Source organism: Perca fluviatilis, chromosome 12 (assembly GCF_010015445.1).
Source record: "Perca fluviatilis chromosome 12, GENO_Pfluv_1.0, whole genome shotgun sequence".
Classification (NCBI taxonomy): Eukaryota; Metazoa; Chordata; class Actinopteri; order Perciformes; family Percidae; genus Perca; species Perca fluviatilis.
In genome coordinates, this window is record NC_053123.1 from 3,015,865 (window position 1) to 3,087,270 (window position 71,406).

General features: G+C 41.4%; 4 protein-coding genes across 7 annotated transcripts; 2 read left to right on the forward strand and 2 right to left on the reverse strand.

The window, feature by feature from the left end:
* Positions 1-273: 273 nt before the first annotated feature.
* Positions 274-6,379, reverse strand: fgf9 (fibroblast growth factor 9). Its single transcript, XM_039817384.1, has 4 exons — positions 5,236-6,379; positions 2,130-2,258; positions 1,539-1,642; positions 274-1,363 (listed from the first exon to the last, which is right to left on the reverse strand). Exons 1-4 carry the CDS (start codon positions 5,411-5,413, stop codon positions 1,181-1,183), a joined length of 594 nt encoding a protein of 197 aa, XP_039673318.1. The 5' UTR covers positions 5,414-6,379; the 3' UTR covers positions 274-1,180.
* A 2,259-nt stretch (positions 6,380-8,638) lies between these two features.
* ccdc93 (coiled-coil domain containing 93) lies at positions 8,639-27,003 on the reverse strand. Of its 3 annotated transcripts, none has more exons than XM_039818021.1 (25): positions 26,988-27,003; positions 26,205-26,308; positions 25,112-25,225; positions 24,224-24,318; positions 23,695-23,806; positions 23,160-23,258; positions 22,662-22,718; positions 22,355-22,455; positions 21,927-21,944; positions 21,574-21,610; positions 20,146-20,244; positions 19,455-19,505; positions 19,021-19,107; positions 18,410-18,526; positions 17,083-17,145; positions 16,540-16,613; positions 12,902-12,983; positions 12,638-12,712; positions 12,383-12,454; positions 11,442-11,550; positions 11,253-11,335; positions 11,008-11,045; positions 10,800-10,884; positions 10,374-10,487; positions 8,639-9,571 (listed from the first exon to the last, which is right to left on the reverse strand). In XM_039818021.1, exons 2-25 carry the CDS (start codon positions 26,289-26,291, stop codon positions 9,515-9,517), a joined length of 1,926 nt encoding a protein of 641 aa, XP_039673955.1. In that variant the 5' UTR covers positions 26,292-26,308; positions 26,988-27,003; the 3' UTR covers positions 8,639-9,514. The 3 variants fall into 3 exon arrangements, with proteins under 3 accessions (XP_039673955.1, XP_039673953.1, XP_039673954.1); XM_039818019.1 differs by lacking the exon at positions 26,988-27,003 and adding an exon at positions 26,400-26,460; XM_039818020.1 differs by lacking the exons at positions 21,927-21,944; positions 26,988-27,003 and adding an exon at positions 26,400-26,418.
* A 457-nt stretch (positions 27,004-27,460) lies between these two features.
* si:dkey-251i10.3 (uncharacterized protein LOC553498 homolog) lies at positions 27,461-30,184 on the forward strand. Its single transcript, XM_039818018.1, has one exon. The coding sequence runs from the start codon at positions 27,536-27,538 to the stop codon at positions 29,900-29,902; it is 2,367 nt and encodes a 788-aa protein (XP_039673952.1). The 5' UTR covers positions 27,461-27,535; the 3' UTR covers positions 29,903-30,184.
* A 10,820-nt stretch (positions 30,185-41,004) lies between these two features.
* insig2 (insulin induced gene 2) lies at positions 41,005-58,911 on the forward strand. 2 transcript variants are annotated; one of them, XM_039818615.1, is made up of 7 exons: positions 41,005-41,159; positions 42,359-42,488; positions 46,737-46,909; positions 54,090-54,214; positions 54,535-54,701; positions 57,504-57,603; positions 57,731-58,911. In XM_039818615.1, exons 2-7 carry the CDS (start codon positions 42,367-42,369, stop codon positions 57,770-57,772), a joined length of 729 nt encoding a protein of 242 aa, XP_039674549.1. In that variant the 5' UTR covers positions 41,005-41,159; positions 42,359-42,366; the 3' UTR covers positions 57,773-58,911. The 2 variants fall into 2 exon arrangements, with proteins under 2 accessions (XP_039674549.1, XP_039674548.1); XM_039818614.1 differs by having other exon boundaries at positions 41,006-41,159; positions 42,276-42,488.
* Positions 58,912-71,406: the final 12,495 nt, after the last annotated feature.

Consider the following 71,406-nt stretch of genomic DNA (forward strand, 5'->3'; position numbering starts at 1 on the left):
GAGTGATGGCGATTAGCTTCGGAGCGAGTAGCGACTCTAGAGTCCTAGTGAGAGAAACTAAGTGTCTCCTCTGTTCTTTCTGACCACGGTGGGAAATCTGGAGCAGGAGAAGTTAACCCTCTCCTTGATTTCATGTTGTTGATGGAGAAGGAGAACCAGGAAATGAGTTGGGGGGAATGCAACGCTACCTAGCCACGGCCGAGCGACCTTAAATTTTTCGAGAGGTGCACGTCAGGCTACGGCGTAGGGTCCGGCGTAGACGCAGAGGGGTCTGCGGGGGTACGCCATCGATTCGACGCAGAAGCATAAAACGGCCTTAAGTCCAACATTCACTCTCTTTTGGCTCTGTTGCTGTTTTGGTCTCCACCAACTCCTAAGGGAAACATCTGTCTTATTAGCTGCTACATGCTTCGCTATACTCACCAGGTAGTCATGCTTCTGTTGATCCAGACTAAACTGTGTCTGTCTGCAGTTTGCTGCTGAGAAGGTAGAGTACAGAGGAAACACCGCTTATGAGAGCAGAGTTTTCTGATTGGAAACCCCAAAAAATTGCTTTAAAAAGGCTAAAAAGCTCTGTATAGAGGAGGGGAACTACAGGGTTGGTGGTCATTATCTGTGGGTTCGTCACTACAACTGTAGTCATTTTATGCATTGCGGTTAAAAATATTGAGCAGTGCAGCTTAAAGGACTGACACAATAATGCTAGTTTGAATGCCTTTAGTTATTAACCATGCATGTGCAATTTTGAAAATATCAGAAGAACAAGCCTGTATGTTTCAACAACATTTTGTCCCATCAGCCAACTCCCGTTCACTGGTAATTAATAATTACATATGCTAATGCATATGTAATTATTTATTATTGTATCTTTTCCAAGCAGCCATTGTTTGTTGATTGGTCCTCAGACTGTGTCAGGTTTTGAGCCAGTTAAGTAGTTGCAGGTTGAGTGGCTGAGCGTGACAAAGCATTTGAGCGTATAGTTCACTGTCCTTACTTACAGTAAGTAACGCTCCAAAGAATCCCACCAATTGTGTCTCTTGGATGTGGTTCCAGTTGTAGTTTTTTTTCATGTTGCAGTCTAGTCTGTTGCTTTTCTCATAAGCTGGAGATGCAATGCAAGCAATCACATATTCCTAATTTGGCCCCAATTCTGGAGTAGCTGGTTGATAGTGGCCCCCGATCATGGTGTCCTCCGAGGTAGAAAGTGGGTGCAGGACTGGTGGCGGCCCACACTGCTGCCCTTTCTGAGCTCTCCCTTCTGGGAAAGAGCCAGATAGATGCCTGGGTGAGACAGAGAGGAGTAGGTGGTGTAGTGATTCTCCTCCAGGTTCTCCTTTAACAGGCAATCGTCAGAAAAATGCTCCTGGAAAAGACAGTCAAGAAGACATTTCATATTATCTGATTGTGTTTTTGTTCTATTATACAGCCCTGTACATACAGTAGTAAGGAAAGTCTATCACAAATGCATTCTTATTTAACACCGCTTGACCTAGGTCTGAATGTATGTAGCCGTGTGAGCTGTGCAGTGGGCTACATACCGCTCCATATGCCAGTCCTTCTCCACTCATACAGACGTACAAGCCACTCTTGACTCCTCTGATTCCCACCACTCCATGTTTCATAGCAAACACCTTCAGCCAACCTCGAGGAGATGGAGAAATGCAGGGTAAAGCAATGCTTAAAGGGATACGCCACCGTTTGTTGAAATAGGGCTTATCACAGTCTCCCCTAGCTGTAGATAGGTGGGTGCATTTTGTGCATGCATTGTTTTAGTCCGTCAACACTGGCAGCCGCCGCTAGTAGCTAGCCTAGTGAATGGAATCCTATGTGCCGGTTAGCATGTGCAGTAAAAAGCCAACAAAAAAAAACAACCTAATTACTTGCACTGAGCAAAAATGGGTTGGCCCACTATTACAGCCAGTCCGTATAACACCTTCAACAAAGTTTCCTTAAGACTTAGATTTTGGGGTGTATCAAGGTTTTACATTAAAACTGGGTCTAAAATATTGTCCATATCTCAAGTGAAAAAAGATTGCAAACCAATAAATATACAGAATGACAACAATTCAGGTTTAAAAAGCATTAAAAAAGTGGTTGTGGCGGGGAGGGGGGGGTCATACTGAACTCACAATGCTCAGTGGGTTTGTGGACGCCTCCTATAGAGCCACTGGGCAGAATCTGGAGATGGTAGCCAATCCCAACACGGCAGTAGAGCAGCAGCTGTTTGACCCCTTCTCTGATTGGATGAGGACTCGAACCTGCATTAGAAATAGGTTGTTTGGAAAAGATGACACTTTGATAATTATTATCTTACTGGATAGTTTAATCCAGAAGAAAAAAAACAAAAGAAAGATTGATTCTCTTTTAACAAAGAGTGTGTATTTGTTATGTAATAAATACAGAAAATACGTTGGAAGCATCTTTCAGTGTGTGCAAAAACTTATTCTGAGGGAATTCTCATCAACTGCGCAAAAGTGCTGCTTCAAATCCATCTTTGTACAACACTCAGATGTCATATTATTGTAACCACTCCTCTTGTTCATACTGGTGGTGGAGAATCTGAAGTCCAGCTGAAGCGTACTGTATATTGGGGTTTAAGTTCTCTAACTTTGGAACATACTGTACTTGATTTGTTTCACTCAGTCATTTTGTAATGAAATTGCCTTTGTTTTCACAGGCAGTGTTTCATTGCTGAGTGACGATAGACAGTGGTGTGCCCAACGATTTTTGTATGGGTTGGCCCAAGTGGCGCAGAATGTGTATGAAGTATGTACCACAATGAATGTTATTTACACCTGTGATTTTGGCAACTTGAAACAAAAGTAAACATGAATTCACTATATCTTTTTTTAGGGGGGGACAGGGGCTCTTCAAGCAGAGACAGCAGGTCAACAGTTGTCACATAAAATGTACTTATAAACTTTTATATATATATACTTTTATATATATATATATATATATATATACTGTACATCATCTAAAATCTGGGAATCTGAAGATTAATTTGAGATGCAGCTCAGCACGGGTTTTTCTAGTCAGAAATCTGATATTAACATTGTGTTTTGGTTAGGTGCTTTGTGTAGAAGGGCTTAGAACATTATGATGGAAGTTTATGATGGCCATATTATGTCTCATAAGTTTATATAATTTGTTACACAGACTTGGTGCATAATTTAACCATTTGGATAACAACTGCATGGTTTTAGAATAAAAAAGGGGCAAGCATATAAAGGGGAGTACTCGTGGGTACCAATAGAACCCATTTCCATTCACATATCTTGAGGTGAGAGGTCAACGGACTCCTATTACAATGGCCATGCCAGTTTTTCCCTCGACAAATTTGCCTAACTTTGGAGTGTTATTTAGCCCCCTTCCTGACAAGCTAGCATGCATGTCCTGGTCGGTGCCAGATCGTCTAGTTTCTAGCTATTGATGACTGATGGTGGTTCTGCAGGTCTCTTAATGTTAACATTACAGGATTCTACAGCTTCTTTCCTTTCGGTGTTTGAATTTGTAATTTAAAATAAACAGACCTACCAAACATAACACAACAGTGGCACCATGCAAACGTAATATAACGCTTCCATACTTTATTCTTTAGGTCCTTAATTACAACATTCAAATAAATAATTTTATATTCAAAAAAATAATGGTCCTGCCTCTGACTGGGCAGATAGCCAATCATAGTTTAGAATAATGAAGCCCCTGGGTGGACCAATCAGATCTCAGGGGCCCATGCCAACCCAGGCCACTCCCTGGACCCGCCCGTGGCGATAGAGGGCTATTCCCTGGCAGTCACGTGCAGGTTTGTTGCTCTGAGACAACACCAGAAATAGACCTACACACAAATACCCTACGATATATCCAAAGAAATTATGGCGACCGCCAGCCAGTCACATGAAGTTAAGTTTAGCGGCCTTTACAGTAAAATTTTGCCGAGAAAAGGTGACTGTCAGCAGGGTAGTGGTCACCGTGAAGTGCTGGTCATTAGAGGTCGTTGCAGTTCAATTTAGCTGACAAAACGCGACTGTCCCGTGACGACGACAGTTAAGTTTAGGCACCGAAATGACTAAAATTAGAAATAAGATTGTGGTTTGTATGAAAACATCGGGCCCCTTAAGTAGTACTAGTCTTCAGGTTTCCCTGGGAAACAAACTCTGCTCCCCCACTTCCAAGCCCAGTGTTTCATGACCAACCCATCCTCCCCGACCTCCCCTTTAAGCAGACCACAGCAGTCATATACAGCAGCAGACAATGTGTTGGATACAGAAATAAATGTGGAATACATACGAATTACAGTGCTTTACTTGTCGTAGCTAAATGTACGAATGGTTCAGAACAGCCCGAGATGTGATGTGACAAAATGACATGTATCATCTTGAGCCCTGAGGGCAGCAAACATGAGTGCTTTGAGCACTCTTGACTCAACGATGTTGTCCAACACGGTAATACCGATCAGCATCCCATTCAGCGTGTGCATGCATCATTTCCACTGAATGCTTGTGCTTTGGTACACAACAGACCGTTTTTTAAAGCAGACACTTTGACTTGTTATTAGCCGGAAAAGCAAAGATATAAGGCAATGAGAAAAAGCCTTAAGTGAAAAGGCCCACAGCAGAGCTGGAGTGCACATACCTAGATGGAATGCAGCCACAATGAATGTTATTATTTACACCTGTGATTTTCCTGACACGACATTTGGCAAGTTGATTCAAAGAGAAGAAACACCTGGGGTAAATGCCTTAAAGGTCCAGTGTGTAACGTGTTTAGTTGTTCATTATCAAAATCTGTGTTGCCCCGTTCACCAACTTGTCCTTTTTCATGAATATTTACCACCACCATCAATTCCAAGTATTCCTTTTGGCTTGAAATTTTACATTTGCGCTTGCATGAACTAGGGTAGACGCTCCATATTCATGCTCCATCTTGAAATACGTTAGCCGGTAAGGGACATACAGGACATACCGCTCCAGCTTTCATGTTTTCGCTGTCACATGATAAACTCACAGCTGCCGCTAATGCTGCTAATGGGTATCGTAAGTATACGTACTCTGAACTGTGTGGCGCGAGAGAGTTAATTGCGATATATATATATATATCTATCTCAACGCTAGATGGGAGAAATTCCTACACATTGGACCTTTAAGGTAAATTTAAGACAACTTAATGTTAAATGATGGTTTCCATTCTGAAAGCAAAGTAAAAGTACAAGAGTTTCCCCAGATGTTCACTTACCTTTTCCTTTCAGCAGGGTGTCCCTCACATGCAGCTTCCAGAGGTCTAGGAGGCGAGTGCCCTGGTCCTCGGGGGGAACCACCGGTTCTTGTCTCTTTGCTCCCACGCTGAACATCAGGAGCAGCTGGAAGCCAGGCAGCAGCAGCAGCAGCAAGGAAACATTCATAGTGAAACCCATCAAACACCTGCCAGCGGACTATGCGATGGTGTCTCACAAACAGTCATGTCCAATAACGAAGGGCGCCACGGTCCTGGGTCCAGTGACTTTGTCTGTCCAGCAGGCCCAGGTTAGGCCTCCTCTTGCTCTTCTTCTTCTGTTGAACTCTGAAAACACTTGAGCTCCACTGCAGTCTCTGCTCATCCCCTCTACACATACTTTCTGCTTTTATCTCTTCAACGCCTCTTTCTACACTGAAGCACTGACTGACAGTGACACCATGAGATACTCAACCATACACCATCATTATCAGTGACATATCAGCAATCATACCAACAACAGCCTGAACGTGATGTTCTTTGAAGCCGCTGCAGAAAGCAGCTCGTTGTACACTGACAAACAAAAACTTCTTCAGTGTCAGCCTGTAGTAACTGATCCAGTTTATAGTTTCACTTTAACCACTTAAAGAAGGGGTAAAGTACAGTGATGTAAACTTTGGCACTTTACTGTTTGGGTGTGGCCTGCACACATGAATATGTTTTCATGTCGCCCAATCAGGCCTCTGACGGCTGAGAGACATGCAAACTGTCTGTTCAGTATCATTGGAGATGTGATTGGAGAGTGAGCTGAGCTGATAGCGGGCGCAGGAGAACACACTCATGATACACATACAAATACAAGTTCAGAGATCTTCCAGTTCATCCTAAAGATATTGGATGGGGTTGAGGTCAGGACTCTGTGCAGGCCAGTCTTCCACACCAAACTGGGAACACCATTTATAGATTATAGAGCTGGCTTTGTGCACAGGAGTATTGTCATGTTGAAACAGGAGAGGGCCACATACCTCTATATAATATATGTTTATGGTGTAAATTCATAATATGCATCGGAGTAAACCTGATGTACTGTAGGTTACAAGCAAAGGTATGTTTAGTCAACATGGCATCATGACTTTGCGTAAATATACATGCCAACTTTCTTAAGCCAAGTGGCGTGTATGCCCGCTCTATACAGCGTAGACATACAAGCGGATAGCCGAAAAAGCGTATCAATAGCGCGTTATCGCCACTTGGCGTGTTATCGCGAGAAGAACGTGTTATCACGAGAAGAAAGCGACGGTTAAGTTTAGGAAAAGTCACACGCGGGACAAGGAAACGTCACACGCGGTCACAATCCCTGGTCTCCTGGGTGAAAGTCCTGTGTCTTAACCAGCCACCCCACCAACATCCCTAAGCAGATTTTCGCCCTTTCATACTACTCGTTACGTCGTAAATTACACACAATCGCAAGGTAATGTAAGTCAATGGAGGCCAAACGGCGTTGATAAACACGCTAAAAAGCGAGTATGCGTCTTGATAACACGCCAATAATGGCATATGAATCTGCATGTCATACATACGCCACTTCATGACATCAGTCTGGTTTAGTTATCTCTTCTGCAGCTTTTGACTGACATTTCAATCTCAACTTTTAAGCCGACACAGGCGGACGAAAACAATTCTAACGTAATACATACACTGAATTGGTATTTTGTTTCACATCATTCAACTCTATTTAAAGGGTTACAGTAGACGCCACCACACACACACACACACACACACACACACACACACACAGCAATAATAATGTGACTGCAATACTGTAAATACATTTGACTATTTATTCTCTTTACTTATATTTATTGTTTATCTTTAGAGTGTCTTGTAGTTTTCCTTATCCCTCGCTGCTGCATCAGCGTGAATTTCCCCATTGATGATTTTGAATCTTGAATACTTTAGCTTTGGTAAACAAGAGACCATTTCCATCAACAGAGGATGTTATGCACGACATTAGTTTGACAGTGTTTTGACTGACTCAGATATTCAGCCAAAGAGGCAGAGCCTCCAGAACCTGAGCTGCCAAGAGCAAACGCCGACTGCTGGTGCTTTGGCTCTTCGATGCCGACAGAAATGGAATCCTTCTGCTCCAGTGAATGTCTGTATGTATGTGCACTTTTTACTGGCTGCTGTCGCTGACCACAGCCCTGTGAGAGCCCGTACGTAACACTATTTATTTATTTATGTGTATTACTGCAACGGAGTTTAACTCCTCACTTTGACAGTCTGCTGGAGACCTTCTTCAGGGTCCCGAAAAGCTAAACTGGAAGACAACCAAGACCAGCAGGGCGATTTTGGATATAGTGGACTTTGGGAAGAAGCAAAGAAGGGACAGAGGGTGCACAGCTTCCCTTCAAACACTAAGGGATTTCTACTCCTGCAGCATCCAGAGCGTCCTGACAGGGAACATCACTGCCGGTCTGCCTGGTGTGGAAACAGCACTAAACAGGACCGCAAGGCCCTGCCTAAAGGATATGTACACCAGGCACTGCAAGAGAAAAAGATCCAAACCACCCGGGTAACAGGCTTTTCTTCCTGGTACTGGATACACCAGGCCAGCACCAAGAGGTTTAGTAGGAGCTTCTTCCTTCAGCTCACTAGGATCCTAAATGACTAAAAGACTTTGAAAGACACTGTTTGAAGGAACTGACAGGATTACATTTAACTGAAATTGTGTTTTATATAATGTAGACAAATAAATGAACTAAAAGGTGTTTGGGGAGCACTCTTGCATATATAAGATCAGTTGTATAAAGCATTGTGTGTCTCCAGAAGGAGCTGTGTAAAGTCTGCTGAGTCAGTTGGGGCTGAGGAGAGAGAGCTCACCGTTCCTCCTCTGTGCTGCAGGCCAGAGGTTTCCAGGCTACATTAGCCACTATTAGCATAACACCCCCACATCTCCAATGGAGGTGTTGACGGTTGAGTTGCCTCGTGGCAATTTAGGCACTACGTTTTTACAAGGAAGAATAAATGTATAAAAAAAATACTGTATCTCTGGGTTTACATTGATTTTGATCTGTCCATCTCGAGACTGACGCTGTTATCAGAGTACAATGCTAAATCTGTGGATTACTCTTTTGTCTTTTAAGAAAGATTCTATGACACAAATGAAAGCTCCAAAAGCAGTTACTAGAGAGTATTTGATTGGTAATCCTGGTCAGTGTGTTGGAACGGAAGTTTATTTGGCCGCCTTGTGCATCTGCAACAGAGATTTGAAGTGCTTTGTGATACACAGGATGTTTCCTCCACAGATTCATCATGTGACTTTGGACAACAGCCTGGTGACTTCTGATAGTACGCCGTTTTTAATCACACAGCACACGGTGTCTGACAGGACACATCCTATCTGAAGTGAGTAACAGCAAAGGCATTTAAATCCTCATTAGAAAGATTCTCTTATTTATTAAATAATGGTTGTACATGGTCATTGGATGGTGACAAAGGCAAATGTAAGACATGAGGTGAATTCAAATTTCAGAGGCACATAAGAACAGCATCATTGGCAAAGAACTTTACATAACAAGATGATGTGCAAAGCCGCACTGGGAATCTTCACACACCACTTGTTATAATGAAATGAAGGACTTAGGTTCCTTCAAATCCTGTAGCGTAACATCAACAAACACACATAGTGGGTGTGGGTCTCTTCTGTTGCAGCCCCACTTTATGATCAACATGAAGACATGGGTGGATCTTTTACATCCAGTGCATCTGCCTAGTACAGCTATAAAAAGGTAAATGTTAGTCCAGTTATGATTCAATTTGACATTTAAGCTACCTAACCTATCACATATTATATATTATTATTATTAACACATTGTCATAGCATTCATTTAGAAATACAACACTTTTTAAGGAATGGGCTGACTTGATTCTAAGATAGTGGCTGGTAATTTGTGATCATTGTGGCGAAGGTTATGCCAAAAATATGCGACACGTAAGAGCTTATTTTGACTTGACCAATTAAAAAGGCAATTCTGTTTTTCAGTGGAGCAGCTGGATTTGGCACATATAAAGAGCACAGTGTGAATGTAATGTCCAGGACTCCTCTCGCAGGGTTTAAGATGCAAGTCACAAGTCTTGGTTTACAGCCGTATTAGCCACATAGAAAAAATTACTAAACAAAGTGTGGAATGTTAAATCATACCCCATTCATGTACAGTTAATGTGTAATAAATTTAGCTCATAAAGATGACATATTTCATTTAAATAAAAAACAAACAGTTTGCCAACAGTAAAGCCAGGACTAAGAGGCTCCTTTCGCTCTCAGTTTGGACAGCAGCATCTCGTTCTTCCGACACTCCTAGTGACAAAACAAAAACACATTCATCATTACTGTACATCATCATCATCATCATCATCATCATCATCATCATCATCATCAGGCATGTATGGGGCTTTATCTCAGCTTAACAAATAAGGGATGCCTTTAAAATGTCACATTTGCTCACTAATAAATGATATGGTCACTTGGCCAATATGTATATTTTATAGACATTTAGCTATTGTTTTTAATGTCCCAATCAACTTTATGATCATTTTGGAGGCTGCAGTTTGTGCTATAATGAGAGGTTTTCATATTACCTTTACCCCATTTATATCAATGAGGTTACCAATAAGCTAAACAATGTATAACATAGCTATACAACTGTTAACTGACTGGTTGCACTCTTCTTTCCTTATAAAAGTTCCTGCCAGTTGAAAACAGTCCCTCCCTGTAAACAGCAACACCTCTCATGTAACTAAGAAGCACAAGCTGATACATTGTTTTCCTGGGGGCATTCACATCCCATGTTACTAACTTTGCTTCTTCCCTGGAGTCCTTGTGCTTTCTCGCTTCACCGATTTCCTCGGATTGTGGTGGCACCTGGATCGTGTCTGCAGCTGCTGCCGTGGTCTTGCTCGACGCCTTGCTACGCCCTGCACTGCTGCTGCTATTATTGTTAAGTCATATTCTATTATCCTTATAGTTACTATAAATGCCACTGTTCATGACTATCCATTATATCCACTGCTCTAATTATTGAGTCATATATCTGTACTTCTCTTTCTATCTCTCTCTCTCTCTCGACACTAAAACTAAAATTGAATTTCATTTGTCTCACCTCTTTAAAGTCCTTGACAGTTTTGAAGTACAGCCTCTGCTTGTCGAGCAGCTCCAGGTACTCATCGTTCAGCTGGTCCCTCCTCATTTTGTTTTCCTGCTTCTTCTTCTCCATCTGGGAAAGCAGATGAGCAGGAAGCGTGCATCAGATAAATGCTGCGGCAGCGGTGGCTTGTGTTGAAACGGTGGAAAGCCTGATACAACTTGGCCTGGATCATGTTGATTTGTTATGCTGCATCACCCGTCTCATCGTGTGACGGCTCGTTTTCTCGCTCTGTGCTGTTCGGCAATGTCGTCACGTTCCCACATCTCAGCATTTAACGTGGTAAGTACAGTGTAATCATAACCATAGACATAATAGCCAGTTTATAAAATAAAATAAACCCCAAGTTGTAGCAAGCGGAATTCTCCTTTAAGAGAGTTATACCTTGATGCGACTCTGTTTGATTCCCTCCACTATTTGCTCCATCTGTCTGAGGAACTGCTCCTTGGCTGCTGAAGACGACATGGCCCTGGATAACAGTACAGCAGCTTATAGAGCGTATTCAATAAAAACCGAGCTAAGAAACACACCGACAGTCTCTACGACACAATCACATCAAATACATACAACACACCAGTGCAGTTATACTTACTGTTGGAAGTTGTCGTGAATGGAATTCAGCAGATTCACCTACAGAAATGAAAGCACATTTTGTTGTATTAAGAACACATATTTGTCTGATCATGACTTTCACTTTTCATTTTTCAACTATATCAATACTCAAACTGGACAGATAAAATACTAAAATTAGAGGTACAACTAAATTCAAACAGAACTTGGTAATATATTGGAAATTATTTTCTGTGATGCAAACAACTGACCGCTGTGGTTCCTTACCTCCTTCTCCAGATACACCTTCTTGTCGTCCAACGTGTTATACAGTGTGAAGAACTGCTTGGTCTCTTTATGTGTTGCAGAAACTGAAAGGCACAAACAAATTGGCAGAGATTGAATCACTTTGTTTTGTTTTTTTTGGAGACATTTAGTACAAACCCTGATTTGACCAGATTTTGAGGAGGAACCCACCTTGGCTGTAGAGTTCGATGAATCTCTTTTGGTACTGGGTCAGCTCGGCCCGGCTTGGCACCTCATCGATCTTCCTCTGCAGGATGGCAATCTCACGGTTCTTCCGAGCCTGAAAAGAGTGAAGGAAGGTCCTGAGTGATTCAGCTCATAGAGGAGAGGGTTATTTCATGTGCCACACATGTATAACATTGATCAAGGTACTGAAATAATCTGGAGAGCCTTCAATTCAATAGAGTTTTCATTGCAGACTTTTGTTAATAATAGTCTGTTTAAGCCTAACCAGTGGCAGAGGAAGTAATATTAGCAGCAAAAATGACTTAAAAACCCAACCTAACAAATGTGTATTAATCCGCTGCTAAAAATAGTCCCCAAGACATGTAAAAATGTGTAGAAATATTAAAAATAGAATAATGCCATTGTTGTTTGATTAACTACTTTTTATACAGCTGGGTTGTAAACCTATGCCTCATATCATGGTAATTATTTTGCATAATAATAATTGCAAATAATTAGATCAGATAACACACACTCACACTCACACTCTAATGCCAGTGCCTACAGTGCAGCATGCATGTCTTTGTCTTTATGGTGGTGAGGAAACCAGAGAACATGTAATCTCCACACAGGAAGGCCCTGCTCGGACCAGGGATCGACCCCCCCCCCCTGAATCAGCAGTGTTACCTGCCTTGAGGCAGCAGTGCTATCCACTGAGTCAGTGTGCCAAAATACAAGCAGAGAACAATAATAACAACCAGCGAGGCTAATCTGCACATCTAGAAACAAACCAGTAAAAGACACCATGAATAGGCTGTGTATTTGTTGGATTATTTTCAGTACTCTCAATTTGTCTCATTGTTATCTGTATCTGCTGCTGTGACATCATTCCAGAGAGATCACTCCATTTCCATCTAATCTTGTGTTATGTTGTGTGAAGTAGTTACCATGAGCAGACGGATCTTCTGTAGTTTCTCTCTGTCTGAGTTGTACTGTTTGTCTATCAGCTGGTTCCTCTCCTAAGAAAAGAAGAGGAGGAGAAAAAGTGTATTTTAAGCAAACTGTGAGGAAGACAGGTTTATTAGGGAAGGCAGTCTTCATGAATGTTTATACTATTGTGTTTTATAGTGTATAACACAAATGCTAAAATACAACATGTGTTGTATAGTGAATATAGAATATAATTCTAACTAGATATGTACCTCCTCCTCCTCTGTATCCTGTCCTGATGACGCCTTCAACTCCTCGATGTTCTGCTGCAGACGGGCCATCTCTTCCTGGACACACATTAAAGAGAAAATTAGTACTAATTTACTGTTGGGCAGGATGTATGTTCTGTACAAAACACCCAGCAGCATCAACTGAATGTAGAATCCGTGTGTGTGTGTGTGTGTGTGTGTGTGTGTGTGTGTGTGTGTGTGTGTGTGTGTGTGTGTGTGTGTGTGTGTGTGTGTGTGTGTACTCACTCTGCAGTGTGTGCGGAACTCCTGCTCCTGCTGCTTCAGGTTCTCGTTCATTGTCACCAGAGCCCTCAGCTTCTCCAGCAAGCTGTTCAACACAAAAAAACTTTATTAGATGGACTGTCCCATCACTCAAAGATCATGCAAGTGTCCATGAGCAAGATGGTGAATGTCTCACAGGGCAAAACTCTGGGCCTAAACTGCAGAAACACAATTGGTGAGGAGATGGAATTTGGGGTGTAAGAAAAAAATCGATACACTTCAGTATTGCGGTATTTTATTTTGCAATACTGAATCGATTTCAAAAAGGTAATATTGATTTTTTTTTTTACATTCAAAAATATTCATGTAAGACAGTGGTTCACGTTTATGTTGTGTTTAAACCCCCTACCGCTAGATGGCTATGCTGAGACACACCACTTGCCTAGCAGTGCCTGACTTTTAGCTAGAAGCTAACAATGTAGCTATGGCTGAACTTTGGCCTACTTTAGCATATAAACATTAGCTCACTAAGAACCTGGGAACCACAATCCCAAACTGGCAGTTTACTGTACTGAATTGTTTACCTAAAGTAAACTTCTTTGACTTTTATGAACATCAAGTCTATTTTTTAAAAACATGGTGCTCTTTAGATGCTTTTATATAGACCTTAGTGGTCCCCTAATACTGTATCTGAAGTCTCTTTTATATAGACCTTAGTGGTCCCCTAATACTGTATCTGAAGTCTCTTTTATATAGACCTTAGTGGTCCCCTAATACTGTATCTGAAGTCTCTTTTATATAGACCTTAGTGGTCCCCTAATACTGTATCTGAAGTCTCTTTTATATAGGCCTTAGTGGTCCCCAAATACTGTATCTGAAGTCTCTTTCCCAAAATTCAGCCTTGGTGCAGAATTACAGCCACTAGAGCCAGTCCCACAATGAGCTTTCCTTAGGATGTGCCATTTCTGTGTCTGTAGGTTTAAATGCTTTTGAGGAGGAGAGCGGGGTGTGGCCTTGACCAACTGCCAATTTGCTAATTTGAAAGCCATGATCTCTCTTTCTCATGGGTGGGCCAAGTTCTCTGGGTGGGCAAAGCAGAGAAAGGGGAGGTAACCTTGCTCCTTATGATCTCATAAGGAGAAGATTCCTGATTGGTCCATCTGAGCTTTAATTTTCTCAAAAGGCAGAGCAGGATACCCAGGGCTCGGTTTACACCTATCACCATTTCTAGCCACTGGGGGACCATAAGCAGGCTGGGGGAACTCATTAATGTTAAAAAAACTCATAAAGTGACATTTTCATGCCATGGGACCTTTAAATATTAGTTTTTCTAAAATTATACTTTAAAAAAATCCCAATATATCGCCTTACGCACAGTATCGAAATATATTGCAATATATTCAATTGTGACCCGCGTATTGTGATACGTATCGTATCGCCAGATTCTTGCCGATACACAGCCCTAGATGGAATGAGCTACAGATTCTTTTTTTTTTTTTTTTTAAATACAGCTTTTTGATTGTAATCAAAGAGGTTATTACATTAAAAAGCTTTTATTCGTACGTTTTGCATTAAACATTTTCTGGCTTATTTGCAACCGTCCTTCATAAAATAACACATTCCTGGGTTCTTCTAGTAGCTAAAGCACAATTACTGTTAATCACGGGTTTGTGTAAGGACCATCTGACCTATATCAGACTGTATTAGAAGTCACTTCCAAACCCCAATTTCAATGAAGTTGGGACGTTGTGTAAAATGTAAATAAAAACACAATACAATGATTTGCAAATCCTTTTCAACCTATATTAAATTGAATACACTACAAAAACAAGATATTTAATGTTCAAACTGATAAACTTTATTGTTTGTTTTGCAAATATACACTCTTTTTGAATCTGATGTCTGCAACACGTTCCAAAAAGCTGCGACAGGGCCATGTTTACCTCGGTGTTAAATCACCTTTCCTTTAAACACTCAATAAGCGTTTGGGAAGTGAGGACACTAATAGTTGAAGCTGTGTAGGTGGAATTCTTTCCCATTCTTGCTTGATGTACGACTTCAGTTGCTCAACAGTCTGGGGTCTCCGTTGTTGTATTTTGTGCTTCATACTGTCCACACATTTTCAATAGTAGACAGGTCTGGACTGCAGGCAGGCCAGTCTAGTACCCACACTCTGTTACTACGAAGCCACGCGGTTGTAACGTGCAGAAGGAGGCTTAGCATTGTCTTGCTGAAATTAGCAGGAATGTCCCTGATAAAGACTTTGCTTGGAGTGGAGCATATGTTGCTCCAAAACCTGTATGCATCTTTCAGCATTAATGGTGCCTTCACAGATGTGCAATTTACCCATGCCATGGGCACTAATGGCGTTTTTCCATTACATGATACCTGCCCAATTCGCCTCAACTCTACTCGCCTCTTTTGGTTTTCCATTATGAAAAAAAGTCCCTGGTACCTGCCAACAGGTACTTTTTGTTCTTTTTTTGTTAGTATCACCTCCGTCGAAGTTCCAAGTGAGCTGAGGCGATACCAAAAGGTGACGTGAAAACCTGCAGACTTCCGATTGGTCGGAGAGAATCGTCACTAATCACTGCGTCATCATTGCTAGAGACAGACATTCCTCAACTTTCCCATTCTTTTGTTGCTCCTGCTTCCTCCCAGCTTGTTTGGAACATGTTGCAGGCGTCACATTCAAAATGAGTGAATATTTGCAAAAAAAACTAAGTTTATCAGTTTGAACATTAAATATCTTGTCTTTGTAGTGTGTTCCGTTGACTATAGCTTGAAAATGATTTGCAAATCATTGTATCGTTTTTATTTACATTTTACAAAACGTCCCAACTTCATTAGAATTGGGGTTTGTATATATCAGCTATGCGTCTTGAGGGAATCTCCTACCTGCCGTCATTTGTTGCGATTCTCAGAATGTTTCTCAGACCGACGTCCTCCACAAAACTAATGGGCCTGCAGTCTGTAGCTATCTACTTCACTATGGCATTTGTTAGCTTCTCTCGCCTTTGTTTATCTAAACTTCTCCCACACACTGCATCTAACGTAGTCTGCCAACGCGCAGTTGAATGATTTGCTGGTATCAACGGTGTGTATTGCAGGTGATATTTCAGACTGGAAGTACTCCGGTGATAAGAAAATTCAACTTTGCAGTGGTTACAAATAACTTTGGTTCTGTTGACTGCGCCGTCTGGAAGAACTTTAAAATGAAAATGGCCGTGTAAAGGTTCCGTACCCTTCTCCATGTTTGTTGGCTTGTTTATCTGCCAATTCTTTTCCGGTTCCTGTAAGCTTGACTTTTTTTTGACAGTCAGCACAGACTTTTACAAAATAAAAGCCTGTGAGCGACTTTTACAATTATAAAAGAAATAATAAAAACTGTGTTAATAAGCGATAAAATAATTGTTGGCGTTAATTAATGAGTTAACGGGATAATAACACGTTAACTTGCCCAGCCCTAATATATATATAAATAAAATTTCTTAATTCCCGATGTTCCAGGTTCTTCAAGAAATCAAAAGACAAGCAGGCCGCTTTTGGGGTTGAAGGAGGAACTATTCACTGAGGACTGACACAAATCACAGAGGGAGGGTCATTGTGTCATGAGGATTAAACACGGGGAAGTCAAGAGAGAATTACTCTCCACCACTTACCTGCTGTCAGCCTGCTCCTCTATCTCGCCTAAAGACTTCAGCTCTTTCAACAGTTTCTCAGAGTGCTCTGTAGCCTGGGGAAAAACACAAAGGCCTGTTGGAAGAAACTTTTGGAAAGAACTTGTCCCCTTTTTCTATCTTAAAAAAATGTTTCCTGATCTTTGCTTATTCTTTTGTTTTGTTTTTTAAACCACACACATCTGATTTTTTTTTTAAAATCTATAATGAAGGTCTTATTGTGATGTGATCAATGTCAGCCGCCAAATCACCCTGAAATTGTCTTCATGTGTGTTGTTTGAGGAGATTGTTTTTATGACAGCAGAGGGGATGTGACCTCTGCTGGTATTTGCTACCAGGCGTATCTCAAAATACAAAATCAAGATCCATAATAAACGCAGGTACCACAACGTCCAACAAAAAATTCAACGACGTTTAGTGCTTCTAAAGCAACTAACAATAATATTGCACGTATCAATTGTTCCATGGGTCTGCCAATATCATACCAGCAAACAGATGCTTACAAGTATTTTAGCCTTGACTCACCTCTATCAGATTTCTTTTGGCATCGTCACAGCCGGTTTTCATCTCTGCATGCTTGGCTTGTAGCTATCAGACAAAATAAATCCTTGTTACTTGATACCTTCCCGGGGCATTGTTGTAAATCAATGTACACTTCACTTTACAATCGTATAACCGTTTCAGCACTAAAGACAGTTTGGCTTTTTGAAGTGGAGTTGTATGAGGTACTTCTCCAGAGTCAGTGTATTAGCTACATGTACGGTAGATGGCGGTCGGCACGCCCCCAGTGTGGAGAAGCAGGCAGGAGTACTGACACAAGCTGAGCAATGTATATTTAAATATATATAATACATAAATTTGACATGTTGGTTTCTGAGGTTACTGTATAGGTTTTTATAGGCTCTGGTTGTACCAAGTGTTTAACACAGCGTGGTGGGACTCAAAAACAGCAACAACAACAGCAAGCATGCTCGGTTTGCATAGAGTAAAGGCAATGAGTCTGTGTTACCTTATTTGAAAGAAATCTGTTTTTCTGACAATTTGATAAACAAAAATGCCTATAATGTTTGAGTAAATGAAGCCCCAATTAACAAAACTGCTTAAAAAAATAATATTAATACTACCGTCAAAAGAAATCATTGAGAGTCTGGTACGGTCCCACTCTGGACGGTAAAACTGATACCCCGTTTACACGGTACATGGTGATCTTGAAAAATTGAGTCATTTCCCTTCGTTTGTGCCCTTTGTTTACACCAAGTGGAAAATTCACCTCTGAAAACGATTCTTTCTAAAAACTCCGGCCAGAGTGGAGATTTTGGAAAACTTTGTTTGCACGTTTGCATGTAAACTGAGACAAATGGAGGTTTAGGCAGACGAGGAAGTGAGGAAGAAAAGACAGAGGAAGTGATTCGATGCGGTTGTTGCTATTTTCAGGATTCTGATTGGCTAACGTGGGCTTGAGCTTCTTACACCGCCACCTACAGGTCTGGCATGCTCTTGACGGCATATATACACGGGTAAATGTAAACGAACACTTTTCTGAAAACTGACAGCTGTGCACCATGTTATTTTTGAAAACAGAGAGGTTGAAAGGTCCGTTTATGAAAATAACCGGCCACGTGTAAACTTAACATTTGATTAGCGCTACTATTCAAGATTAAGTTATGCTTGTTTAACAGTTGTTGGGTAAATTGCTGATAAACACACTTAGAGAAGATTCTTATCATTTTAGCACTGGTTGTCCTTTGGGGCAGACTAAAACCTCTTGGCGGGGGTGCCAAAAATTCCTATATGCAGGAAAAAAAACCTGGGTGTGAGTGGAGTGGACAGTGGGCCACAGTGAGCTGCTGACCTCCTCCAGTTGTTTAGTCTTCTGCTGGATCAGTTTGTTGAGGGAGGCCACTGCCCGGCGGTGTTGCTGCAGCGGGCCGTAGCGCTCCGAGCGCTCCTCTGCTGAGAGCTCCGACTGCTGCAGGGACATATGGGAGATACATTTTTATTACAACAAGAGCATGCTAAAGCATGGAGGTTTTTAAGTGCTGGGCCACCCCAGGCTGCTTGAACAGGTGAGCTGTGTTTTGTAAATGCCTCTACAAATGTCTGAAGCAGTAACCTACACATATTGGATTTATACCTCTCCATGTTACATTTCACTTCACCTGTTGCAACCAAAAAGACATAAAATTAAGAAAAAAAATAAGCTCTTAAAAAGGTATGTGAATAAGTGACTGACAGATACAAGTGTGGGATTTACATTATGCTTTATATTTTTTAGGTTTCATCATTAGGAGAGAAAAGGCTTTTCGGATGAGGAATCTCTTCTCTTTGGTTTATTATTATCTTAATTTCACAACAGCAGTGTGAAAGCAGTGTCTTCAAAAGTCAGGTGTTGGAAAAGCTTATAGTAAGAGTCATCTTACCGAGCTAATCGGTACATCATCACTATCACTGATTGTTGCTCACCTTCTCAGCGTACTCAGACGCAATCTGTTTGATCTCCTCAGACTGCAGTCCCACTATCTGACCCACTGCACTCGCTGTCAGCTTCCCCTATACATGGACAATAGAGAACAAATAATTGCACAATTCACATATGGTTTAGCCGTTTAGTTGTTTTGTTAACAGTAAATGCGGTGGTACAAAAAGTTCAGTTATCAGTTACCAGATCACAAAACTTGAGTTAAAAGAACAGAGCCTTGACGGCTTATGGAACAAAATAACAATATTGTAGACAGAGCAATGCTAGGGAAATAAGCCACGAAAAAGGAACTAAGGGTTATTCATATTATTGTAGGGAGAAAGAGCTTGAGGTTTGAGCCCAGATAAGCAGGGGGGTAAAGTGGTGATTCACAGATGAAAAACAAAAGGGAATGAGACGGAAAACAGGCTTTGCCCACCTCTTCATTTGCCATGGCAGCCATGCTGGTCATCAGGGTTTTGATTCGCATCTAAAAAGAAAAAAACAAGCACAGTTCCACCACATATTAAGGCGGGGAGTTCAGAGTCCTTGAAACGGTGGCACCTAGACTGTGGAATGATTTGCCTCAGGATTTGAGAGCAGCAGCTGTTGATATTTTTAAAAAGCAGCAAAAGATTCATCACTTCACTTTAGTCCTTCCTTCATTTCTTCCTTCCTTCTTTCCCTTTCTTCACTTTCCTTCCTTCCTTCAGGACAGTTTCAATCAACTGGTCTTCTCACAGACTTATAATAAATCAAATTAGTCATTTGTAGAGTTACACATACTGTATATACTGTGTAATAAACCACTGTATGTGATTATTTGTACATTCATGATAAGTAACTACTCATTCCTATGATTATTAACTCTTTAGTTACTTTATGAATTCTCATTACTCTAAAATATGGCCACATATGCCCAACGTTAATGTTTTGCATGACAAGAAGTAAGACACTTACATTTTAACAGCAATCAATATTTTAAATTCATAATATATTCAATTTGTAATTTCACTGCTTATAGATGTCTTTCTCCTCCCACCCTATGCTTTTTGCCGCTACTTTCTGCATTTCTAATAGGAGGATGTTTGCCTTCCGTGTTTATTGCACTCACTGTATGAAGTGCTCACCTCCTCCGCTGCCTGCAGGTCTTCTTCCTCGGACACTTCTGCCATTCCAGGGGGCGCTGCCTGAGAGCCAGTGGCCAGCGAAGCCTTCCTCTCGTCCACCTAGAGGAGGGAGACAGGATGCAGAAGCTAAAGAAGAGAAGCAGTAAATGACCACAAAGCAGCAAACCACACTTCAAACCTCAAACTTCTACTCTTGGCATTACTGTGTTCAAAGAGTTCTCCACTGATTTAGCATTGCACTCCTTTAACACTGTCAGACTCACAGTGGACACTAAAACAATGCGCCTATATTACCCACAATGCAACATGACCACTCACTAGTCACACACTTCTGTCTCCAGCACCTCTCATATCTACTTTAACCCTTAGAGACCCATTTTTGTCTTTTTTAGGGGGGCAGGAGATCTTCAAGGGGAGACAGCAGGTCAATAGTAGAAGTCACATAGAAGTGGTATACATCATCTGAAAGCTGGGAACCTGAAGATTAATTTGAGATGCAGCTCCGCACGGGTTTTTCTAGTCATAAATCTGTAAAAAAACATTGTGTTTTGGTTATGCGCCTATTCAAATTTTGAAAATTTAGAGAGTATGAGGGCTTAGAACAGTATGCTGAAAGTTTATGATGGCCATACTCATGCTCAGTTATATCTCCTAAACAGTTGCAGCAATCTACAGTATTGGTTGATACCATTTGATACACAGATGTGACCTGTGTGACATTTGAAACCAATTGGGCTCATTGAACGCACAACAGTCTCAGCTTTCCAGTCATATTCAATTAATGAAACACCAAGACCCAGCATGCAGAAATGTTAAAATACCCCATTTTGAGAATAGGTGAAAATAAAACAGTTCTATTGCATGCAAAAAGATGAATGTTTTTTGCCCCAAATTGCATGAAGCATAAGGTGGGCATTTCTGTAAAGGGGAGACTCCTGGGTTTGAGGTGAGAGGTCAAGGGGGAGGGAGCCCTTTGGAAATGGCCATGTCAGTCTTTGGAGCCTGTAGCTACAAACAGAGATGAGGAGTGGGCTACAGAGGTTTGGTAAGCTCACTTCTTTTTAACTCCACACCTCCAGATTTTTGACATCAAACCTGTAGTCTCTTCCGTGACATCAATGGAGGACATATATCTCACTCGCTCCATACAGCCCCCCCTTTTGGAGACACAAGAGGCTTTATACAACTATTTCACATATGCAGCAGTGCTCCCCAACGCATGGTAACACACTCTGATGTGTACAATGTCGAATGAGTTCCCCTTTTGACAATGTCAATCTGATATGTAGGGGCATAGGAGGAGTATACCGCAGTGTATCTTAATGTATAGGCCTGCTAAGTGATAAAAGGAAATGAAATGCTCCTGCAAAACTCCCCAAGTGAAAGGTGACTGTTACTTTGTAAAAGACAAATCATTGAACCACCTACCTTGTCTTGTTTGGACTGTTTGCTGAAACCATAACGTCTAGAGAGAGAGAGAGAGAAAAAAGAACCCACACATAACTAAAATAAAAGGAAGTATATCCTTTTCCTTTTCAAATACACCGTGCCACATTACAACATCAACACACCAAATGGCAGTTCAAAATGCATGAGGATAAACAGCCCGCTCCGGACAGGGCTGTCTGAGTTAATAAATACCAAAGTAGTAGATCAGAGAAGCGCTACAGTTTGCATCCATCATGCCTAAAATACAGTACGTGAGAGCATTCTCAAAACACAAAACACAATGCTGTGAGCTTGCAGAAAAAGTGAGCTCCTTACGTTAATACAGTACTTACAGGAGGAAATGGGACATTCTAGTACAGAGGTGGGGATGAATAGATGGATGAAAAAACAACATGTCAGACATATAAAAAAATTAAATAAAAAACTAGACATGTGTGGGTTAAAGACTACAACAACACTGGGTTCAGGTAAGCAAGAAGGCAGAGACAGAGATAATGTATCCTTATGAGAAAGTAAAGGAACATGTTACATGTTTTTCACGAGACCTTAATGCTCAAATGAGCTGTATTACATTCAGTAATACTGATTGAAACAGTGACTTAAAGCCACATGGACACCTTCGCGCCACCCAGGATACGACTGGTTTAAAAAGAATCCAAACAACCCAGAGTGTTTTTTTCCCCCCTATACCAGAATAGCGCTGTGGAGACAGGTGCAACGCCAGACTACAGAGAAACACACACCAGATGTGAAATCTCACCTGCCGTATTCCAGCAGAGTGGAGTGAACCCTTGACTCCTCATCCAGAAGCTCCCCTGCATCCCTCTGCCTCCTGTACTTCCTCTGGGGTTTGTACACTTCCTGTAAAATGCCACAGTGTTCATATTCGAGGAATAGGAATGAATATGCAGTATAAAACTAATCCTGATCAAAATAAACACATCAGTTGATAATCTTTTTAGAAACGGTTGTACTTATGGTTTTTAAAACACGCTGCAGTATGAAAGGTTATCTCAATAATTTGTATGTGTTCATGTTATGTGATGCCTGATGGTTTAGCAACTCACCAATACATCCAGAACGGCCCTCACAGCCTTGTCTTTCCTCTGGAGGAACTCTTCATCCTAGACCATGGGGTTTTACAGCACAGGTCAACACCAGCTCTTATTTACAAGACAATTTACTGTATGTAAATACAGCCTAACAATCACGGTTAGAATTCTTCTTTTTTTCACCTGCCACCTGAAAAATGACATGAAATTACATTCTGCACCTTTTGGCCTATGGAGTGAATCAATATCTTGATCAATTACAGCACTTTTTTCTGTATAAAATATTTTTGTTACGACCAGCCATTTAATGAAGGGGACATATCGAAATGATGGAAAAACATCTCTGGGTTTATATTTTATTATATGCATAAGTATAGGTGCATAACCCTCGGCTACACAAGTGACAAAAGACACTCAATCCGATTTGAGCGGCCAGAGCGTCCGGACTGAGTCATTCCACCAACCACACCAACCAAGTTCTGGCTCTGTGACTGACTGCTACTGTATAGTTACCTCAGGAAGGCTGTGGGTCTTCTGGAACTGAGAAATGGAGTAGGCTCTCACATAGTCGCCCATCTCTTCCCTGGTCTCTATGGCTCGCTTCACTAGCCACTGGCAGGAGACACAACACACAGCTGATCAGATACGAGAGAATAAACCGGAAGGTACGCTGTACAGTTCAAACTTCCACAAACGCTGAACCATCCCTCACACTGGATTTATTGGCAAAACAGCATGCAACGCAACACATTTATGAGCCGATAATCAAGTCCTACGCTAAGTTAAGGTGGAAATCACAGATCCAGATCACAAGCCAAAATCTTATCAGCGGATACAATTTTCATTCAAATTAGATGGACAGATGGGATACTTCTGTCTGATGGGAGCAGAGGAAACAACTACTTTGAAGACCAATCACAGAAACCACATTAGATTACTTTGACTTTGTCATTATTACTATTTGTAAATGCTCTAAGCAAATGGCCATTTGATGCTGAATATTAATATATGAAGAGTCTGTATCTCAGTTTCGGATGAATTCTCTCACCTGTATCACTGGAAAAATGTGGATAAAATCCAGCCCTTGGATTTGATGGGGCTCCAGGCGATGAGGACACTTCATCTTCGGTAGAACAGACACTATTTTCTCCGTCAGAGCTCTGCAGAGAGAAAGAAGCACTCATCACGGATGAACCAATATTTATATTTAGGTTGCTGAAGCTTTAAATGGCATCGTCTGGGTTTTTCAACTTGGACCCTAATTTTCTTTGTTTTTGGGTGCAAGTGACTGATTGAAATTTGTCCAGTATGGAGCGAGAACATTGTGACCAGTTTGCCGTGAACCGGGCTGCAATGTAATCCTATGGGGGCAAATATGCATCGTCAATTTCATCCACTAAAAGTGCTGTTTTTGCGGCTGACAGGTTCAGATTGTTATTATAAGTGTCTGACAACTTTAGGGAAATCGCCTACCATTGGACCATGTCTAGCAACACTGTTTTAGATTGATGACCAAAGACTTCACCACACTTCAGGAACAATAAGCCTGCTGAAAGAAAAAAAAAAAAAACACTCACATTTTCTGGCCAATGGTTGAGTTTTCTTGGAAAAGAAGATCCACATCAATGTCAAAGTTACATGTAGTGATGCACCAGGTCATACCACCGACCACCTGAAGAGGAGAAAATGAGGAAACAAGCTGAGTGAGGTGGAGATTTAGGCTGCATCTCATAACCCTTATGTGATAGCTCCCCCCCCTTTTTTTTTTTTTTTCCTTCTCCCCCCCCCTGTCTCCAACCTCACTTGTTCTGCCCGTGAGGCTGTGGATCACGACTCCTCCCACTTGCCTCCCTTCCTCGCGTCTTAGTCCCTCCCACGAGGAGGCAAGGGAGAGACGCAAGGAAATCATGGGAGGAGAGAGGAAACGAGCAAATGTGTTTTAGAGGGATGAGACGTCCTTTCCTCTGAAGGGTCACTGAATTTGTCAGCTGTATGGGCGGAGTTAGCAACTCCTTCATCTGCTAGGCTTCCGGGAAGGCTGCTCTCGTGTATCCTCACCTATATCTCCTCGATGACCCCTCCTCGATCCTCGGTGCAGAAATAAGAGCTTTGAGACGCCCTTCACCGAGGAGGGACAGAACAACTTCCGGTTCAGCCGAGGAGCTATCATATAAGGGCTATGAGATGCAGCCAGAGAGAGTGGCCTTACCGGAAGCCGTCTAGCTGAAGGAGTTGCTCCGCCCAAACACCTACCAAATTCATGTGACGCTTCAGAGGAAAGGACTTCTCATCCCTCTAAAACACATTTGCTCCCCGCATCTCTCCCATGCCTCTTTAAATTCACAGTTCAGCAATACTTGTATCTTTATCACCTCCCCTATTCGCATGAATCAGGGAGTTTCCCCAAGAACATGATGGGACCAGCACAGAGAGAGCACCAACAGGTTGTGTGTGTGTGTGTGTACCTTATCAAAAGGTGACAATCCTTTAATTCGTGCTCTGAAGTATCCGGCTGCCAGCAGGAGCTCCAGGATCTCGGCCAGCTTGACGCTCTGCTCCTCATCCTCTCGGGTTTCCACCTGGGAGCCAAACACACACATAATCATCTACCTCTTTAGAAAACTACTCTCCCGCCGGGCTGCTGAAGTGCTCTCGAGCAAGACACTGCATCCCACACTGCTGCAGGAGGGGTTATTGTGTTACCACGATCTGCGAATCCAGGGTGTTGAGGAAAGGACAAGCAATTTGCGGTGACGGGCTACATCCCCTATTCCTTATTCCAGGCGTATGAGGTGCTGCCATCAGGCAGAAGATACAGGCTGCCGTCCTTAGAAACCAACTGGGCTCTCAAACCATTTATTCCTACCAGCATTACACTACTGAATACGTTAGGGAAAATAACTTGATCCTTTCTGTGTGATAATACTGCACTTTGGTATAATATTAAAATGTCACTGATGATGTGGCACCTTACTATTGATAGCCCACTGGTGCTAGTGATACTGCACTTTACTATTTTATAATGTAGAGATACTTGGTGTTGTGTATTGTTGTTATTGTGTGGGGGTGAGGGAGGGTTTAGTGGTCCTGTTGTCTGTCCGTCTGTCTGTCTGTCTGTCTGTCTGATGAGCTGTATGGTGCAAGATGAATTTCCGAAAGGATCAATACATGTCTATCTATCTAGCTAACGTAAGGTTAATGTCTGAGGCAAGATGAGAAATCACAACGTTAGTGCGGTGGGGACGTTAGGCGTCTGCCATCATGAAGTGGTCGGAATTATTTTCTAGGACACTATTGTTTACGTTAAAACGCTCAAATTGAAGAGGTATTTTAATTCAACTGTTGTAAGCTAACGCTATAGCTTTTGCGACCGTCAACTTCATATACATACGTTACATAGCTAGCACATTATGTTATAACGTTATGTCTTTTGGTAAAACTCCACTTCTAGCTAACTACCCTCCGAGGTATGTAGTGACATAATAACGTTATGCAGTTGGACAGTAAAAGCTTCGTATACTGTGGTGAAAAATAAAGGGAAATGCTCTTTAACGTTACCTGAATAAGGTTGCCTTCCTGGTCATACTGGGCACCAATTTTCGAGCCAGTTCTCACTCTGTGGAAAACAGACGCAGCCGCCGCCATGATGAACTCAAGTGTTGCTGATGATGACAGATCACATGACCGTTAACATTACGACACTCAAGATATTTTCAATGCAGCGACACACCGGTTCATATTATAGTTACATACATGGGCCAACGTTGCACACAAAAAGACACTTTGTAACATTTAACATAACTGTATTGTATATTTTACACCACCGTCTGTGTTTTAAACGCGTGGTATATGTCGTGGTATGTCACGAGCACAAACGTGTAGAGACAGCACAACATGCACGCGCAGTCAGCCAGCAGAGGGAGCACCGAGATTACAAGAAATTGCTTCAAACCACTGGCCTCAATAAGAAATAGAAGAAATATATATATATGTAGCCCTTTTGAATTGTTTCTGACCATTGCTAATCGTTTTCGGTAGGAAAAAAAACTATATAAAGAGGAAAAGTACAGCGCTGTCAGCGCTAGATTTACTAAACAACAGCCTTACTGAAAACAAACATTTAAATGCTGATGAGAAAAGGAGACAAAAACTTGGAAAAAGATGGTAGAAAGAAGGAAGGAGGTAAGGCAAGAATTGGTCAAGATAGTATCAAAAACTTCAAAAACAGTGACATGAGAAGAAAAAGGCGAGAAACTTGTAAAAAGTAGAAAGAAGGCAAGAATAGGTCCAAAGAAGGCGACACAAATGTCACATTTTTGGTAGGAAAAAATAAAACTCTACATAAAGAGGAACTGGACAACAGCCTTGTAACTATTAAACATTTTGTTAACTCACGTACCCCCCCTGCAGTCCTCCAAAGTACCCCTAGGGGTACACGTACCCCCATTTGAGAAACGCTGCCTTGCATGATATTACAAAAATAAAGTTATAGAAGAAATACATTTTAGGATCAAACACAGATCTTAATCTTGCAACACAAATTTAAGTTGCTCGCTTTCTGAAGGCTCTATTGGTGGCTGCCCACCTCTGATATAGGCTATCTCTAAACTTTTAACTTATCTTCAGTGCCTTCTCCAAACTGATAGATCTTAAGGAAATCACAACGTTTTTACATTTTGGGGGGAAAAAAAATCTTGTTTACAGGTATCTTCGCACATTGATATTCTGTCATCTTTTGTATCATTGGGGGGGATATTGAAAAGGGAAGGAGATATATTTTTGCGACACTGCTGGTCACATTGCAGCGTATACTTTACGACAACGGCTCCGTTCACGGCACACGTGTGTACAGCCAAGTCCCCTTCCACTCCGGCGGTGTTTACTCCAGCATGGCTAAAGTTTCTAAGAAGAAAGTGAGTAAAAAGAGTCTCAAGAAGAGCTCCAAGGGGACAGATAAGATCGCAGAGGTGAAGGCGGATGTGGTCTACGACGACGACGGTGATGATGATGAGGAGGATTTATACAACGCGGATGAAAACATCACCAGCGAAGAGGACGAGGACGGCGAGGATGAACGAAAACGCCACAAGCTGCTGGAAGCCATCAGCGCTATCGGCGGTAAGAGGAAGAAGAAGCTGGGAGAGAGATCCGAGGCGGCCGTCCAGATGTCTGAGTTTACTGTCAACGCGGAGGGAGAGGGCGACAAAGTCGACCTGTCCGACCTCATTGGGACTATGGAAAAAACCTCCGCTGTCCCGGCCAAGGCCAAGAAGCAGCTGAAGAACCTGCAGCGGAGTACAAAGACCATAGAGTGCCCTCTCAGCAAGCAGGAGAGCCAGAGGATCCAGAGGGATGTGGCCTTCCAGAAGGCAGCCACAGAAGTGACCCGCTGGAAAGGGATCATCAGACAGAACCAGAGGGCTGAGCAACTGGTCTTTCCCTTAAACCAGGAGCCCTCTGGCCCCAAACCCATGGAGAGGGTGGTGAGCGGCTGGAAGGCGCAGACCCCGCTCGAGCAGGAGATATTCGCCCTGCTGTCCGCCAACAAGCAGCCCTTCCACGACCCCGTCCTGACCCCTACCGAGGAGGCTTCGATGCGGGCGATGAGCCTGGAGGAGGCCAAGATCCGACGCGCAGAGCTGCAGAAAGCCCGGGCCCTGCAGTCCTACTACGAGGCCAAGGCCCGGAGAGAGAGGAAGATCAAGAGCAAGAAATACCACAAGGTGCAGAACAAGGCCAAGCGCAAAGATTTTGTGAAGCAGTTTGACGAGATGGTGAGGTCGGACCCCGCCGCCGCCTTGGAGGAGCTGAGCAAGATGGAGCTGTCCAGGATGCAGGAGAGGATGTCGCTGAAGCACCAAAACAGCGGCAAGTGGGCCAAGTCGAAAGCCATCATGGCCAAATACGACGAGGGGGCTCGCCAAGCGATGCAGCTGCAGCTGGAGGTGAACAAAGAGCTGACCCAGAAGCTGGTGACCTCGCTGAATGATAAGGAGGAGGAGGAGGAGGAGGAAGCAGGCGATGCAGAGGTGCTGCCTGATTTTGTAAACGATGCAGAGCGGGGACTGGATTCTTCAAATCCCTGGATGAGAGGAAAGCTCTCAGAAGAGCCCACAGAAAAAGAGACGAGTGACACGGTGGTTCTCATAGCCGAAGGGCCTGGAGCGGGGGGGAATCCAGCTGTTGAAGAAGAGGAGGAGGAGGAAGAAGAGGTTGAGGAAACGGAGGAGGAAGCGCTCCTCCGAGAGTTTGACAGCAGGAGGAAACTGCGTCAGGCTCAGGAGACCGACGTCGTCGCGTCTGGGGACGCCGAGGAGGAAAACGCCGCAGCGGATGACCCGGGCGCGTCGGACAAAGAGGAAGAGGAGCTGTCGGAGTTCACGAGCCTTCTCCGAGGAATGGCCGACAGCCGTCGGGAGGCCGAGGCCGAGAAGGCGGAGGCGGCCGCGGACGCCAGCCACACGGACGCTTCGGCTCGGCTGGAGGAGGGGCTGATGAGGATCAGGACCCTGGAGGACGTAGAGCTCCTCAGGCAGGAGGAGCCCGCCGCTGACGAAGCCCCCGAGCAGCCCCAGCAGCCCCCAGCCACAGAAAACCTGGCACCTGCAACTCAGAAGGCAGGAAAAAAACGAAAAAGGAAAAGAGGGATCGAGCTGAAAGAAGTGCTCACCAAAGAGGCAAAAGTCATCCAAGTGCCACTGGCTCCAACCGTGGAGGACGCCGAAGACCCGGATGAGAAGCCGGACCAGAGGGGGCTCATCAGGGAGGCCTTCGCCGGAGATGACGTCGTCTCTGACTTCCTCAAGGACAAGAGGAAGCAGGAGGACGCAGGGAGGCCCAAGGTGGTGGACCTGACTCTGCCCGGGTGGGGCGAGTGGGGGGGCACGGACCTCAAGCCGTCCCGCAACAAGCGCAGGAGGTTCCGGATCAAGACGGCGCCGCCGCCGCGCCGACAAGACCAGCACCTGCCGAGCGTCATCGTGTCCGAGAAGAGAAACAGCGCCATCAGCCTCCACCAGGTCAACTCGCTGCCCTTCCCCTTCCAGAACCACGCGCAGTTCGAGAGCACCATCCGCTCGCCGCTGGGCCGCACGTGGAACACGGAGCGGACCGTCAAAAAGATGAGCAAGCCCAAGGTGCTCACCCAGCTGGGCGCCATCATCGAGCCCATGGCTCGGGAGGAGCTGATGAAGGACAAGAAGCAGGCTTCCCCTGGGAATACCAGTACTCTGGACTCACGCAAAAGAAAACATTAGCGACAGCTATTAATCACATGCTCACTGGTTAACAGTCAATTTATATAAAAAAAGAAGGTTGTTAGTAATTCGCCACTAGTCAGTTACTATGTAGACATGCAGGTCTGTGTGGCTCCGTGAGTGTGATGCTGATCAGTTTACTTCAGTCCATGTTGTGAGTAGGGCTGCTCCCTCTTAGTCGATTAGTCGACTAATCGGTCGTTTTGGTCTTAGTCAACTTAGATTTCTTTAGTCCATTAGTCATGTTTGATGCTTTTTTCATGCTGAATGACTTTTTTTCCAAGAACCGTACGAGCTCATCTCTGGTAAACACAAGAATTAAAGTGGTGCTTTAGCAGGACTCTTTGCGGAGAAACTCAGATTTACAGATCTGTCGATTAAATCAACTAATCAATTAGTCGATACAATTGAATGAGTGTTAGTTGACTAAGAATTTCTTTGATCGAGCACAGCCCTGGTTGTGAGAATGTGTCAGCATTTAGAGAGCTGCCAATGTATTTGAAAATGATTTTCGGGAGCCTTTTTATGATTGTATTCTTGAGATTAAGATATGTTTAATCAGATACAGAAAGTCAAGAGTTGATCGCAGGCTTGTGGGTTAAAATGTTAACAGCTGTTACTCATATGTACTGTATGTATTGTGTTGTCTCAAAGCGGTGCAGTACATTAACAACTGAAACAGCAAGTGCTTCCCAGTGTTTTTGTTCCGCACCCATGCACCTCCAAAAGCAAAGGTTGTCATATTCTAATATTTAGAACTGGTGACCTAGTTACCAGTGGATCATGTAAAATACTCTTCTTCTTCATTCACATCGTTACTTTAATACAAGTACTTAAGTAATAGAAACAGCAAAATGTCCCCAAAGTTTAAAAAAAACTACTCATTATGCAGGAAGGCTGCATTTAAATGTTACATTTATCATAGGTCTATATATTCTATTCTTGAAGTCTTATTACTGATGCATTAGTCTTTGTTGCATTTTAATGTTGCTACTTTATGTAATGGGTAGTTACATGTATGGTATGAGTATATATTGTAATTTTATTATGTATTTGTTATTATGGGTTTCTAATACCTAAATCTAAACCACTTACTATCGCTTTTAGATAAATGGAGTGGAGTAATAATTACAATATTTTCCTCCTGATATGTAGTGGAGCAGAAATATGAAGCGGAGCATGGTGATATTAAGTACAAGGACCTCAAATATTGTAATTGTACTCCGAGTACTGCACTTTATAAGTAGAGTAAATGTAATTATTCTTCACTGATTGAATGACAAGCACTGTTCAGGCAGACTGAACTTAATAATCCAAACAAGTTTATTTAGGTTACTATTTCAATTTATAAGTGATTTTTTTTTTTTTTCTTATACGACAGGCTTAACGTTTTTTTGTCATACCTTGACAGTTTCACACAGGTGGAACGACACAAACTAAATATATCCCACCTGCGGTAGACGTCACAGCGATGCCACGTGCCGCTTCTGAAGATGACCGCAGAGTCAGCAGTCCAAACGGTCAAGGTATGACAACAAACTTAAAGCCTGTCGTAATAGGAAAAAACATCACTTACAGACAGAACTTAAGCCAACGTTCCATAGTGAAAGATACCGAATGATCAAGCTGAATTACAAATACGGTGTGTGGAATGAAATGAGTGCAACAGCTTAGAACGAAGTGATGGCATAAATGACAAAAAAAGGCTTAACCCTACATGGAAGCTCCATTAGGTGAATAGAGTGGGAGTCAAAGTCACACGGTCCAAAGAAAAAGCTTGTGTCATTCATTGAATCACAATATGGAAAGCAAAAGTTGGGAATGCTCCTAAACAGTATCAAAATCACATTTGGGGGGGGGGCATGACTATCCCTATTTTGTGTTAATGACTGAAAGCTAGACAGTTTGATTTGTACTGATTGAAATCAAAAAAAAATTGAAATCATGTTCTTGTATAGCTCTTGTTTTTAGACACTTCAAATGTGAGAACTTTGGCTTTTATTTTTTATTTATTTTTTTTTAAATGAAAAAGGATTTATAGACAACTATGTTTATTTTCCTCAAAGTAAGGTTTCACAAAAAAATGTATTGCAGTGCCTAGTATTGGTATTGTGAAATATCGTATTGGCACTAACATACAAAAAAATTATTTCAAACAATACCTAGCTGTATCAGCAATAATGTATAGTGCTAGAAACAATTAGTCAGTTAATAGAATTTTTTCAATGTTTTTGTCCCTCTTTTGACACTTTCTTTAAAAAAATTTATGTCGGGTTTTTTTTACCCGTTTTTGTCCTTTTTTGACTGATGCTTTTGTCCACTACCACCAGTACTGTCTACGCGCCACTCACCAACTTATTACCACTACTGTTACACTTATTTTTTTTGAATTCATGGTCAATAAACCTCTTTTAAAGGAAATGATTCATTTTGAGTCAAGAAAGCAGAAATGATGAATTATTTTGACTAATATTAGAGTAATGTATGTTGATGGATAATCACAGACTGGTGTGTGTCAAAGTTTAGTCTCAATACTGTTTAGAAACCGTTTGCATTTTTTTCAAACGCTATAAAATTGAAGAAAACACTCAAAATGTAATGAAAGTATAGGGATCATTAATTGTACTTGCAAAGAGCGTTGTAGCCAACCATTCATGTTATTTTTGGGTCATTTGGTTAAAAAGAAACCCATATTTCTGATGAAGACATTTTGATAACGGGTCAAATTTGACCTGAGGACAACATGAGGGTTAAGACAACTATCTTTTGTATTACAAGTTTTCTGGAATTTTATGTTTAAATATGGAAATGAAGCATTGTCTTGTTAAATATGCGCTCATTTGCATACATTTCCAGAAGAGAAATTTGAACATTGGATAAAGCCAGGTTCAAAATTCTTCTTTTATTTTGTTGACATATTAGAGTCAAAGGGTTTTACAGAGGGGGATTTTGGATATCTTATTTCATCACAGCATAAATAAATCAGAATATGGTGTCAACAGCCATAAAAGAAAATCAATTTTCGCCATGTTTTTAGGTATAAAATGTTACATAAATTAGGCTATGATTGGTATCTGAACAAACCCCTCTGTAAAAACCTTCAGAATATAGATAGGAATGAAACTGGGAAGTTAGGTGTATGTAAGTGCTACTTTTAAGCCTTTATACCTTTTAAAGATATACATTATGGGGCGCCTGCATAGCTCACCTGGTAGAGCGTGCGCCCCATGTACAAAGGCTCAGTCCTTGTTGCAGCGGCCGCAGGTTCAGCTCCGACCTGTGGCCCTTTGCTGCATGTTATTCCCCTTCTCTCTCCCCTTTCACATATTCAGCTGTCCTGTATAATAAAATGCCCCCCCAAAAAAAATAATCTAAAAAAAAAAAAAAGATATACATTATAAAATCCCACACATTTTGCAAGACATTACGGTTGATAGGGTAAAACAAATAACTAACAGATATCAACATGGAACTTTCCCAGTTAATTTGTTACATCAGGACATATATTTTTGTATTCAGAGTTTTCTGAAATCTTTCGTTAAATATGCAAATGAAGCATTATCTAATGCTAACTTTTGCTGAATTTAGGAGGAATTTGCAGGTGAAAATACACAAAGTGTAAAATAAACACCTAAATGTGTATTTTGGATGTTCCCCCCTAATAGTATGAACGAAGATGCTATGCTATGGAAGTAAAATAGCCCAAAACTCAAAATAGAAAAAAGGTGGTGTCTCCTCGGTGGTGTCTCCCCTAACTTCTAATATTTGCCACAAAATATCTTTAACATCCTGGTATTTTAGGCATTTTTACAGGATGCCAGATGAAATTGTGTCATTGAGACCTATTTGGATGATGTAAACTGACCAGCAGGTCTGCAGACATGATACAGCCACTCACCCTTGATTCAGCACCGGTGAGTGTGTACGCTCCCACTGGCCTGCCTGAAAGAAGCACAGGGCCACAGTTAGGATCCGTACAGCATCCAACAACAGCATTTTACAAGTTTGTGCTTGACTTCCTTCCTCTCTCTTTCCTCATACATACTGTAGATCTTTAAGGCCACTCAGCAGTGTCTAAAGGAAAAGCCATTACAGTTGGGTTAAACCTTCACACATGGGTGAGAGTGCATACTTTGGCAACTGACATCTCTGTATTTCACATGATAGACACTCTATTAAAGGGGGGGATCCCGTAATGGACTATGCATCAGTTCAGGTAATGGTTGTCAGCTTGAGTGCCCGAGAGACAGTGGAAAATTCCATTAGAAACCTTATAGTTACTAAATCAGTCATTCTCCATCTTCCTCTCTATCGAAACCACCTTTTTTGGGGCAATTACTACAGCTTCATTCAGCTTTCAACAATGAAAAGAGACCTAGTCCTTGGACTTACTCCTGCGCGCTGGACTGCAACAAGATCAGACAGTGATTCTCACTCAAATATATGAAGGCTGCTGTGGCTGTAAATCAGAGAGCTGGGGGTACGAATGGCCTTACAACCCCCATGATGGAACGTGTTTTTCTCCATTATGCCCATTTGTAAGATCTGCTTAAACATTTGTTCTAGGATGAAGGAGCATTTGTGCTTACCTCATTGGTTGGCTGCTAAGAAATTGAAGATGATACCGACTTCTATTCCCTGATCAGCTTTTAAAGTGTGTTATGGCTATGAGATGTGACAGAAGACAAGGGTTATCTTACTGTATTTATCATCATGCATAGTCATTCCAAACTGATTTAAGAACAGTAGAGTGGAGTTAAATACCCATAACAGTCACTTCCTACTACACACAGCAGTAGATGTTCAAAGCTGCAGTTTTATTTGCCACTGCTGCTTCACTACATTCCAATTGGCTTGGATGTCTGTGCGTGGAACAATCTGATAGAGGACTCTTACTCATTTCGCCATGTGATCCAAGGCCCGACTCCATTCCCATCCTGACAGGTGTAAGATTAACTTAGTTAGGTGCAGGGGCGCTCATGCGCACCAAATTAAATTAATGGAACAAATTTCCCTCCTAATTAAGATGAAAATACGTGTCAGTTGTAACCTTGCTGAGCACTAATTATGTACAAATGATTTATCATCTGTTTCGTCCTGAATAGCAATGGGCTCACCTCTCCGATAGCCCTGGCTGGCTGTTAAGAGATGGGCCCTGATTAACACTGACAGGTTGTGCTGCGAAGAAGCTGCACGTCGCCGGCCGGCCAATCAGAGCCGGCCTGAGCTCAGACTCTCCTCCCTTCCATTAACCTACATTGAGTGTGCAGCTGAGCATCACTGTGCCTCGGCTCTCCTTCTTGTTTCTCTCCTCGGAATGAAAATAAAGTACATTCAAAGAGGAAAGGTGGGGGTGATAGTGTGACTGATGCAGGCTGATGGAGCAGGGGGAGGGTGGGGGAGGGATGAGAGTGTAAAACCTGAACTAGGGATGAATCCCAATAGGTGTGCCATTTCTATTGAGACTGGATTAGCACGTGCCTGTATGATCCAACTAACAGAGGAAGATGAGGCGTCTTTAACAGGTTTCCACCTCAAATGACAAATTGAATAACGCAGAATACAGTCAAGCTCATACATCAACACTTTATGCCTGGCGGCGGATAATTGCTTCTAAGTGTCCTAGAACGAAAACAAGCGTGTATCACCCATATACCAGCCTCAGGCCAGCAGGTGGTGCAATAGGTTAAGCCTGCCAAAAGCTAATGTATAAATTCCTGTGGGCTGAAATATCAAAAATAAACAGGGCTTCATTATACAATTACAGCCTAACTGGGATATTCCATCTTATTTCCTTGTGCCTTGCAAGTACAGATATATTTCAATGGGCAGCAGCTCTGATTAGCATTAGAATCAGAGTCCCTTGTGATGCTAAGGACACACCGGCCAATCTGTAATCATTGTTCCGCAGGCTTGCTCACAGGGGATATAGCCTGCTTTGTCATTATCATTCAATATGCCACACACATGCTGGCATAGCTTCTGTGGCGCTGCCAGCAACAGGGCATTTGCATTTCCTTCTCACAGTTCCAAGAACCTGCACAGACAATCATGCGCCACAAATGACTCCTTTCTGTTTCCACCGCCTGAATATGAAAGATGCCTTTCCTTCCTGTCTGCCGCTAAAGACAAGAGAAAAGCTCCCTCATTCTATGTCTCATTTCCTCCTTGTGTGATTCTTCTCCTGCAATTGTCTGAGTGCGCGTCATTAAATGTCATTCTGTACAGGTGTCAGCTCCAGCCATTAGGGACCATTTGACTTTCTATTGTGACTTGGGGTTATTTAGCCGACACCTTACCGTCGCCACAATTTGCTCATTGGGTGTTTCATTGTTGTGGTAAATGTCTGTATGCCTGCACGAGGGAGGTACCTGTGTTCTCCAGCTCATTTCTCTTTTCTTTTTTCTTTCTTTTTTTTTTTAACCGAGCTTGTCTTTCCAAACCTGGCTATTCCCCTGCTGCTGGAGACATGGCACAGCTGCGGTTAATGCACATTCAGAGCATGTCAAGCACACACACAGAGACAGAGGGGGAATGTCAAACACTCCTTTTGAGAGAGACCCCCACATTTCTGCTGCGAGCCCTGTCCGTGTAGGTCGCTGTAACATTCATAATAGAAATAAAATGCTTTGCTCTGACAAAATTGTGCAAAGGAATTGGAAATGTGTCTTTAATTTGATTTCAACGTAGAAACAAAAATGTCATTATGACCCTGTCTCTAATCTTTGCCAGGTCTTGTCATGGAAAAGATGATCTTTTTTAAAGATTTAATTTTTAGGCATCATAACGCAGAGTGATAGGTCATCCCTAACATGTGATTCATTCACTGAAAAACAAGAGCGGCAGCCATTTTCTTTTGTTGCTCCCCACACCCTTTCCTAATTCACGCCTCTGCCTGTAGTGAGAGAAATCGGGGGCTGCTTGGCAAACAGCATCTCCCACATCATGGCCGTCTGGGGATTGGAGGATGAGGCAGGGAGGGAGGAGGTTAGAGGTTAATTATAGACAACAGAGAGGTCACGGGGCCTATTATTTTGGAGCGGGGACCTGTAACGGTCCAATGGGGAATGACATTTACGACGAGGGCCCGGCCCCACCCCTCCATCACTACTACACCCACAACCCACCCTGCGCACGCCATCACTCACATTTATACTGAAAGAGCCGACAGTGGGACTCAGTGGTCTGATAATGAAAAGGCCCTTAGCGCTTGGCACCGGCAGGATGATGAATTGAATCCCTGGCTGTTCTCTGGCTGCGTCAGGGGGCCTCCAAGTAGCCCTTGACAACTAATCGAAAGCCCCCATACCCTCCTCTCACCTACTAGACTTCCTTTATCACTCTAATTATTAGGGTTAAGTGAGTCTCCCATGGGACTGTGAGTAGTAGAGTGCAAAGAATCTGCCGAGTCATCTTATTAGATGAAAAATAAATGGCATAAGCATAAATTAGCTGCCTGAATCTGATGATAGTGAGATGTAGTCATGTTAAGATTGTTCTTCCTGGGCCTAAAGGTTGGTTGTCACAATTTGAAAAATGTAATGAAAATGGCTTTAGACACAAAATATTTATTTACACAAATATTTATTAAAGCATAGGGTTGGTGATACTTTATATGATACTTTATATTTTTGTTATTGGGAAAAAATTTTCCCATGTGCTCCACTGTTGTCCAAAAAAATATTAAAACACATTAATGAGCCACTCTGTTGACTGGGTGACATGTTCCTTCATTACCATGAACACACACACACACACGCTCCATATTAGCGCCTGTCTCTTAAGCCCCCCCTTCCAAAAAAAGCCCAGTCTGCTCTGATTGGCTTGTGAAAAAATATGCCAGACCAAAGGCAAAGGTATACTGATAAAAAATATTCTGCTTGATCTACTTAAAAAGGAAAAAATGAAGGCAACTTCTCGCATCAGATTAATATCATGCAAGGTTTGTCTTTTTACAAACTATTTCATTTGTTGTATGTAAAAAATACATTTGCAAGTAAAGTCAACTTAATTTAATTATATAGATCAAGTGAGATTTCTGAAAGTGTAGTTATTTGAGAAGAGTTTGAGCCTGGGGGTCATGAAAACCTAATGCCACAGGTCTTTATTAAACCTTTATTTAACCAGGCAGGCCGTTGAGAAAGGGTTCTCATTTGCAACGGTGACCTGGCCAAGAAAAGCATAAGCGTGGAGGACAACATACAGTTTCACATTCAATACAATACAGGAATACAGAATACAAATTTGCCAAGTGAGGTGTAAGTAAGAGGTGTAAGTAAGACGATGGATATGCGAAAGTGACATGGTAATAACACAACATACATGAATAGGCAGTCTATAGCACTGCTGAAATGTAGTGAGGAGTCAATATACAGTTAGTGCAAAAAGTGGTCTGGTTAGTGATATAGGTCAGTAATGACGCAGTAAACCGGACTAGACAGTCTATATAAATGCTGAGTGAAGAGTGTGGGCGTGTGACTCACAACCAGGACCCAATGAAGTGTGCTGAGCTTTATAGCAAATTGAACATAAACAGTGATTGCAGTTCCCGGGACCATCACGTGATGCCATGGGTCCCAAAAAAAACACATTTCCCTATAGATTTAGAAGGCAAAAGAGACATCTGTAAATCAGTGGATACATTTTTTTGGGATTGTCACAACACATCTAATTAAATCCAGGTCGTATTATACATCCATGCCAACGACACTCATGGATCCCAAACCTATGGCTCCTCCCACTCGGATTCTATTGGAACAGAGTTGGGTGAGAGATTGGCTTGGATTATGTAAATACATATTGTCAAGGAAAATTTTTTTGGAACAAATGCAAATTAACTTCAAAACTATATATATATATATATATATATATATATATATATATACAGTACAGGCCAAAAGTTTGGACACACCTTCTCATTCAATGTGTTTCTTTATTTTCATGACTATTTACATTGTAGATTCTCACTGAAGGCATCAAAACTATGAATGAACACATATGGAATTATGTACTTAACAAAAAAGTGTGAAATAACTGAAAACATGTCTTATATTTTAGATTCTTCAAAGTAGCCACCCTTTGCTTTTTTATTAATAAGGGAAACAATTCCACTAATGAACCCAGACAAAACACACCTGTGAAGGTAAAACCATTTCAGGTGACTACCTCATGAAGCTCATTGAGAGAACACCAAGGGTTTGCAGAGTTATCAAAAAAGCAAAGGGTGGTTACTTTGAGGAATCTAAAATATAAGACATGTTTTCAGGTATTTCACACTTTTTTGTTAAGTACATAATTCCATATGTGTTCATTCATAGTTTTGATGCCTTCAGTGAGAATCTACAATGTAAATAGTCATGAAAATAAAAAACACATTTGAATGAGAAGGTGTGGCCAAACTTTGGCCTTTACTATATATATATAATATATATATATATATATATATATATATTTTTTTTTTTCTTCTCTTGTATAGTTCTCAAGCCGTGGGTGGAGATACTCATAAGGGGCACGGTAATTACTAATGAGCCTGCATGGGACAGGAAGGTGAGCTAAATCTGAATGGCTTGTTGAATCCCAGGTTTGCTGATTTTAGGCAGCCCACAGAAAACTGGCTAGTTTTCTTATTTCACAGTTTGTGAATTGGAAGGCACTCCTGATATCCAAATGTATATAAAAGTAGATTAAAAAGTTAGTTTTTAATCTACTTTAAACAAGGATTTCAATTGCTATGTGAATAAATAATTGCAGTTCTAATTTCTTAGGAACTAGTAGTCTTTTTTAAAATGTATTTTCTTCTGTCTACATTGCTTTCAGTTTGTTTGGCATCATCACATGCAATAACAGCAACTTGCTCTGAGCTTTTTTTTTTACAACTAATAGGATTTTCGAAATCTGTAGCATGAAAATTACAGTTAACCGTGATAAAGTTAACTCTGAGCTATGGTGGAATGAGAGAGCATGGATTGTCTGTTTATATTCAAACTATTGTGTAGCCAGATATAATCCCTCTAACCCCATCATGAGCAGCAGGTCTCAGTCTCGGTCTTAAACTACATGCATGGTCTCAGTATGCTGAATACAAAATGGAGTGTAAATGGGATAGAGGATTAAGAGTGATCCACTCCGCACTGTGACTTTCTCACCTCTGCATCTCTGTAAGCCTATTAGACGACCACAAGAGCAAATCAAATACGTTGCAGAAAAACCATAGTGTGCGTTTGTGTGTGTGTGTGTGTGCGTGTGTGTGTGTGTGTGTGAGAGAGAGAGAGAGAGAGAGAAGAGACACACACACACACACTCTCTCTCTGTTTATTTTGATATAGCGCTTTAAATATCTGTACATATGTATATCTAAATTCTATCTTTACTTCTAGACTTATTTGTCTTAGAATTTTTGTTGTTGTTTTTGTTTCACATTGCTTAACTTTTGTTTTCATATTTGCTATGTAATAAATCCATCCTAATGTTTTAATGTTCATTTAACTGTTTATTGTGTTCTGTCTGAATAATGTATGTTGATGCTTTGGCAACATTGTTATTGAAACTTTCATACCAATAAAGCCCCTTTTGCATTTGAGAGAGAGAGAATGGAGAGAATTAGAGTAGCCTACATAATAGTTCTCTCCAAAATACGACTTTAAACATATTTTCAGTATCTCTCAACTCATTTTCAGGTTTAATTAATTACATTGATATGTAAAAAAATGAACATTTTAATATATCAATCTCATTTATTTATGATGTTATCCAGCTGTTCTGCAGACATAAATTAGTTTGGGGTTAATACCATAGACAGTATACAAGGTTAACCCTTGTGTTGTCTTCCCGTCAACCTTGAAAAAAACACTTTTTTTCCCCAACATTTTTGATGCCTTTTTTTCACAGTTTGTTTTTGCTTTTTCCAACGTTTCAAATTGTACAATTTTTCTTCTACACATTTTCAGCGCTTATTTCTACATCCCATATTTTATGATATAAAACAAAAATTTAAAACGGGTCAATTTGACCCGAAGTCAACACAAGGGTTAATACATGGAACGTAAACTCTAATCAAGTGATACGTCAGTTTTGTGTAACGTGTTTACGTCATGTCACGCTGATTGGGTGGATGTGTTTCATTCATCTTAGATAGCCGGAAGTAGTCTCAGTAGGGAGAGAAGAAGGCTAACTTATTTCGTGTTTTGCAGCCTGGTGTTAAACGTTGAGCTATTTTAAATGCCATATGGTTGTATTGGAACGTCTCTGTCAACATAAGGTAAACGTTATCTTTGAACTCAGCCAGTGTACTACGACGGGTAACGCCAACTGCGAATAACAAATGCAGTTAGCTAACGTTAGCTAGCCTATTACATACATAATGTTAATCGGGCTAGTCAACTAGCGTCACGCTAACTAATTTAGCATATCCGCTGCGTTCATAACTAGCTATATTTCTTAAAAAGTAACGTTATTAACTGTAATGTAGCTAGGTGTTGCATTGCCTCATTTTAACTTACTCATCAGCAGCAAGAATCTAGTAAAATACAGGCAAATGCTGCTGACGCTGCTTAATGATTAGCGCTTAGGCTAGCTAGCTAAATTCGTCAGGTAGCCAATTTATTGCCACAGCAACCCTGTCGATAGCTAACGTTAAGTCACTATTAGGAAATTAAAGTTCTAAAGGAAGCTGTGTTAAAGTAATGCCTTAGATGACCACACAGAGTCACGTGAGGTGAACTAACCCCAGTGTGTGCCTCTTGTATCATCATCGCACGAGAGCCACATTCTGGGCTAAAGGTGAGCGCAGTCCAACTCAAGAACCACAATGATCTTAAAGTCCAGTATGTGTGTGTGTGTGTGTGTGTGTGTGTGTGTGTGTGTGTGTGTGTGTGTTAGGGCTGCACGATATGAGGACAATATCTAATTACGATTATTTTGACCTATATTACGATTGCCATATGATTAACGATATTGATAGGGAATGATCATGTGTGTATCATTATTTTCATTGACTAATATTACATCTTAAAACATTAAAATGATTATAGTGTGATTATGTGTAGGCCGGGAGTCTCTGCAGCACCACAATACTTCATTTTAGAATGGTTTGACACATTTTGCCTTTAAAAAAAATATTGCGCCCCCCCCTCTGCGATTTGGATATTGCACTAGTCCATATTGGGATTTCCATAAAATTTTTAAAAAGTTGCACTTGTGTCAAAAAGTATAACCTTTAATTCTAATGGTCTGATTCCCTGCTAGGACGACAGATGTATGTATATGTTTGTGGATACAGACGGTCTAAAATGACTGAAAATGGCATAATGTAAATTGTGTTTTATGGTGGATTTTACAGTCTTTTCGTAATTCCCTGCCTGTCCTTGTTTTCCAGCTTGGCCTGGGATGTCGGAGGAGGACATTGAACTCACTGGCGGATGAAGACGTCACATACTTTTCTATATTTTCCTGACCTAGGCTTATGAATGTCCCTAACGCTGACGGCCATGAGCAACAGCACAGTGACCAGCAGCCAGCAGCAGTGGTTGGGGCCCGGGCAGATGCCACAGCCTTCCCGGGGCCCCTATATCTCAGTCATCACCAACAGGTTAGTGCTGCACCTTCTTCACGTTAGCTCACCTTAAGAAGAAAAACATGATGACCAAAGGCAGGGATTGTTTTTGTAAACCTACATTTCGATAATACTATTTATAATGGTGTGGCGATGAGACACTCGGCTCACGAGATTTGGTTCACAAGAACGAGACAAGATTTGAACACTATTTTAAAGAAAACTTAAAATGAATACAGGCGGTCATTGAAATATAATGACCTCATCCACATTGTTGGAATCATTTAAATATTGAGCTACAGCACTGAAAAACACGAACCTATAATTTCTGGAGCCTACTTCAAAACAACAGACTTCCACAATGCCTTTTTCCCCAACTCGCTTTCCACTCTCCACACCGCTGTCTTCGGACAAGAAGTCACCTCGTGAGATTGATAACATTGTTGGACAATGTTAATAACAATCTAGGCCTGCCACTACCAAAAAAAAAATCACTTTTAGTGGACAAAAATCAAGGATGCACAATTGCCCCATTACGTTACATTGCAGCTCGGTTCCCTCTGGTTTGTTACTGCAATCTCGCTCAATTAGGGCTGGGTACCGAATGTCTATACTTTTATGGTATCGGAAAAAATCCAATCCTATGAGTATCGAAATATTCTTTATCTTTCGGTGCCAAATTTCGGTTCCAAAAGCGCGTAAGCGTCTTAGCGTGTAAGCGCAAGCTTATCTGTCCTCTCTCATATTGACACAGAGCGGAGCTCCGACCGACACACACACACACACACACACACACACACGGAGAGGTGTGGACGGAGTAAACTGTCTGCAGTTATGTTGAAGTCACAGAGAGTCACGGTTGGTTTCAAGTGTAGTTACAGTTTTTTAAAACTTCAGGCAGACAGCGTTTGCTGCGATATGATATTAATGGCGAGCCGAAAGCGGTCGCTGTGCTGTTGACGTTAAACTTCCTCTTACAAGCAGCCACAACGGTGGTTTCTCTGCCCTGATGATTGACTGACAGGCTGAGCTTGCGAGGCAAGGCACTTTTATTAATGTTACTCTGAGTGAGCAGTTTTACCAGAATTTTTTAATTTTGATAACTGTTTTGATTCACAATTAAGGTGGAAAATAAAAGCTTTGTGTTTAATGTATTTTTGTTGATGTTGAAATGGATTTTAAAACATATGGTATCGAAAAAAGTATCGTTAGGAATCGGTATCGAAATTGGCACCGGATCGAAAGATTGTGAACGATACCCAGCCCTACGCTCAATACTGGAACAATTTCAAAGATCTTTGGTCACATCAATTTATTACACACAAGTGCATGATGAAATGGGGTCCAGGTTGAAACCCTTCCCCCCCCCCAAAAATGACCCTTTAAGACGAGGGGAGAACATTCTCTTTGTTCAATACCATTAAAAGTTAGGTTTTGGTGTCCGCTGCAGTCCGTGTGTCTCGGGCATGAGAGTGAGAGCGGCGGTGTCCTCTAACGTTCTAACCTGAGTTTCCGTCGTCCAGTAATTACCGGTCATTGACCGGTAAAAAGGGGTGAGGACCGACAGTTCCAATTGTCTCCGGTCTGAGTGACCAGTGGAAATAATTCCCTCCGCACAAACTGAATTGTGTTCAAATAGGTTAAAGTGATTTTCATATCTTTCACTCTACAAACCCCAATTCCAATGAAGTTGGTACGTTGTGTAAAATGTAAATAAAAACAGAATAGAATGATTTGAAAATCCTTTTCAACCTATATTCAATTGAATACACTACAAAGACAAGATATTTAATGTTCAAACTGATAAACTTTGTTTTTTTTTGCAAATATTCACTCATCGTGAATTTGATGTCTGCAACACGTTCCAAAAAGCTGCGACAGGGCCATGTTTACCTCGGTGTTAAATCACCTTTCCTTTAAACACTCAATAAGCGTTTGGGAAGTGAGGACACTAATAGTTGAAGCTGTGTAGGTGGAATTCTTTCCCATTCTTGCTTGATGTACGACTTCAGTTGCTCAACAGTCTGGGGTCTCCGTTGTTGTATTTTGTGCTTCATACTGTCCACACATTTTCAATAGTAGACAGGTCTGGACTGCAGGCAGGCCAGTCTAGTACCCACACTCTGTTACTACGAAGCCATGCTGTTGTAACGTGCAGAAGGAGGCTTAGCATTGTCTTGCTGAAATTAGCAGGGATGTCCCTGAAAGACGTTGCATGGAGTGCAGCGTATGTTGCTCCAAAACCTGTACCGTTAAGCATTAATGGTGCCTTTACATATGTGCAAGTTCCCATGCCATGGGCAGTAACGCACCCCCATACCATCACAGATGCTGGCTTTGCGCTGATAACAATCTGGATGGTCCTTTTCCTCTTTGGCCCAGAGGACATGACGTCCATGATTCAAAAACTATTTGAAAAGTGGACCTGTCAGACCACAGCACACTTTTCCACTTTGCGTCAGTCCATCTCAGTTGAGCTCGGGCCCAGAGAAGCCAGCGGCGTTTCTGGTGTTGTTGATATATGGCTTTGGCTTTGCATGGTAGAGTTTTATCTCACACTTGTGGATGAAGCGATGAACTGTTTTAACTGACAATGGTTTTCCGAAGTGTTCCTGAGCCCAGGTGGTAATATCCATTACATAATGAGGTTGGTTTTTAATGCAGTGCTGCCTGAGGGATTGAAGGTCACGGGGTCATGTTGGTTTTTGGCCTTGCTGCTTACGTGCAGAGATTTCTCCAGATTCTCTGAATCTTTTGATGATATTATGGACTGTAGACGACGTCCGTAGGTTCCTTGCAATTGTACGTAGAGAAACGTTCTTACATTGTTGGACAATTTGTTCACACATTTGTTCACAAAGTGGTGGAACTCGCCCCAGCCTGCAGGCATCAAATTCAAAAAGAGTGAATATTTGCAAAAAGACAAAGTTTGTCAGTTTGAACATTAAATATCTTGTCTTTGTAGTGTATTCAATTGAATATAGGATGAAATGGATTAGCAAATCACTGTATTCTGTTTTTATTTACATTTTACACAACGTCCCAACTTAATTGGAATTGGGGTTTGTATTAAAACAATAAACATGTTTTTTCCATTTAAAAAAATAAAAATAAAAAATAGACTAGCGTATGCGATAAGGGAAAGAACTATATGACGTGTTCTCGCTCTGATTGAATGCAGGAGTAGACTAGACGTACCGTAGATTTACAAACTACAAATGGCGAAAAGCAAGCAGGATGGTCAAAGAAAAAAAAAAAGCCAGACTTCGTCATCCTGGTTGTGTACTGATATCGCAAAACAACTTTTCACCTCGTCACGTTTTAATATCCACGTCTCTACTATTTATTTCATACCTCCACGCTGGTGATAGCATGCATTATGTTGTGTGGTTGTCCTCCGTTCGTCCCATTGTGGTGAATGCGATACCCCAGCACCGGTATCTGTGTAATTGGTGTTACACAGTGTCTGGGATTACACCAATTACATTACTAAAGGCCGTTTTTATGGTTCTGCGGAGGCTCCACGCAGAGCTTTCCCCGTAGCCTGCGTAAGTGGACTGAAGTTTATATATATGTGTGTGTGTGTGTGTGTGTGTGTGTGTGTGTGTGTGTGTGTGTGTGTGTGTGTGTGTGTGTGTGTGATAGAGCGAGGGAGAATGAGAGAGTGACGGCGATTAGCTTCAGAGCGAGTAGTGACTCTAGAGTCGTAGTGAGAGACACAAAGAGTCTCCTCTGTTCTTTCTGACCACAGTGGGAAATGTGTAGCAGGAGAAGTTAACCCTCTCCTTGATTTCACGTTGTTCATGGAGAAGGAGAACCAGGAAATGATTCGGGGGAAATGCAACGCTACCAAGCCACGGCCAAGCGACGTGCGTCGCTGCGACATGTAGTTAAATTTTTCGAGAGGTTCACGTCTGGCTACGACGTAGGGTCCGGCGTAGACGCAGAGGGGTCTGCGGGGGTACGCCATCGATTCGACGCAGAAGCATAAAAAGGCCTTTACCCACTGCCCCAACTATTGTTTTGCTTCTTTTTAAAAAAATAAATAAAAAAGAAACCTATTTAGTTCTTTTTTTACAGCAGTAGCAGGAGTCAGATTTCTCATGAGACAGAGACCGACAAAGTAAAAAGTAAAACTGCAGAATCAGATGATTTATATCATGTATAATAGGCTATATTTATATCATTTCTTAGTGTGTTTTCTTTTCAAATTCACTCGCGGCTTGTGGAATAAAAAACATCAGAGACTAGATTGCAATGACTCCTTTTAACTCTGCATTGTAGGACCACCAACCTGTTGATCCGAGGAGCCTTGCTGTTCTCTGTCGGCGTCTTCCTGGCCCTGGTGCTGAACTTACTTCAGGTGCAGAGGAACGTCACCCTCTTTCCCCCTGATGTCATCAGCAGTATCTTTTCCTCAGCCTGGTGGGTGCCGCCCTGCTGTGGCACAGCCTCAGGTATGTCAGCACAAATATGAGCGAAAAAAAACAGTATTTGAAATCTTCATTTCTCTTGATATCGTCTCCTCATCTTGCATTCCACCCAGTAATATAATTTTAAATTAGGGAGATTAAAGCCAACTTTATTTTTTGGTTAAGATAACAACTTAAATTTAATCCTTGGTTTACCCTTCAATTCAGTTTTGATTCTATAGTGTCAAATCATAACAGAAGTTATCTCAGTACACTTTACAGATAGAGAAGGTCTAGACCCCCATATTTATAGATTAGAGACCCAACAATTCCCCCCAAGGGCAAGCATTTAGTGCAATAGTGGTGAGGAAAAACCTCCTTTTAAACAGGCAAGAACTCGTGGTTCTGCCGGCTGGGAAACAGAGACACAGATACAGAAATATGATTTGATAATAATTATAGCAGCTGGCATTATGTGCAGTGGCAATTATAGTAATTCAATTCAATTGTATTTATTAGAAATGCACAGATTGACCGGCCGGTGACCGGAATTGGCCGATTTTCACGTGCTCGGCCATGACCGGTGACCGGTAGGTCAGTCTGACGTATGCAGATTTTATGCCAGTCAAATGTACTCGGGCGCTGCATGATTAACATCGCGCAAGATCAGCGCACCGCCGCTCAATTAGCTGTTTATGCAATGTTGTTATAAAGTCGTAATTATACACGGCTCTGAGCTGTCTGCTTTACTGATCTCAGCCGAGCTCTCTCTCCCCTCTGAGGCTGAATAAGTGGAACATGAAAACCGTGGGTCTCGTGAAATATGACCGCTACAGTTTATTGGAAAATAGCGTTGGGCAAACTGACTTTGATGAATTTACTGTTGATCAGACCCCAGATGAGACAAGAAGCTAACATTAGCGAACGCTGCGGTGACGGTCCCTCTGCCTCTGACGTCCGGCTGCAAGAGACGCTGTATTAAAAAAATTAATAAAAAGGAGACGCTGTATTCCTCCGACACGCTGTATTAACGTTACTGTTTAAAACGCTTTCCAGGTTAGTGGGGATGCATACCGCTCAAAACCAACATGAAAAAGTAGTAATCTTCCCCCAGCGTTTAGTTTGTTGCTAAACTGTGTGTAAAATGAGCGGTGATGTTTGTTTTCAAGTAATGTTACTGTTAACGTTCAAACAGGCCTGCGTGTGTGTTTTGAGAAATATCTTTATGCTGCAAGGCTATATTTATTATATTAAGTGTGATATTGGATGTGTAAAGAAGGAAATGGTTCTTACATTGAACTTTAGATGTGTGTGAATTTCCTACACCAGGAGTAATTTATATAATTCTATCTATTCAAAACATTTTCTATTAAAGAAAAGATAGAAAATAACTTTGTGTGTGCTGTAAAGTGGTTAGAAAAAATTTAATTGGAATCGGCTAAAATCGGTATCAGCTGACAAAAAAAAAAAGGAAGGGAAAGGAGTAATTGGGGCGGCTGTTTTTTATTTTTTATATCAAATAACAACCAAAAATTTTTTAAAAAAATTACAAAAAAAGAAAATATTACTACCCCCTTTTTTTTTTTTTTTAAAAACCCCCCACTTTTTCTTTTTTTTCCCCCAGAAAACCTCGGACAGACCCAGGCTCTTGGTGGGAGGTGTCTGACGGTGCCGGTTGGGGGTGTGATGAACAATGGCAATTGTAGTCACAATAAAGATAATGGAACTATAACTAGAAATAGTAGTTGTAGTAGTACATTGCGTAGCAAGGGCGTAAAAGTGCGTAGCAGCGCATGCAGGGTGTAGCAGAACGTAGCAGGGCACTGCAGGGTGTTGCAGGGAATACAGATAATAGAACTATGACTAGAAATAATACTAGTAGCAGTGCAGGGCGTAGCAGGGCTTCTAGCAGGACCACGGCAGCAGCTGCAGACACGATCCAGGTGCCACCCCAATCCAAGGAAATCTTCTGCCATATACACTCACCTAAAGGATTATTAGGAACACCCTACTAATACCGTGTTTGACCCCCTTTCGCCTTCAGAACTGCCTTATTTCTTCGTGGCATTGATTCAACAAGGTGCTGGAAGAATTCTTTAGAAATGTTGGCCCATATTGAGAGGATAGCATCTTGCAGTTGATGGAGATTTGTGGGATGCACATCCAGGGTACGAAGCTCCCGTTCCACCACATCCCAAAGATGTTCTATTGGGTTGAGATCTGGTGAATGTGGGGCCATTTTAGTACAGTGAACTCATTGTCATGTTCAAGAAACCAATTTGAAATTATCCGAGCTTTGTAACCTGGTGCATTATCCTGCTGGAAGTAGCCATCAGAGGATGGGTACATGGTGGTCATAAAGGGATGGACATGGTCAGAAACAATGCTCAGGTAGGCTGTGGCATTTAAACAATGCCCAATTGGTACTAAGGGGCCTAAAGTGTGCCAAGAAAACATCCCCCACACCATTACACCACCACCACCAGCCTGCCCAGTGGTAACACGGTTACATGTTCTCATTCTGTTTACGCCAAATTCTGACTCTACCATCTGAATGTCTCAACAGAAATTGAGACTCCTCAGACCAGGCAACATTTTTACAGTCTTTAACTGTCCGATTTTGGTGAGGTCGTGCAAATTGTAGCCTCATTTTCCTATTTTTAGTGGAGATGAGTGGTACCCGGTGGGGTCTTCTGCTAGTGTTGACCCAAGGTTGTTCGTGTTGTGGCTTCAGAAATGCTTTGCTGCTTACCTCGGTTGTATCAAGTGGTTATTTGAGTCAAAGTTGATCTTCTATCAGCTGGAATCAGTCGGCCCATTCTCCTCTGACCTCTAGCATCAACAAGGCATTTTCGCCCCCCAGGACTGCAGCATACTGGATGTTTTTCCTTTTTCAGACCAGTCTTTGTAAACCCTAGAAATGGTTGTGTGTAGGGCTGCAACAACGAATCGATAAAATCGATAAAATTCGATTACTAAAAAAGTTGGCAACGAATTTCATTATCGATTCGTTGTGTCGAATCGATTAACTATTACGCCACTCAGTCGCGGAGATAAAAATTTGTTTTAGTTGAGCACAGAGAGAAGCAGCGCGGAGCGGCGTGGAGCGGCGCAGTGCGGAATGAAAGAAAAGAAAAAGAGCAGAGCGGGGGTAGAGGAAATATGGAGAGAGACCGGAGAGACCCGTAACGTTGTTCTGAAACACACGGCGGAGGCAGAGAAATCAGTACGACCTAAGTCATCCAAGGTGTGGGAGCATTTCACACTAAATAAATCAAAAACGTGTTAATTGCAAGATAAGCAAAAGCGACACGGCATGGCACGGGCGCACCACGGTGATGAGTCAGCACCTAAAACGTAAACATTGGAGTCTTTGACAAGGAGGAAGGGAGTTCAACAGCACGGTAAAGTCACTACACTATCCTACTTCTGTTCCGTTCTGAAGTGAGGAACGTAACGTCCCTCCAGTAGCTCTTGTGGTGCTGGTGTTTACTCGTTATCCAGCTTCACTAGCATGACAAGCTAGCGTTAGCTCGCTAATAACAGTAATAAAGCATTCACCCGCCTTTTTTGGCCCATTAATTTTTCAATCTGTTGTCATATATATTCTGTTCTTTGTCCCATATCAGTTATTGTTGACAAATATATTAGTGTGTGGTGTATAAATGAACTTAACTTGCACTTACTACAATGATGGTGATAATTTAATGAATAAGTGTGTGTGTGTCTGTCTGTCTGTCTGTGTGTGTGTGTCTTCTCTGTATCTGCTATTTGGGTTACTTACCTTTACACAACTATTAACTAAAACAACAAGTATGTATGTATTGAATTGATGTAAATTAATGCTTTTTTTTTTTTTTATCCGATTAATCGAAAAAATAATCGACAGATTAATCGATTATTAAAATAATCGTTAGTTGCAGGGCTAGTTGTGTGTGAAAATCCCAGTAACTGAGCAGATTGTGAAATACTCAGACCAGCCCGTCTGGCACCAACAACCATGCCATGCTCAAAGTTTCTTAGATCACCTTTCTTTCCCATTCTGACATTCAGTTTGGAGTTCAGGACATTGTCTAGACCTGGACGACACCCCTAAATGCATTGAAGCAGCTGCCGTGTGATTGGTTGATTAGATGATTGCATTAACGAGAAATCTTACAGGTGTTCCTAATAATCCTTTAGGTGAGTGTACATGTGGAAATCAAATTATCTAGCATTTTAAAGACTGATACTGGTATCCAAATGCGAAATGAATAAAAAAGATATATCAGCCTAAGAAGTATATCCATCCCAATTGTTTCAATTCTACAAAATAATGAAAGTGGGAGAAACTCCCACCATGCCAGATCAGATTTTATTTGAGCAATTAATCTACCACAATTCCTTAAAAATCCTTAAAATGTCAAATATGTTGTGTACAACGATATTATGAGTTCCTCCTCTGTCAGATATTATTGTATGATTCTTTCTTCTCATTTCTGCTGTGTTCCAAATATAACCAATCTATTCTATGAAATGCTTTCACAGCTGAAAAGAACTGAAGGTCGTTTTAATTTTTTGTGCCACTGAAATTATATTGAGGGTTTGTCTGTTATTTATTCCCTGTCTGCAGAGCTGTATTGATTAACATTACCTGAATTATGTAGACACCACGATTCATTTAATCAAAGTTCAATTAGATACTTTTATTTTACTGAGCTAAACAAATTAATTCAGTGGTATACGCAATTGTGCAACTATAGCTCATGGCATTTAAAAAAAAGAAAAGAAAGAAAAGTGGACCATGCAGGAGTATGACCACACACACACACACACAGCCTTACATATGAATGCACAGCATGCTCACCAGGCTCGACTAGCCGCATTATTGAAATGTTGTCCCCTGGGTGTAAAGCTGTGGATGGAAATGCAGCGCTGACTGTTCCAAAGCACAACAGCCCGAGGCTCTCTCTTCCCCAGCCACACCACCCCTCCTGCAGAAGCCAGTCGCTTCCACTTGTTGCTAACACACACTTTGTCCCCCCAGGGAAGGGCAACTGCGTTTTGTTGTCAGTGCAGAAATTAATTAGTTTTGAAGCCACGTTAGTTAGGTCAGAGGTTATTAGGATGTGAGCTGTGATGCAAATCAAGGCAGTTTATTTTTCACAATATTAACTGGCAGTGTCTGAGTGTCTCTTTTTTTGCAAGCTTGGGCAAGGAAATTAAATAATTAGCAGTTCCTGTTGAAGTAAATTAGACACATTAAGATTCATCATAGTCATCTATTTATTCATTCATTCATTCATTCATTTATTCGCACACTCAAACTGACCATGAAGTGGGAAATCAGTTGACCTAAAGTAATGACTCTATAGCACAACAGATAGTAAGCGTCCTGTTTTGATATAGAGCCGCAGTTTTGTCTTAATTTGATTGGCTCATTGTCAAAAGAAGGTTGGCCAGCAACGACGAAGTGTGAACATCCAATCATTCTCTATTTTACAGAGGCAATAAAGTGTTACTGTCTCAGATTTTTACCTCTGTTCCCCAGTACCCGTGTTCACCGTACCCAAGAAATATTACCATCACATCATACAAAGGCTCTGGCCCAGGGGCCCCCTGGTCTCGCGGTGCCAGACACACAGCGCTTTGGAGATAGGTCTGGCTACACCACTGATCTATTCTGGGATAGGGGAGAAAAAAAAATTCTGGCTTGTTCTTCTTTCTTTGCTATGCCTGATATACTCACCCAGTCATGTAACCTTTTCATCAGGATGTGATGGTCTTCTGTGTCAAATGCCCAGCTGAGGTCAAGACGTACCAACACAGAACAATTAGGCCTGTCACGATAGTCAATAAATCAATTAATCGCACGATTAAAAAAAAATGAGCTCGATAATTTTTCCGGCCGCGATAAATTTCATTTGCTTGCTTGTTTGTTTTTCTCGCTCTCGCTCTCTCTACCAGAGAGACTGGAGGACCACTCTCGGTTCCTTAGCATAACGAGGAGTGAACCCTCTTGTCAGTCGCATGGTCTTTGTGTGGGGGCGGGACTCCGGAGAGATAGAGAGAAACGCTACTTGAGGGTTAGGGTTTAGCAGGGTTTCCCGCAGCACTTTGCAGTTAAGGCGCCGTCAAAAAGAAAGAAAGTGTATGAGCGATATTCACTGGGTTACTCGGCGTCCTGTTTTCTCCCTTCCATTCCAAACCACACAGCTGACAACCTGCAGGTGGAGACAGGCTCGGACATACACGCCGCTGTGGACTTGTCAGTCTCGCAAGCGGTTTCAGGAAAGTGGCTGCATGTGTCTGACAATGCACAGAACATTAACCAGTACAAGGCAAGCCTACAGCTGTCCGCGGACACAGAGCGTGGAAAGTGTGTCAGAGTTGCGCCAGTGTTTGTGTGCGTTTGTGTGTGTGTCGGCCCCCACGAAGCTCCGACCTGCAGAGGAGCAGAAGCCGCACCTTCGCCAAAATGAAGACTGAAAAACACAACTATTTTGGTACAAAAATGTACTCGCCATGTGGCAGATAGCCATGTAGATATGAATTATATATTATTTAAATTTAATATTTAGTGTTAGATAATTGTTAAATGTAGTACAGAGTCTGTAGTCTATCGCACAAACACTCGAGGAATGAAGCAAACATGTGACAGCCAGTAGGCTATGAATTACCTGGGAGAACATACCCCAAACGGCAATTCCACAACTGTACATCAGCGTGAAAGACGACATACTGAAGGACATCAAAGACATATTGTGGATATTTAAAATGTCTTCCAGTTCCAGTGTTACATATTCTTTAGAAATAAAAGTTTTTTGAAAAGGTGTACCTGCATTATTATGCCATTATCATTATATCAGATGAAAATGGTCTCTCAACGACAATATTATCGTTTATCGCAATAATTTCTGGGATTTGTTATCGTGACAGGCCTAAGAACAATTCCCCACATCGGAGGACATTAAAATATCATTAGAAACCCTCAGAGCAGTTTCTGTAGAGTGCTTTTTCTGAAAACCCTGACTGAAATTGATCATAAATGATGTCTCTCCGACACAGCAGTTAGTTAGTTGGTTGGCCACAACCTTCTCTAACATTTTCGACAAAAATGCTTATTCTCAGCCTCCATTAATACCTCCAGACATGTTGAGTTTGCCACCATAGTAGTGAAAGCTGGTTGTGTTGTGTCTTGATTTTTCTGCTCCGTTTATTCTGTCTTCCTTTTTCCCCCTCGCAGCAATGATCGGGCTGTTGTACCCCTGCATCGACAGCCATCTGGGTGAGCCACACAAGTTCAAGCGGGAATGGTCCAGTGTGATGCGCTGCGTGGCGGTGTTTGTGGGCATCAACCACGCTAGTGCTGTATCCTTAAAGTTTTGGAGCTGTATGCATCTGTTGCTGTTCAGTTCAGTGGTAAGGGTTAAATGTTGGTGGGAAAAACAACCAGTCCGTCTAAGACTTTGATAGCTTACAGTATTTCTCCCCCGTGAATATTGGCAGAGCCTTGTGTGAACACTGTCGTACATCAATGTTTAAGCAGCGGAATGCACTCTGATGATTTGATGGCTAACTGGGTAAAAGGTAGAGCTGTCCTGTACGTCTGCACTGTAACGCAGCTATGTAAACAAGTTTGGAGCTACCAGCCGTTGACTGCTTGGTCCTTGACCCTACCTTTTTGTCAGAAAGTGGACTTTGCCAACAACGTCCAGCTGTCTCTGACTCTGGCGGCGCTCTCCGTCGGTCTGTGGTGGACGTTTGACCGCTCCCGCAGCGGCTTTGGCCTGGGAGTCAGCATTGCCCTGTTGGCAACGCTGGCCACCCAACTCCTGGTTTATAATGGAGTCTTTCAGTAAGTTCCCTCACACCTAGTTTGCATATTGATAGGGTTTGGAAACCAACGGACTATGATGAACAGAAAACCTTTATTGTATAGGTACAGTGCTCAGCATAATTGAATACACCCATGCTAAAAAAATATCTTTTGGAAACTGATCTTAATGCCTTTTTATTAAAAAAAAAAATAAGGAAAAATCCAACCTTTTAAGGACACCACTTTTCTTTTTGAATGAAAAATATAATATAGTATCATAAATAAATAAATGTTCTTCCTTTAAAATAAAGGGGGCATAAGTAAGTACACCCCAATGTTAAATTCCCATAGAGGCAGGCAGGCCATTTTTTTTTTTTTTTTTTTTTTTTTTTTTTTTATTATTTTTTTTTTTTTTTTTTTTTTTTTTTTTTTTTTTTTTTTTAAATTTTATTTTTTTTTTTAAGTTTTTAAATAAAAAAAAAAAAAAAAAAAAAAAAAAGTAAATATTTCATGGATCCAGGATACTATACATCCTGATAAAGTTCCATTGGCCTCTGGAATTAAAATAGCCCCCCCCCCCCACATCATCACATACCCTTCACCATCCCTAGAGATTGGCATGGGGTACTTTCCATAAGATCATCCCTCAATGCAAATCAAATCAGCTATTAGGCTAACTGAAATAAAACCATGCCAATCTCTAGGTATGGTGAAGGGTATGTGATGATGTAGGGGGGGCTATTTTAATTCCAAAGGCCAAGGGAACTTTATCAGGATGCATAGTATCCTGAATCCATGAAATAACTGGCCTGCCTGCCTCTATGGGAATTTAACATAGGGGTGTACTGACTTATGCCTCCTGTATTTTAAGGAAGAACATTTATTTATTTACGATACATTATTCATTCACAAAGAAAATTGGTGTCCTTAAAGGTTGGATTTTTCCAAAAAAAATTTAATTAAGGCATTACGGTCAATTTCAAAAGATTTTTTTTTTTTCATTCCTCTTTTTAGTCAACTTTAGCATGGGTGTATTCACTTATGCTGAGGACTGTAATACCGTAATTTTCTGTGTATCAAGGATATTTTTTTTAAAGACTGTATAGCTACATTATGTTTTGCCTTTAAAAGTTGTTATATGGTAGTGTTACCTGTACAGTGTGTAGCTACGCCCTCCAAACTCAAGATAATCCGAGCAAAACCTCGGTCAAAGTTAAGTGTTGGTATGTATGTATATACAGTACAGGCCAAAAGTTTGGACACACCTTCTCATTCAATGCGTTTCCTTTATTTTCATGACTATTTATATTGTATATTCTCACTGAAGGCATCAAAACTTAACAAAAAAGTGTGAAATAACTGAAAACATGTCTTATATTCTAGTTTCTTCAAATTAACCACCCTTTGCTCTGATTACTGCTTTGCACACTCTTGGCATTCTCTTGATGAGCTTCAAGAGGTAGTCACCTGAAATGGTTTTCCAACAGTCTTGAAGGAGTTCCCAGAGATGCTTAGCACTTGTTGGCCCTTTTGCCTTCACTCTGCGGTCCAGCTCACCCCAAACCATCTTGATTGGGTTCAGGTCCGGTGACTGTGGAGGCCAGGTCATCTGGTGCAGCACTCCATCACTCTCCTTCTTGGTCAAATAGCCCTTACACAGCCTGGAGGTGTGTTTGGGGTCATTGTCCTGTTGAAAAATAAATTATGGTCCAACTAAACGCAGATGGGATGGCATGTCGCTGCAGGATGCGGTGGTAGCCATGCTGGTTCAGTATGCCTTCAATTTTGAATAAATCCCCAACAGTGTCACCAGCAAAGCACCCCCACACCATCATACCTCCTCCTCCATGCTTCATGGTGGGAACCAGGCATGTCGAATCCATCCGTTCACCTTTTCTGCGTCGCACAAAGACACGGCGGTTGGAACCAAAGATCTCAAATTTGGCTCATCAGACCAAAGCACAGATTGCCATTAATGTCCATTCCTTGTGTTTCTTGGCCCAAACAAATCTCTTCTGCTTGTTGCCTCTCCTTAGCAGTGGTTTCCTAGCAGCTACTTGACCATGAAGGCCTGATTCGCGCAGTCTCCTCTTAACAGTTGTTCTAGAGATGTGTCTGCTGCTAGAACTCTGTGTGGCATTCATCTGGTCTCTAATCTGAGCTGCTGTTAACTTGTGATTTTTGAGGCTGGTGACTCGGATGAACTTATCCTCAGCAGCAGAGGTGACTCTTGGTCTTCCTTTCCTGGGGCAGTCCTCATGTGAGCCAGTTTCGTTGTAGCGCTTGATGGTTTTTGCGACTGCACTTGGGGACACATTCAAAGTTTTCACAATTTTCCGGACTGACTGACCTTTATTTGTTAAAGTAATGATGGCCACTCGTTTCTCTTTACTTAGCTGATTGGTTCTTGCCATAATATGAATTCTAACAGTTGTCCAATAGGGCTGTTGGCTGTGTATCAACCTGACTTCTGCACAACACAACTGATGGTCCCAACCCCATTAATAAGGGAAAAAATTATTCCACAAAACCATTTCAGGTGACTACCTCATGAAGCTCATTGAGAGAACACCAAGGGTTTGCAGCGCTATCAAAAAGCCAAGTGTGGCTACTTTGAGGAATCTAAAATATAAGACATGTTTTCAGTTATTTCACACTTTTGTTAAGTACATAATTCCATATGTGTTCATTCATAGTTTTGATCCTTTCAGTGAGAATCTACAATGTAAATAGTCATGAAAATAAAAACGCATTGAATGAGAAGGTGTGTCCAAACTTTTGGCCTGTACTGTATTGTTTAAAGAATCAAGAGTTGCTGTCATGTGCTTCTTCTCTGCACAGGTATACTTCTCCAGATTTCCTATATATTCGCTCCTGGTTACCTTGCATCTTCTTCGCAGGGGTGATAACTATGGGAAACATAGGACGGCAGCTAGCCTTGGTAAGAAATTGGAATAACTTCAGTAAATCTGCTAAATTAGCTAATCTACGTTATACACTCAAAGACACCAGCCATGAAGGTACATTCAGCTGTTCTGTCAACATTTTTTTTTTTTCTTTTCTCTCAGTATGAATACAAATTTATTCAGGAAAAGACCCATCAGGACTGAGGGATTTCATCAGGCCTCTGCTCCAGATGATGGTAAAGCCAGAGGCAGGTCGGAGAGAACATCTGCACGCAGCATAGACCGGGACTGGCTGGCCCTGGATCAGCCACTTAGGCAGGAGTGCTGGACTGGTGCTTTCTGCCGGACAAGACAGTATTTTTGATAGGCTCTCGTCAGCCCATTCAGAGCTCAGGGCGGCCCACTGGCTATATTCTAACCTGAGCTGAAACGAGCAACGAGAGCAGAGTTTGTTGCGTTTTTCTTTCTTTTTTTTTCTTCTTTGGTGCAGTTTATCTCTACTTACCTGGGAAGGGATTAGCAGCGAAGCATCTATCGTTCTTCAGATCAGCTCGAATGTTTGAAACCTTTGGCTTTGTCGTGCCAAACGCAGTCCCACTGGATCAGTTTTAAATACTGCTCTTATCTCCGGAGTCTTTCACAGCCTTCACGTATCAGTGGAGAACACACAGCCTAGTTGACTTGTATCTAAAAAGATATGCATCTACGTACCAGACTGTTTATTTGAATGTTATTATTAAATTAGCTTATGTCTACATTTCGGTTTTCTTGATAAAGGAATGACCTGCGCTGTACGCTTGTCTGCACTGGCAGCGAGGACCCCTGTAGTGGACTACTACCGGCCACACCTGCCCCGCTCGTCACCAACATGTGCAGTATTATCGGACCTAAAGAATGAAAGGATACATGGAAGGACAGTGCTTTTTAGCCTGACATCGCCAGACCAAAGAGTTAGCCTGGAACCTCTCAGTTCATTTTTTGATTTCCAAGCGGTGTTCTCAACCGCTGTAGAGCAGAATGCCTCTAGATGGATATGCTAAGCGATGGACAAATGTAGACTGGCTACAGTGCGCAGAGGTGAGCTGTGACGACGTGGCATCCAAATGTCTGTGAATGAGTGTTGCTGTTTTTGCCATAAGCATTTGAAAATGGTACTTCAACAGAAAGTTCCACCGTCAGCTACAGATATCTTGGTTGTTTCTGAAAATGCCTCATCGGCACTCCTTTTTTTACTAAGCTAGGTTAGTGCAAAGGCTCCACAAGTTATGAGACCATGATCTGGTCGGAGGGGGACCACACACTTCTGCAATACAAAAATTAAATAAAAGAAAAACCCCATTCGCTCAGATTTGTCTGGTTCCCAGGCTATGGAGCGTTCTTATTGATTATTCAAAGCTCCGAGGGTTTTGGTTGGGAGTGAATGGTACATTTTGGAATTTACAATGTCTTAGGGAGTTAGTTTCAGCCATGCATGAAGACAGGGTTGAGTTTTAAACACGTGAAGATGTTTTCTGAAAGATTTCCCTTTATTGTAGAGCCATTCATATTTTTTTAAGTACTGGGATCAGGGATCAACATTTATCCAAATATAATCTGTAGCCTTTTCAGTTTCCTGGTAAAAAAATAAAAAAATTAAAAATGGCCAAAGAGCAGAGTTTGCCTGTCCCGAAACAGCAGGAATGCCAAATGTCCCAGCTTATTTTCTTCACAGCACTTGTCTAAAACTTGATGGTTATCCTTTATAAACCATAGGTGTTGAATACCTAAAATATAAGACTATATATAATGGTGGTAGGTAGGTAGAACTTAAAGGGGTTGTATTCAAAATTCTGAAAAAAATAAATAAATAGTGGATAGCCTCCACACAGCTCTCGCAGACCGCTCCCCAATACGTGAAATGTCCAGGGTTTTTTCAAGACAACATGCGCTCACGTGCACGCATGGCTGGACCAACTATCAAAGCAAAGAGCAGAGAAGCTCAGATTAGAACCCACACAGAGGGAGTGGGACTTCATTCTCTGCTCAAGATGCCATTAATCCACTATAACTTAAAGGACAATTCCGGCGCAAAACAAACCTAGGGGTTATTAACAAATTAACAAGTTATTAACGTACCCACTCGATCGCTCTCCGGGACATGTTTTCATGCTAATCGAATGGGTTTGTAGCTTGAAACTAGCGCGGACCGCTGATTAGCTTACAACGCTAGTATTCGGGGCACAGGGAAAGTAAAAACAAATCGCTATTTATACCACTAACAAGGCTCAAAATAGCACCACACTTGGACTGTAGCATAATGAGGGTCCCTACATGTTAACCGAGGCATTGAGAACATTGGAAGTGTACAGACAGTTTATTGAATGAAGAGCTGCGGGAGCTCTGTGAAAGGACTACGAGAGAGAGAGCTACTGGTAGTCAATGCGGCAACACACCCTCGTACTTCGAGAAACTGGTGGTGTACCTGCGGACGTTGTGAAGCTATGGCCACCCAACAGGAGTGTCTGTGTTGCATGGAGTGGGACCTGTTGCATCGCGACACCCAAGAGACGCTGTGTTTTGTGCAGTCTGAAGATTTCCCCTCTCTGATAAACAGGGCTGTTCTTGAAACTTTTTTCCATGTCCCAAAAATAAATTGGAGACCGCGACCCAGACCGGAGGGACCAGATGGACAGTTATCCACTGAGTAAGTAGCTACACTAGACAAGTTATGTTTTACATCGGTGCGATTATTTTAGCTATATTGAGCAAATTTCTTTTGATTTTTAGTTTGCATCGCCAGCTGTAAGTCATGACTGGTTTTCAAGGCGGGACGCGTATAAACATGAACGGTACAGTCTTTATACTCTAACGTTGTTCGTCTGTACACTTACAAAATTCTCAATGCCTCTGTTAACGTGTAGGGACCCCTCATTATGCTACCATGGAAGTGTGGTGCTATTTTGAGCCTTGTTAGTGGTATAGAGATAGAGATTTGTTTTTACTTTCCCTTTGCCCGAATACTAGTGTTGTAAGCTAATCAGCGGTCCGCTAGCTTCAAAACCGTTCGATTAGCATGAAAACATGTCCCAGAGAACTACTCGAGTAGGTACACGTTATTAACCCTTCATTTTAGCGAATAGTCCTTTAACTAGCAGATTATTAGTTTCGCTCTATTATGTTCTGAATATCGGTAAAGCCCTTTACAGTAGGGCTGCATGATAAATATGAATATCGTTAATACGATGATTGTAAATAGATATTTACATACTCAGTTCTGCCTTCTGCTAAAATACAATTGCTTGTTGAATAATTTTTTATTTCCAACATTCTTTTCTTGAATAAATTGAACATTGAATTGATTATAAAGGCACCACTAAAAATGACATTTTAAAGTGCATTTTCTACTGATAATTTCTTTGAACTAACACATAAAAGTGTTGCGATAGTCACAGCCTTTGCAATGTTATTAGCCAGTTGATATTGCGATGGATAAAACGTGTATGTGCACCTACTTTACAGTAGAATCACTATTTTGGGTGTGATAGTATGTATGTTAATTATGTTAGTTACTGTGCGTGCCGATAGGCGTGCCTGTTGGGAATCGCGAATGCTGGTTCACAGTATTTTCTTCTTTTTTTTTTTTAGCATCTTCTGACAAAATACCCAACACATCAGCTAAAGGAAACAGCTGTGCTGTAGTGTGGCTGTAATTACTTGTAAAACGTCACAAAGAGAGAAAAGTTTGAAGCATGCTTTTCCTGCTACTATTTTCCTCTGGCCCTGCCCTATCTGCAGTACTACAGCCCGTGGGCTGCTGCTGCTCCTCAGTCACTGAACAGAAGTATGGATGCACCCATTCCAGATTTTGGGGTTCGGCGAATTTGAATCCTCCTCCCATCTTCAGTCCATTAACACAGTAAAGTAATGAAGTAAACATCCTCCAGCAGTGTTTTTCTTTTATTTACCTGAAGTTGCTGCATTCTGGCTGCTGTCTGTAGATTCCTTCGCGCACACTCTATTTTTGATGTTTCATACCAAATGGAATCTCTGAATACATGATCTATTGTTGTTGGTGGATTTCACTACAGATTTCTAATGCAGCTGCATCACTGGTAACTTGACCACAAAGAGAACCTACAGTGTTTAGCAGTGTTCAAGTGTGTTAAAAATGTGACGTTCTTCTCCGCATGGTGTAGGTGTTAGATGGGTGGACAGATTGAGAGAACCCTCCTGGTAGAAACTAATGTATAAAAACAAAGCAGAAACCATGCAGAATAAGAGGTTTGACTGGGTCTTTCAAGGGACATTTTAAAACCATTTGTGATTAAATACGAAGCCGAATCCTGGATTCGGTGCATCCCTGGTTCAGATAGTTACGCAGGCCTGATGGGGAAGATGCAACTTTTGCAAAGTTAATAATCTGCAGAGAAAATATACTGTGAGTTGTATAAGTAAAATTGTATTTTTTCTCTCTCTAAAGACCCACTGTTTTATCTTTATTTCTTCAGTGAGATTAAATTTTTTTTCAAGAGTCCTGGCCAAGATGGCAGCAATACATGTAATTACAGGGTTTTTTTCTGACACTATGGTACTATTCTCACAAGTATGTGGTAATATTCCACTACCTTAAGTACAAATAAACCAACAGAGCATCAAAAAGTACCTCTCTTCACAAATCTAAGTACATCTGACGTGTACAAACATCTAGAAAGACCAGTTTTTACATTGAAACATGCATAACTTTGGATTGGATTTTCCTCTCTATTGATAAAACACTTTTTACTAACATTATGCTCGTTGTTCATAAGCGATCAATAAAACATTTGCCTAATATACTGTATGTATGGTTGTTTATTTTTGCCTGATGTAGTGCGATGCAAAACGTGAGAATCCCCCACCCTATAAGGTGTGAGATGTCTGTGACCTCATGGGATTTGAACCCACAACCTTAGTGCTGGTACCTTACATTACTGCACTACCATCAGGGCGTGGGTGTGGTATAATTGATAAAGGGAAGTTGGAAACACGAGTGGAGTTTTTTTGGAAGTCTTAGCTTTTAGTTTTTTGATAGAATGTCTTTTATTGTCACTATACACATGTATAATGAGATTAAAAGCAACTCCTTTTCCACTGCCAACATGTATGTAAAATAAAGAAATATAACTACGTGAAATAAAATAAGTAGTGCAAAAAAGGGGGGTAAGGTGCACAGTTCTCAGACACTATATACATATAAAAAATAAAGAAATATGGTTTTATATACAGTGTGATATGCAGTGTGGGTTATTGCACATTATTTGAATATTGCACAGTATACAGGTATTGCACAGTAATGGAATTGCACAGTATTATCAATAGTATTAAATATTGCACAGTAGGTGGGTAGAAGAAAGTGTTTTTTTATTTTTTTTTTAACCACATCTAGTCATCCTCTTTCATTTTATTTGATATAATTTAAGAAACCATCGGTATTATTTATTTTATCTGATTCACACACATTCATTAAACAACATTAGCCTACAATGTTTTGGTAGGAACATAAAGATTTATTTCTATAGGTAGGATATTTGTGTTTATTATTTTCAGAAGACGACTGCATGGTGCCTGGATCAACAACAAAGGAACAAAGGTGCGTTACAAACCGCTCTTCTATTGCTGGGGCAGTGGCTATCATTAGCCACTACAGTGCATGAACTATGAAAACATATATTGTGATGTGAATGAGAACTTATGGCCAAATCCAGGAGACCGAATTGATGCCGATTAGTGTAGTGTGTACTACAGTATTTACAGTAAACTAATTTCTTTCAGTTCTGTCACAATGTTTTTTTTACAGTATTTGATTAGTCAGAACCTTACAGTAATGTTGCTATACAGTAAAAGTTTGTTGCGTTGCTGATTGGGCAAGATGTCTTCATTGATCACACTTCTGACTATGGTATGGGAATTATGGAAAATGTTTGCCTACTGTAATGTGAAAACAGCGAAACAAACAGATCATCTTCAGCGCGAGGGTGATTTTGAGACATGTGTCTTACATTGTTTGGTCTTGGACTAAGTGATTGTTACAATAACTTAACTGAAAGAATTGCACTGTGATATGTTTAGGTGACTCAACAAATGTACTTGTTGTATTTCACCAGAAACGTAGTGGTTGAAACATTGGTCTTGTAGTGAACGATGTTAACAAGCCAAATGAAAAGAGAATCCGTAGCTTTACAGTGCCTTGCGAAAGTATTCGGCCCCCTTGAACGTTTCGACCTTTTGCCACATTTCAGGCCTCAAACATAAAGATATAAAACTGTAATTTTTTGTGAAGAATCAACAACAAGTGGGTCCCAATTATGAAGTGGAACGAAATTCATTGGCTATTTCAAACTTTTTAACAAATAAAAAACTGAAAAAGTGGGCGTGCAAAATTATTCAGCCCCTTTACTTTCAGTGCAGCAAACTCTCTCCAGAAGTTCAGTGAGGATCTCTGAATGATCCAATGTTGCCCTAAATGACTAATGATGATAAATAGAATCCAGCTGTGTGTAATCAAGTCTCCGTATAAATGCACCTGCTCTGTGATAGTCTCAGAGGTCCGTGTAAAGCGCAGAGAGCATCATGAAGAACAAGGAACACACCAGGCAGGTCCGAGATACTGTTGTGGAGAAGTTTAAAGCCGGATTTGGATACAAAAAGATTTCCCAAGCTTTAAACATCCCAAGGAGCACTGTGCAAGCGATAATATTGAAATGGAAGGAGTATCAGACCACTACAAATCTACGAAGACCCGGCCGTCCCTCTAAACTTTCAGCTCATACAATGAGAAGACTGATCAGAGATGCAGCCAAGAGGCCCATGATCACTCTGGATGAACTGCAGAGATCTACAGCTGAGGTGGGAGACTCTGTCCATAGGACAACAATCAGTTGTATACTGCACAAATCTGGCCTTTATGGAAGAGTGGCAAGAAGAAAGCCATTTCTTAAAGATATCCATAAAAAGTGTCGTTTAAAGTTTGCCAAAAGCCACCTGGGAGACACCCCAAACGTGGAAGAAGGTGCTCTGGTCAGATGAAACCAAAATCAAACTTTTTGGCAACAATGCAAAACGTTATGTTTGGCGTAAAAGCAACACAGCTCATAACCCTAAACACACCATCCCCACTGTCAAACATGGTGGTGGCAGCATCATGGTTTGGGCCTGCTTTTCTTCAGCAGGGACAGGGAAGATGGTTAAAATTGATGGGAAGATGGATGGAGCCAAATACAGGACCATTCTGGAAGAAAACCTGATGGAGTCTGCAAAAGACCTGAGACTGGGATGGAGATTTGTCTTCCAACAAGACAATGATCCAAAACATAAAGCAAAATCTACAATGGAATGGTTCACAAATAAACATATACAGGTGTTAGAATGGCCAAGTCAAAGTCCAGACCTGAATCCAATCGAGAATCTGTGGAAAGAACTGAAAACTGCTGTTCACAAACGCTCTCCATCCAACCTCACTGAGCTCGAGCTGTTTTGCAAGGAGGAATGGGCAAAAATGTCAGTCTCTCGATGTGCAAAACTGATAGAGACATACCCCAAGCGACTTACAGCTGTAATCGCAGCAAAAGGTGGCGCTACAAAGTATTAACTTAAAGGGGGCTGAATAATTTTGCCGCCCAATATTTCAGTTTTTATTTGTTTAAAAGGTTTGAAATATCCAATAAATTTCGTTCCACTTCATGATTGTGTCCCCTTGTTGTTGATTCTTCACAAAAAATTACAGTTTTATATCTTTATGTTTGAGGCCTAGAAATGCCGGCAAAAGTTCGAAAAGTTCAAGCGGGGCGAATACTTTCGCAAGGCACTGTAAATGCCAAGATTTAATGATATAAGTATGGTCAGTTGGGAACACTAAAAAACCCACTGTAACATACAATAGATTACAACAACCAAAATAGAATTTTTTTTATATATTAAGGTGTTTTTTTTTTTTTTTGTTTTTGGGGGGTTTTTTGTGGGGGGGGTTGGTGGGGTGTTTTTTTTTTTTTTTGGGTTGGTGGGGGGGGAGAAAAAAAAAAAAACAACAGGGGGGGGGGGGGGGGGGGGTGGTGGGGGGGGGGGGGGAGGGGGGGGGTTTTTTGGGGGGTTGTTTTTTTTCCCACTGCTGACATCTGGATGGTGAATAGCAAAAGTTTTATGGGTGTAACAGTTCACTGGATTAATTCCACTTCACAGCGCAACAAGGCCACCCTAGCATGTAAGAGAATTAGAGGCAGGCACACCTATGATGTAACTGGAGCAGGTTCAATTTTAGATGATGGAATATGCAAAAAGAATAGAATTAGGCTGAAAGGTCTATTGCTTTATAGCGTATTCAGGTCGTGCATCATGTTTTTGAAAAGTCAATCAATCAAAATTTATTTGTATAGCGCTTTAAAACAACCAGCAGGTATCCAAAGTGCTTCACATCTGGAACTAAGAATAGACAACATATCATGCAATAAGAAGGATGAAACGTAGAAAACAGTAAAATCATAAAAGGTTACACAGAAACAGGAAGAGGAAATTGTCACACCACTACTGTGTATTAAAAGCCATTCTAAACAGGTAGGTTTTGAGTTTAGACCTGAAAAGAGCGACATCTGTAATTGTGCAAATATCAGGGGGTAACTTGTTCCAGAGTCTCGGGGCAGCAACCGCAAAAGCCTGATCACCCCATCGTTTGTACCTTGACCTTGGGACTTCTAAAACCAGTTGGGTAGAAGACCACAAAGACCGGCTGTGCTCACGCAGGGTTAAAATCTCAGATAGGTACTCCGCGGCTAGGCCATTAAGGGCCTTAAAAACAAAAAATAAAATCTTAAAATCTATTCTAAAACGCACAGGGAGCCAATGTAGGGTGAAAAGAACGGGAGTGATGTGACTAGTAAAAGTAACTAGTAAAGTAACTAATTACTTTTGAAAATAAGTAATCTGTAAAGTAACTGGATTACTTTTTTGGAGAAGTAATCTTAGTAACTAATTACTATTTCCAAGTAACTTGACCAACACTGATTGAGACTAACACAATTCCCAAATACCCCAGACAGAAGAGAGAACACAATGATTAGAATCACCAAAGGGACACATTTTGTGACATCAGATCCAGGTGCATAAGGTTCCACGCAGAGGGAGCAGCATGGGTTCAGATGGAGCTAAGCACTTTTACAAGCTGGGAAGGTCTTGTCCAGCTATGTATGACTTAAAGCGTAACTCTTGCCAAAATGCATCCTAGGGTCTTTTTGTGAATGTGCCTGAGTCAAAATTTAGTTTAAAAGCATATTTAGGACGGAATCGCCACTTTTAAGATTTACCGTATTCTCGTTTTGGGTCAAATGGCCTTTTGAATGGGAGTGATAGGGGGCACTTCTATGATCGCATCAAAATCGCTATTTTTACAACACTGAGAAGGCTCGACACAACATGGAATTTTGCTCCAAGTATCACCGGGGGCTCTACACCTTAATGAAAGCATCGATAACATAGTTTGTGTACCCAGAGTTTACTAAAAAGCTGAGATGGCGGAGAGCATAAAAACCAGCAGCTAAGTGAGTTGTTGAAAACCTTTCATTTAGTAAACGCTGGGTGCACAACCAATGTTGTCGATGCTTTCATTAAGGTGTAGAGCCCCCGGTGGTACTTGGTGCAAAGTTTAATGTTGTGTCGAGCCTTCTTAGTCTTATAAATAGTGAAGATCTTTGACATCTTTACCTTTGGTGAAGATGTACTGACAGAATCAAGTCAAACTGGATGTGCGACAATTTCTTGCCAGAATGAAATCCTGTATTTTGGTTTTGTGGGGTGGAAAAAGACATTTTAACATGTTTAAATAAAAAGCTATATGTTTGTATAAAATGTTAAATATCTTCTGTATAAGACATAAAATGGAGTTCACTTCACGCTCATTAAAGCAACACCAAAGATTCTTTTGTACCTTAAAATAATGTTTCCAAAATTGTTTCAGTGGGTGAACGGCACTTCTGCATTCGCTTTGCGGCCCTCTACCGGCTAAAACCGCACTATGCAAGTTTGCCAGATCGGGTAGCGGCTGCGGTAGGCTAAATTATTTTACAGCGGTAATGGACAATTCTGCTTCCAACCTGTAGGGGGACTGAAGAGGAAAAGTGCTTTGGTGTTGCTTTAAAAGATAATACAAAAGTATGCCATATTTAGACACATAGTATAAGTTACCAGCTCTGATTTCAAGGGTATACAGTATCTGAATTTTAGGTCTTGAAATTTTGCAGACCTGGAAGCAAAACTACGAATCCCACTATGGCCACGCCAAGACCCACTTGGCATCACCGCAATGGTCGATTGGTTGGGGTTAGGCATTTGACCTCGAGTGGTTAAGGTTAGGATAGCCGATTGGTCAGGGGATAGGACCTGAACAAATCAGGTTACATTACCTTATGTAAGCATGGACGCCTAGCCAATAGTAGCTAATGAAGGGTGGTTCTTGGCGTGGTTATAGTGGGAGAAAAAAATATCGCGACCTGGAAAGGTTACAAAACCTTTTTTTATTCAACCTGTTCTCCAGCTAATATGAACTAAGAGTAAACCTGGATTAGCTTACAAATGAAATTAAAGCAGAGAGATGTATGCTAAGATACACGCTGATTAGTAAGCGCTGCATTTTGCGTGGGATATTTCACAAGATAAGCCGAGTTGTCTGTGTTGCATTAAAAGTCTAAAACCTATTTAAAGCGCCAGCTAATTAAGTGGAGATACTATTATCTGGCACAAACGCTGAAACACCAACTGTAGTGCCACTGCAAAATTGCACACATCAACTGGTACAGTGTTCATTGCTAATGTGGATTAATGTGTCCTGTCTTGTACCCGCTCCCACAGACACGGGCTCATAAAGACAAAAGTAATTAAGATAAATAATCAGGATTTAAAGAGCCTTTTGTTTGCATTATTGCTAAATTCTAGGATAAGGACACCATTTCTCTGTGGTTTACATGAGTGTATGAGGCAATTTGCTGTGTGAATGTTATTGTTCAAGGCTAACTAGCTAGTAAAACAATAGGCGTGATGTGTCATAGCAGTAAGTGCTGCTCCGAAGAGCTAAACTCCCCACCACTAATGAATTCATTAATCTCTCTATTTATTCCTGACAAGCAATTATCTCCTCTCACAGAATGAGGGTCAGGAGGCAAGGTTGAGAGCTCGCACATATCTGCTGAGCAGGAAACATGAAAAAGGCTTTTTCCTTTTTCTTTATAGTGTTATATATCTTTTTTGTGCACGTTATAGGTTTACAAAGTGAAAAAGCCCAAAGTCCCCCCCAAAGGGACTTATCATCTCCAACAGAAAACACTGTTCACCAACTGCTCCAAACAGCTCTACTGTAGTCCAGCCTTTACTTCAGAGACAGACGTGGTCACTTTGGAACACACGTTATAATGCTCGCCTAGCTGCTAGCGTGGCACGCCCTCAACAGTGTTTGTTTACAATACATGCTTCTGACTGGCTAGTAGTCCTTACCTAGCTACTGAGCATGTGTGACTCCCAACAATGGAACAGAAGTGAGATGTCTCACTCTGTAGCTAAAACAGAGAGCTCAACACACAGGGTGAAAAGAGGATCTGCAGCAGTGTGCAGTACGACAAACACATGGTGTTTTTTGAAAATTAAACCATGTAAACTTATAAATACAATTATGAACCTGAAAATGAGCATAATATGGGCACTTTAATGATATTTTTGCGACATTCAAGACAATCCTTTATCATGTGGATAAGTATCTTGAGTCAATTCTGTTGTTTTTTTGAGAAAATAATGGGTCGTCTTAACAGTAACTTCCAAAAGCCCAGGAGAAACCAAGGCAGAACACCGTAACACCAGTCACCGCTCTTTGACTTTGTTTTGGAGTCAAGTTTGAGCAATTTTTTTTAATGTCACTACATTTCATTACTAAAACTAACTAATTAATTGCCAGATTTCCAGTGTTCTACCTAGAATTAATTTGGCTAGACAACTAAACAACTTTTAAAGTCCTTTTTCTCAGTTCCACTCTAGCGAGTTAAGGTCTTTTGCCCATGTAGGACCTCATACTGTACACCCGCTACTTTTTGTTTTGGTCAACACTTTGATACTCCTTTAATAATCCTGTGTATGATAATTCAGGTGCTGGTTTTAAGCTTTAGCCTTCATCCAAAAGGAGACTTAACCCTCCTGTTGTCCTCGGGTCAAATTTGACTCATTTTCTAAAAGTTTCTATATCAGAAATTTGGGTTTCTCTCAACCAAATTGTCAATAACGTGGATGGTTCCCTACAACGCTCTTCACATGTAAAATAAATGATCAGTTCATTATTTTCATGGAATTTTGGGTGGTTATTCAATTTTCTAGCATTTGAAGAAGAAAATTGATTAAACGTTGAAAAAAGTGACAAAGAAGTCGAAAAATGTCAAGAAGCTCAGAAGAAATGGACAAAGACATCATAAAAAGTGATAAAGAACATCGGTTGTAAAATGTGAGATGTTTCTATGATTCTATCATAGAAACAGACATGACATTACTGATGGAACCCATGTGTTCAGCAGCTTTGGGAATAAGGGGGAATAAGGTGTGTGTGTGTGTGTGTGTGTGTGTGTGTGTGTGTGTGTGTGTGTGTGTGTGTGTGTGTGTGTGTGTGTGTGTGTGTGTGTGTGTGTGTGTGTGTGTGTGTGTGTGTGTGTGTGTGTGTGTGTGTGTGTGTGTGTGTGTGTGTGTGTGTGGTCTTGTTTAACTATATTCTTGGGTCCAAAAACCGGGAGTCCAGTATACTTGTGGGGTCCCGACAGCTTTGAGGGGCCAAAATGCTGGACCCCACAAGTTTAAAGGGCTGTTTGAGGGTTAAGACTTGGTTTTAGGATTAGGGTTAGAATTAGGTTAGGGTGAGGGTAAGGGTTAAGGTTAGGCATTTAGTTGTGATGGTTAAGGTTAGGGTGAGGGGCTAATGCATTATGTCAATGACTGGTCCCCACAAAGATAGTGCCACAAACCTGTGTGTGTGTGTGTTGGTTTGGGGAAGGTTAAATTACAAATCCCTAAAAGATAAAAGTCCTGCTCCATTTGCACACTCTCGGCCTTACATTTTTCGAAGGTGCAGACCTGGCTATAATTAAATACAAGCCAGCATCAAGTGGTGTTGAGATGAACAATACACTGGCCTGCTCCACCGCAGCATTAGTTTACAGTGCTCATTAATCACGTACTTCCACAACCATACAACCTACCTAATTCAACCTACCTTTCAGGTACACCATTCCCACACCTGTGTGTAGTTGCGTGTGGAATCAATCAGGCCAGATTTAACATAAACGCACTGATTTACATTGTAAGTTAACTTTTATATAAGATCACCAGCTTATGTCACCCTGCCAAAACCTCCTGCCACCTTTTTGACACCCCATGTAAAACTTGAACTCATAAAGTTTGACCTTGCACTCGCTTACATGTTTTTCACACATAACGGGGCACAAAACCTATATATATAAAATAAAAAGCACGCAGTAATCACTAAGGACAGGCCGAATCCTATGAAATAGGTGTTAGCGGGGAGCCCCAGCGCTCCATCTCCAGCTACTCTCTGAGGGATGACCGTCCAAACTGGGATAAAACCCTGTTCAACGGTGTCACAACATGAATCACTGCCCCCGGAGACATCCATCACTGCTTAAAAGGTGACCACAAATGATCTGTGAACCGCTAGATATTGATTACTCATGTGCTGCAGGTGTCAGGTTTAATGTTGCAGCGGCTTGATAGTGTCGCCTCTTGACAGTCGCTGCCCTAACTCTCCTCTGATAGATTTTAATGGTGAAATATTGATTTCTTTCTGGCCAAGG

Excerpts from the sequence above, each read along its gene's own strand:
- fgf9 (XM_039817384.1), bottom strand. The coding sequence starts at position 5,413 with ATGGGTTTCACTATGAATGTTTCCTTGCTGCTGCTGCTGCTGCCTGGC. Across the intron at positions 1,643-2,129 it reads CCACAAACCCACTGAGCATT|GTTGGCTGAAGGTGTTTGCT; the intron begins GTGAGTTCAGTA and ends CATCTCCTCGAG. Across the intron at positions 1,364-1,538 it reads AAGGACTGGCATATGGAGCG|GAGCATTTTTCTGACGATTG; the intron begins GTATGTAGCCCA and ends TGTCTTTTCCAG.
- ccdc93 (XM_039818019.1), bottom strand. The coding sequence starts at position 26,445 with ATGTTAAATGTTACAAAGTGTCTTTTTGTGTGCAACGTTGGCCCAT. Across the intron at positions 22,456-22,661 it reads GGGCCGTTCTGGATGTATTG|GAAGTGTACAAACCCCAGAG; the intron begins GTGAGTTGCTAA and ends GGCATTTTACAG. Across the intron at positions 10,885-11,007 it reads ATTCACGACAACTTCCAACA|GGCCATGTCGTCTTCAGCAG; the intron begins GTAAGTATAACT and ends ACTGTTATCCAG.
- si:dkey-251i10.3 (XM_039818018.1), top strand. The coding sequence starts at position 27,536 with ATGGCTAAAGTTTCTAAGAAGAAAGTGAGTAAAAAGAGTCTCAAGAAG.
- insig2 (XM_039818615.1), top strand. The coding sequence starts at position 42,367 with ATGTCCCTAACGCTGACGGCCATGAGCAACAGCACAGTGACCAGCAGC. Across the intron at positions 42,489-46,736 it reads ATCTCAGTCATCACCAACAG|GACCACCAACCTGTTGATCC; the intron begins GTTAGTGCTGCA and ends TCTGCATTGTAG. Across the intron at positions 54,215-54,534 it reads GCATCAACCACGCTAGTGCT|AAAGTGGACTTTGCCAACAA; the intron begins GTATCCTTAAAG and ends CCTTTTTGTCAG.